Consider the following 72089-nt stretch of genomic DNA (forward strand, 5'->3'; position numbering starts at 1 on the left):
GCTTCACAGCACTTCAAAACTTGCCTTATTCATGAGAATCACACCGCTCAGTGCACACAGGCCCTTCCTTCGACGCCTCTGCCCCAGGCAGAACGCAGCTGTGAACTCTCAGGTTCACTGGCGCAGTGCTGTAATGGCTTTGTGGTCAGCGTCATGGCTTCTCACATTTAAATAGCTCGGCAAGCAAAACCCTGGTATAAACAAATAACTAGGTATTTCTACGCTGTGCTTCCAATATTGTTACTTTAGGGTTTTTTCTTTTTTTTTTTCTTTCTTTCTTTCTTCCTGTAAATGACTCATAGATTGGCTTTTGGGGAAGGGGGAAACCAAGTGCCTCGTAGCCACTCTTGCAACTTTAACCTTATTTAACCCTCAAAACAGCAAGAGGAAGTACAAAGTATTTTCACGAGCTGTGAATGGGCTCAGATCTGCTTTTGACGTCTTGAGGAAGTACTGCCTTCTGCAAAGCCAGAAATGCAAAAACTGTCTTTGCAGTCCCGCTGAACTCATTTACCGACACACGCTCCCGACATCCTCCCCCCCCCCAAAAAAAAAAAAAGAGCCCGTCAGCTGGGAGGAGAGGGGATGGGATCTCTGCGAAACGGGGCGGATTTGGGTCAGGGCCGATGTCCCCGGGCGGGGGTGCAGCACGGGTGACAGCGGCACGTCTCCCTGCCCTTATTTCTAAGCAGACACCCCAGACCCCCCCACCCGCCGGGCTGGGAGGCCCGAGGGTCCCCGCGTAAGCTCCGCGCGGAGGTGGGGGAGCCCCCTCCCCCGCCGCCTCTGCTCCCCGTTCCCCTCGTTCAGCGCCGCGCCCGCCCTTCCCCATCTGCCGCCGTCCCGGGGACCCCTCCTCCCCCTCCTGCCCCCGGCAGCGGCGGAGGGCGCCCGGCCCACCCGCCCACCCCGGCCCGTGGCGGGGGGAGGCGGGTCCGAGGGAGCCGCGCCCGCCCGCCCGCCCGGGGCCGGCCGCCGGCGGGAGCCGCACGCAGCCACCGCGGGGCGGGCCTGCGAGCGTCGCGCTGGGCCGGGCCGGGCTGGGCCGCGCCGCGCAGCGCCGGCGGCTGTCTCTGAGGCGCGGGGGAGGCGCGGGGGATGGACGAGGGTCCCAGCAGCGGCGAGCGGCGACGGGCGGCTCAGGTAAGCGCGGGGGAGGCACGGCGGGGCCGGGTGCCGCCGCCCGCCCGGGGGCTGTGCGGGGGCGGGCTGAGCCGCCTCTGCCGCTCGCTATCGCAGCGCCCCTCGCATCGACCCCGCCGGCAGCGGGGCGGGGACGGGGTTCTGCAGCCCCCGGGCTTTCCCCTGCCGGAGCGCTGCCCTCGCCCCCCTGCCGTCTCCGCCGAGCCCTCGCAGTCGCCTTTGTGCCCGCTCCTCGGTCCGGGGTCCCTCCTCCCCTCCCCGGCCGGCCCGGGCCGCAGGCGGCGCGGCTGCCCCTGCCCCTCGCACCGCCGCCGCGGGGGCGGCCTGGCGGCGGGGCCGGGGTGGACAGGCGGTGGCGGGGGGGACGCCGGGGGGCACAGCCAACTGTTGCCTGGGAAAGCGCCGGCCCCAGACCGTTGCCAGCTCCTGTAGCACCGGGGCGGTGAGCGCTGGGAGGGCTCGCTTCGCTCCGGCTACCGGCTGCGTTTGGAAAGGCATCGGTTGCGGTGCGAGCCCCCGCGGAGATTCCCCCCCTCGGCCTTGCCCCAGCCGGGGAAGACGCTTCCCCCGGGCACAGGCCCTGCCGGGGGGAGATCGCCGGGTTTTCGTTGCCGGGCGGTGAACGCCGGAGCCGCCGCGGCTGCAGGGGAGGGCAGCGCCGGTGCGGGGACCTGTCTCTGCCTGCAGCCGGGCCCGGGGAAGCCTGGCTTAACTCTGACACTGCCCGAGGATGTAACTCAGACAACACGTCGTAGAGCCTTACTGGAGTAAGTACGCCTCAGCTGTAGCGGGGGAGAGAAGGGGATTAAGCTCACAACTTTGATTATACCGAAAACTTTCTGTTCTAGCTGCTGGCGGTTGTTGGATGCAGGGTGCTGTAAATGCAGTGTTTCCAGAGGGATGTACCTAGGCACGAGATGAAAAACACGATCCCTAATACTGCATTCATCTCGTTGTTTGAATCTCTGTCCATGTTGAGATGTGTTCCAGTGAACAGATACCACGCTTGCATCTATTCTCCCTATTATTATTTTTCCCTAATTTAATTTCAAGACCGTTTAGCTTTAATTTTATTTGTCTGGGTTTTGTTATGCTAAGGTCTCGGTAATACATGACGCCACTATGTAAAATCGAATGCTCCATAATTCACTGGCAACACGGCAGGATTCTTAACTTCACTTGCTTTCAGTGGTGTTGCTAAATAACTTGCCAAGGGTGGTGAAGTGGGTTCGTTTCCAGCCTGTTCTTGGTAGTCTTTGATTGCAATACAGCCGATCTTTGCACTCTCTTTTTGTTTACCAGCTCCTAAAGGCAGTTTGTATGTGTAAACGGTAAGTTAAGGGGGACAGGGATGTTTTTGCTTTGCTTCTCCTGTTCTCACCATCTGCAAGGTCAGAAAAAAATGAAAAGGACTTTGGCTATGAACTCATAGGTGGGGAGATCTGGAACGAAATGCTGTCGTGACATGAGGTTGCCTTGTGAGCAAAGAATTTCACATGCTCAGCACTGCTCTACAAAAATACCCCAACTCGTATTACACAGGGAAGAACCAAGCTGATACTTCCCTTTTCTCTGTAATGCTAACTTTTATATTTTTATAACGTGTAAGGAACACTTATACATCAGCAATGTACTTCTTTATTTTTTTAAGGAATAAACTTTGCAGTTTCTCATGTTTGATTCTCCTTTCTACTCTCCTGTAATACCCCTACCCCCCACCTCATCAGGCCCGAATTCAAAACTAATGATAAAGCCCTCCTACTCATGAATTTAGCTTTCCTAGGTTAGACTTTAAAAAAATGTTTTAATGAAATGAAATTACAGATTATGGAAATAGCATGAAGGGTTTGACTTAAATTCATAAAAAGCATAAAATAGCAACTAAGAATAAAATTCTTCAGCTTCAATTTGAACCACTATATCTGGTCCTTAAATGTAAACTGTGGCAAGTATAAGCGAGGCTCTCTGGGTTATTTATATGGTTTCTTAATGACTGCCCAATATTTTATTGTATTCTGCTCCGTACTTTTTTACTACCCTCCTGTGCTGTTTTTGCAGTTACGCTTTGTTTTTTTCCATGAACTTCTGTTCTATATTAAAAACAGAAAATAAACAAACCACAACTGATTAAAAAGACAATGTATGCCAGTAATTAGAATAAAAAATACTTGGTTAATTCACAAAGGAAAAATGGTGATCATCTTGGATACTACTGCATAGTTACTGTCAGCAGATGTCATTTCACCATAATAGTAAGTCTATTAGTGAATTTTACAGTGCTGGGGAGTTAATTCATTGTTAGTGTGCTTAGCTTGTCTTTATGACATCATTTTTTGACACTGTTTTGTCAGGCTGAAATATCTTGTCCTCAGCAGTATGGTAGTCTCACAAAGACATTGAGGATTCACGTGTGCAGTATGTTGCAGATTTCCGTATGTTATGTCCTATACAAAATAAGAGCTTAAAATATGTGTCAAAAATGCTAGATGTTTTTTAGATGAATAAAAATTCCTATACTTTAACAGAAATCATATTTTATAGGTGTACAGATACTATAAATAAGACCTCTTTAATCAATCATATTTATATGTATTTCCAAATACCCTTTTAGTTAGAGTTGTTAGAGAAACTGTAAGAGTTTTGTAGAATCACTGGCATTCTTTAGCACTAGGTGCATAATGCATGCAGTAGCACATGAACTTGATCATTCAGTTCACATTTTATACAAAACAGAAAAATATTATTCTATATCCAAAACCTGTATGCAATCCAGACATCATTAGGTCTCCTATTAAATCCCTGGAGACAAACTGACCATGTTGATGTGACCTATAACATCAGTGGACAGGGGAATATGCATAGTAATAATGTATGTTGATTTGGAGGAGCCAAAACCTCTTAGTGTTTCCTCCATATTGAATTCAGTATGTATTTGGATCTTTTTCAGTATTATCAATCATTCTTTTAGCAGTGCTTTCTACTCATGTTATCTAGGAATGCAAAACAGTAACATTAAATCAGAGAAAACAGTTTGAGAGGCATGAATTAAAATATTTAATATATGGAGCAGCTTGAGAGTTGCAAAAAATGCAGTCATAAATTTGAATTTTGTTGTTTAAATTAAAATTGTAATAGAAGCTGCTATGCACTCATGTGTGAATGATGATGAGAGTGATGTGAATGATGTGAGATGTACAGGTCCTAATTCTTGTGAAGTTCTGAATTTACCATTCTTCTACTTTAATAGAATTCCAATTCACACTTCCAATTAAAATGAAAAACATGCCTTATTTTCTATCTTTATATACTGCTCGATACAAGTTCTTGATTTAAACAGGTAGCAGTAGTTGCTTCTACAGGAAAAATAACAGTAGTAGATATAGGCCAAATACCTTTTAGGACAGATACGACCTGGCACCCAGGTGCTTGAAAGATTTTTATTATTGTGGGTTTTAAATATTTAGAAATAATCTCATGGTTGGTATCTTCATTTTTACATTAAGTTAAATATCAGTCAGTCTTACCTTAATTCAGGAATGGCTACTTTTGCATGCTAACAGCTGAAATATTCTTGTCTGATTTATGAACTTGTCAGTAGACTACATAACCAACGCTCTATGGGACTTCTTTGTGCATTTTTATCCTTTTTTTCCTGTCTGTGATAATACTTGTGTAGGGCCGTTCATAGTGGCAATGTACAGGTTGACTTTTAACATAACGGTTTGGATGAACAGCAGTGCAAAAGGTGAAGCTAATCCATAAGTCTGAGGCTTATTTTTGAGTAAATCTGTAAGGAATTTGTGAAGTTTGTCAAATGTGAAAAGTTCATTTTGAAGGTTCCAGTAGCAGTGCAACTTGTGGTGTTATGTGTGCCTATCACAAGTGCTAGTCTGGTTTGGTTAAATTCTTAAGTTAATAAATGTGATTCATGAACGTATGTCCCTCAGACCTGTTGAAGAGCATCGATAGAGCATGGGAGTTGTCATGTCTAGAATATGGCATGGGGCCTACTGGGATCTTGAGTTTGGTCCCTGTTTGTCTGTGGTGAGCTCTGGATGATTGAGTCATATCTGGGCATTGGAGTTTGCACAATTTAATAACACTGTGGAGGTGGTTCAGTGTTTTTAAGGGGATGTGTAGACTTACACTGACATTTTAGTAACAGCCATTCTGTACTCTCCTATAGCTCTCTGATACACATAGGTTTAACTTAAAATTTAAGTAGTTGTTAGAAGCTTTTTTATATATAATTTATGGGATGCTGGGGGAGAAATCCTTCTCCCTGTTGTATTACAGCCTGAATTCATAAATTATTTGGGTGGCCTATTTTACAATTAGATGCCTCAAAGCTAAGGTTGGTGTTCTTAAAACTCATGTCTGAAAGCACACTGTTGTCTGTATTTTTTACTGTGAAGAACATCAGATGCACAGAGTTCCATTTCTGCATCCATCCAGAGCTGTTATCACCGTGACTGTTCTGGAGAGTGGCATCTCTCTCCTGCCTAACTGCCTTTGGCATCTGGAGATGGGAATGTTCCCTCAGGATTTGGAAAGCTTGTTTTGCTAAGAAATAAGTAAGTGTGAGCTATTTACTCAAACCCGAGGAAGAAGCATTTGCAACGATGTTTATCTCTCAGTCTTCTTATTGTGGTGCATTAGTTACATCCCTTACTCATGAAGTTTGAAGCTTGGTTCTCTGTGCCCTTTTCAGCTTGAAGTAACTTGGGCTCACACCTCCCTCGCAGGAGAATGCAACAAGCAGCATGTCATGAGCTGTCCTTCATTTCACCTGCAACTGTGTTACTTTGAAAGAAGTAATTAATTAGGCCAGAGGGAGAGTGACTCCTGCCCTGTGATCAAGGCATTCAGCTGAGTTGAGGGAAATCTGGTTTCTATGGGTGTTTCACTCTTTCATACAATAAATATTTTTCCATTTCATAGCTTCAGCAGGAATAGTCCAAGACAAACTATAGTCTGTGGGTTAGGGCACTACCCTGGCATGCAGAGATGTGGTTGTGAGCCAGCCACTTTGCCTGGAAAGAGCCTACCACCCATTTTTACTTCCTCTGTGGTTGCTTTCCTGATGCTCTTAAATGGTGCTTGAGAGCATTCTCCTGCCTTCTCATCCGAAACTTCAAAATTGCATGACTCTTTCCTCATCAGCTTGTGAAAGGGATGACTTTGTGTCTTGCTCCTGGGGAGGCCTGAGGGTTTTATAGAATCATAGAACAGTTTGGGTTGGAAGGGACCTTTAAAGGTCATCTAGTCCAACCCCCCTGCAATGAGCAGGGACATCTTCAACTAGAGCAGGTTGCTCAGAGCCCCGTCCAACCTGATCTTGAATGTTTCCAGGGATGGGGCATCCACCACCTCTCTGGGCAACCTGTTCCAGTGTTTCACCACCCTCATCGTAAAAAATTTCTTCCTTATATCTAGTCTCATTCTATCCTCTTTTAGTTTAAAACCATTATGCCTTGTCCTATCGCAACAGGCCCTGCTAAAAAGTCTCTCCCCATCTTTCTGATGAGCCCCCTTTAAGTATTGAAAGGCTGCAATAAGGTGTCCCCAGAGCCTTCTCTTCTCCAGGCTGAACAACCCCAACTCTCTCAGCCTGTCCTCGTAGGAGACGTGTTCCATCCCTCTGATCATTTTTGTGGCCTTCCTCTGGACCCGCTCCAACAGGTCCATGTCTTTCCTGTGCTGAGGGCTCCAGAGCTGGACGCAGTACTCCAGGTGGGGTCTCACCAGAGCAGAGCAGAGGGGCAGAATCACCTCCCTAGTCCTGCTGGCCACGCTTCTTTTGATGCAGCCCAGGATATGGTTGGCCTTCTGGGCTGCGAGTGCACATTGCCTAGCTCATGTCCAGCTTTTCATCCACCAGTACCCCCAAGTCCCTTTCCGCAGGGCTGCTCTCGATCACATCATCCCCCAGCCTGTATTGATACTGGCAATTTCCCCAACCCAGGTGTAGGACCTTGCACTTGGCCTTGTTGAACCTCATGAGGTTCACACAGGCCCACTTCTCCAGCTTGTCCAGGTCCCTCTGGATGGCATCCCGTCCCTCAGGTGTGACAACTGCACCACTCCACTTGGTGTCATCTGCAAACTTGCTGAGGGTGCACTTGATCCCACTGTCTGTGTCATTGATGAAGATATTAAACAGTACTGGTCCCAATACAGACCCCTGAGGGGGGTTTTACAACCCTTTTTAATAACATAGGTACTTCTTGAGCTTCCAGGATAGGTGACGTTTAAGGTAACAGCCTTCACAACTTTGTTTCCTATTAGGTTAGATGGCTTCCTGCTTACTGAGTTATTTCAATTTCTATTATATACCCAAATTTATTGTAGCCATGTTCAAAATTCTCCTGTGAGTCCATTTTGTGCTTCTTGTCTCATATGGACTAGGAAATCTAAGAAAAGTATGGATTTTGGGGAGATGAAGGCCACAATTTGGCAAGACTGAGGTTCCCTTCAGGAGAAAGTCTTTATTTTGGGGTTAGAATACAATGTGAGCTTGGTTTGATTCAGTTGTCCAGCATAGGCATCTCATCTTTGCTGAGATGCTTTATGACCTCCACTGCATCTATGCTCGGCTAGCAGATGCAAGATGGCCAGAAGACCCATGTCCTGCTTGGAATAACACCTGCTAGGAAGGTGGGATGTTTTGAGACAGCTTGGTACTATTTGCCTCTGCAACTGAACTGAGCCCAGTAGTGTCCTAAGACTATTGTTGTCTAGACTGAATGTGGTTACACTGAGAAGTGGGAGGAAGAGCTTGGTTTTTTGTTTTTCAAAGACATTTCAGAGCAAACATGCTTTCTGTTTTATTTTCTTTATTGCAAGTGTATTTGGTACCTAGCCCGATCATTATAATTTTCATTTTGCAGCTGCCCCAGATTACATCTGGGAGGTTAGCTTGAGTTAATGGCTTTCTGGGAAAGGGGGGGAGAAAGTTCTTCTTCTGGTTTCTCTCATGCATATTAATAGCGGTGTGGAGCTGTGGGGTAAAAATTCATTACTGTCGGTTGTTAGCTGGTACGGAAATGCTGAGTGATGGTGACACTTAAAGAGCTGAATTGGTTTTGGAGAATAAGGAGAATTCTCTCTGGTAACTGATCCATATGATCCCATCTCCAGTAAATTGATTCCAGAATTGTGTTTAAATAGCCTCCATGAGAGATGTGCAGTGGTATTTATCTGGTACAGATGATTTGCTGGTCCTAATTTTTCGGAGGGGGTTCATTTAATGCTGTGGAAATTGGGGGAGGGAGGCAATGGTGAGGGGAAAATTTTGTAATAATATTCCTCAGAGTTGTTCGAACCTGTTTAGATTTTAGAAGGCTAGATTGCTAAATTTATTATATTTTATTTTCAGGAACAGTCTAATTTTGTCTCAGTTACACTTTCTCCCACGCACATGTACACAGTCTGACTCCTTGTACTGTATTGCTTTGTAATTGCACAGTGTTTTGCTTCAAGGATCATCTGTAGACTGTTGGTGACCCCTTCAGATAAAGATTTCATGATGGATGTAGGCATCTTTGGAAACTTCTGGAAATAAGTCTGTAATCATCTCCCTAATAATTGATGTCAGCAAAGGAAATGGGAGCTGATATTCTGTAACCGTTTTTTGTATGTTTGTGTTGTTAAAGCATAAATGCACTGTGGGACTGGAACACTTCCCGCACCCTCTCTCAAGGCTGTGCTGCAGCAGAGCTCTGTAATACCAATTACTGCGGGGACGGGTTGCTGTTCCAAATGAGGTCATGATGGGGATGCTGGAAAACGAGTCTCTCAAAATGTGTTTCATGCTCTGAATACTTGAGAGATTTTGTTAGAGTGCGATACTTAGGTCTACGGGGTTTATGTTTTTAATTAGAGAAGGTGTTAAAAAATCCACTTACTGTTTTGTATCAACATCTCTTGTATTCAAGAGGAAAATAGAAAATATTTCCTGATCTTGAAGTATTCTGGGAATATGTTGCCTGTAGAACTGATTTGTATTTCTGCAACTAGATAATCTTACTACTTCTATTTATTTTATTTTTTTCCCCAAAAGACAGGGAGAGAACACACATAGAGGCCTTAGAAGTATAGATAATCTGCTTGTCTATTTTTACACTGTGAGACAAAAAATGATTGGGGTCTGACTACTTACGCCTTTGTTTTACTGAGGTTTTGATTCATTATGGCACAGACACTATCATGTTGTCCTTTACTGAACTAAAAGTAAATCCGCCAAAAAAAATCCCCTTTTGTTCTGCTGCTGAGGAACACTGTGGGCTGCCAAATCCTGGCAGTCTGAGTCACCACAATCGTAATAAAGTGTTTGTACTTTTGCGGTTACTGTTATTCAGTGTCTTCTAATTTATTCATAAGGCAAAGGGACACCTACAGGTTAAAATACTACTTTTTAAAGAAATATTCCATGTTTATACTGAAATAACATTTGTCAAAAGAGAATTAAATACACACTGGTAACACTTCACAGCTTCCAAGGAGTAAATGGTAATCTTTAACAATAAGAAATATATATACACATATATTTAACAAATTCCATCTTCTGTGTAAGAGCAATGTTAAAATTCAAAAAATGATGGGATTATTTTAAACTCCTTACTGAACTCTGCTGTTTTGGCCATCTGATCTGACCTGATAATGATCTGATAACCAGGGAGACTGTTTCCTTCCTCAAAAAAAAAAAATAAGGACAGAGACTCTGACCCTGGAAATGCTTATCTGTCTTTTAACTTTGATGCGTGGGCTGTGACCCAGCAAGCCTAACTCATGTAATTGAATTCAGTTGTTTTCAGGATCACTCCCAAACAAAACAGTCAAATATTAAGTTGCAATATTCAAATAAAACTCGGAATGATTGCACATAAGCAACTGAGGGTAAGCAAGGTGGTTCTGAATCAACGATGGGTACCTGTAAGGCTGACAAATACATTCTCTGACTCCACAGAAGATGGGTGCAGGTGTTCTGTAGGTGGCTGTGTGCACCCTGTGGTGGTCTGGCTGATGCACCCTGTTGCCCATGCTTGGGGAGGAGATGGGAGTTCTTACAAATTCTTGATCCCATCACCTGTGCATGGAGAGCAGATGGGTTTCCTAATAACTTGTCAATTCTTTAGCTATTTATGGGTAGGAGTCCTCATGATTTAGGCTTTTAACTCTAATATCAGTTATTGAGGCAGAAACAATGATTTCTTTCTTTCTATTGATAAAAGAACAACAAGGCTTTTATTCCTTTTTTGCCTGATACATAGGGAATTCTGTATGTCATTTACCTTTCCCTAGTGTTGAGCTAATGAAATTTCCACAGTTCTCTCAAAAAAGCCAAATTTGGTAAGTCAGATCACTAGTAACTTTCCCTGACTCTATCCTGTAGAGCTGCTGAACAAAAGGAAGGTGGACTGAGTTGGGTGTGGGTGGTGGGCACCAGGGTGGCGTGGACCATGTATGGAAATACATGTGGCAGAAAGTACTATAATTTTAATTGCTACTCTGAGTCATACTGTCACCACAGCTGTTTCCCAAAGAAGAGGTTCTCATGTTGTCAACAGGACATTCACAAAAGAAAGGAGATGGTAGATAAGCAAATGCAAATATATTGCATGCCCTCTATCCTTTAGTTTTTAATATATTCTGTAGTGATGAGTTCAGCGTGAAACACTTGGTGACATGTAATTATATATGCATTAAGTAAATAGCAGTTGATTCATGGTATCCCTCTCTCAGGGTATATATTCTTAATGCACTGAGGTAGGGATGAGCGAGTAGTACTACAGCTCTGAGGTTCTTGATTCATGTGGTAATGCAGTCCCGCTCGGGGTGCTGACTTCCTTTCTCCTTTTTTTTTTTGCCCATAAAAGGAGAAAAGTGCTGCCATATGACTTGCTTTAGAGAGAATCACAAGATGTGGATGGAGGGGGAGGTTATTCAGGTAGCTTTGTCTCTTATTCTGCTTTCTGTGTTTAATGTGATATTACTAGTAGAGTATGTGGTAGCATTTCCTTCAGCTGACATTGAAGTAAAACATTTTGTTCTTCTAATAACTTTTTTTTTCTTTTTTTTTCTGTACGGATAAGAGATTCTGCAGGGAAGTTGGATATAAATGAGTTTGGAAAGAAGATAAAAATCACTGTTCTCAGGGATTAGGCTGTCCTCCAAACCTGCAGACATTTTCCTGCTGGCGGTTAAAGAATGACTGTGTGTGGTATTCTCCCATCTTGTGCCAGTTACTGTAGGTAGGCATGCTTAGGTTTATTGCTTAATTTTGCACTGTTAAAAGTTTCATCTCCAGTTTTTCAGAAAACAGACTGTTCAGGTGATTCTCTGAAGACTTGCCCAGAAATCAAATCTGGACATCTCGGTGTCTTTCCATGACTGGAGAAGTCCTTGAGCCCACTTGCTCTGCAGTCTTACATTGACTTTCAGTGTACAGTAAAGCAAGAGTTGCCTGACTTCCTTTCACATATTCTGACAAAAACCATAGCCCTCCCACTGATGAGGGTCACATTTTCTCCATAGAGCGAAGGCAATTAACAGCTCTAAATAAGTTCTACCCGGCTTCTGCTGTGGTTACCAGATGGTATTCGATGGGCTCCTGTTTCAGTATCGGAGTGTGCAGCCAGCACCAGGATTGGTCTCGAACTGTCAGCTTTAACCCTGCTGCCTGCTGATGTCCTCCATGTACATTCAAAGCCATCTCTGAGTCAATGATTCATACTATTGATCAGCTTGGGTTTAGTCAGCCTTGTACGTTCCCTTTACTTACTGATGCTGTGAAGCGATTTGACATGGAGGCACGTAAATTAGCTGTGTCTCTTCTTCCTCCATCCAACAAAAGATTTTTCAGAAATCACAGCAGAATGGATCTACCTGTGGAAACCAGACTTTTTACTTTGACAGCTGTGAAAAGTGGAGATCTTCGACCCAAACATTTACTTTCTTATGAAATGAAGCATTTTGTGAAGGAATCCACAGGGAGCTGGAGAAAATTAAGATCTTAGTAATGAGCAGTCATTTCCTAGCGTCATCCTTTTCTAGTGTCACCGTAGGTATCCTGGGAACAGACCAAAAGGACCATACTAATTCTGGATCTAAAGTCACATTTTCTTTTTCTTGAAGCTGGTTTATTAATTTTTTTTCCACATCAGAACTAGGATGTAGGCCAAGATCTGTGAGAAACAGATGTCTGTCTCATGCCAGTAGTGTTAGCATTGCGGGGATTTAGTAAAATTTGTTACTTCACTTATGTGGGAGGGTTTTTGTTGTGTTGTAGGTTTTTGGTTGTTTTTCTTGGAAGATCTGATAGTGAGTTTTCTGGTTAATTGGAGTGACGATCTTTAGTCAAGTGTTGATGTCACTGTTGGGGTAGATGCGTCATCTTTTCATCTTTTTGAAAGACAGAAATTGTACTTGTAGTTCAAGGCACTATGACTGAAGTATTCCAGGTAAATTGAGGTGTGTGAGTTCATCATCTGAGACTATTAGGTTGGAGCAGATGGTTATTAGTGGACTATTAGGTGGACTCACTGGACCAGATTGGCAGACAATATTCCAACAGTTATAAATGAGTGGTCAAGGTTTTACAGAATAACATGCAGTTTTGTCAATACCATTGCAGTTTTAAGACTGCTCCAAGGTAAGCAGAGTTGGGAATGGAGAAGCATGTAGTGAGATGATCTGTAGGTAAGCAGTTGTGAAAGGGGTGTATGTTTTTGTACTGTCAGTGTAATTTTTCGGCACCCTGTGACACTGCATTATCACTTATATCTATACAAAGTTTTAAACTTTGCTGAGTGTAATATTTACATCCAAATTTGCACCAGGGTAGTCGTGTTTTCCTTTCGAAAATTTTTGTATTCCTCTGTTGTGTTTACAAAGACTTGTTGCTTATGTTTCTTTTTGTGCAAATTAATGGTAAATGTTTTTGATTGACGTTTGCATGATTATTTTTTTAAGTAAGTTGGGATTTCTGATTTAGAAGAAAGAAACAAATTTGTGAAGACATAGGTAAGTTTGTGAACTATTGAAAAAACACAGCAAATTTGTTCCTGAAGCACTATCTTGTAAAGTATTTGAATTTCTTCCTTGCCCACCACCCCGATATGAGTGAAGGCTAGAGAAGCAGTGTCTCAGCTGCTGTGCATTGGGATGCTGTCAGTAGAGCTATGCCCGCTTTATACCAGCTGACAGTCTGGACCAATGTTCTACTGGCAGCAGTCCAGGCTTGCTGAAATGAAGAAGTCAGATGCTCATCTTCAGTCTGTCTGAACACATTAAAAAAAGTCCAAAACCTAGAGAGTACAAATTTTCACATGCTGCATATAATACATGTAGAAGCACAAATGCTCAACTGTTACATGTTTATTTGGTTCTGTTCTCGTGATTGGAAAGCAACAACCAACTAGGTGAGGATGTGATATTAAAGCCAGAAACTATAATGCCTGGAAAAGGTGACCTGTTAATTCTGAAATGCATTGGCTACTCATGGAATTAACTTCTAAAAATGATGTTCTCCAGAAGCAACTGGGTACTATAATCGTGATGCATGTTCATAGTAGGAACTAAATAAGGAATGGATATGGCATGCAACTGTACTGTTACATTTTTAGTACTGTTCGTGACACAGTTTTGTCCTGTGCCAACTAACACTCTCCCAGATAATGCCTAAGCATAGTTCTGGGGTTAGGAGAGATGGTGGACCGTTTCCAAAAGGCTGTTTGGATCTGGCAAGGCTGTTTCGGAGGAATAGGATTTTAGTTGTACAGCCACGAGCTGTACCATGCTCGCTGGTCCCAAGCCCAGAGTGTGGCTATGTGCCCTGGTCTGTTTTATTTTCTGACATATATGTGGCCACAGATCCTGCTTTCCAGGAACCTGGGATTCAGCAGCTTCTTTGGGAAGGCAACGCCAGGATTGTCTTTGTGTGCTTAGAAGGGTAGGAGAAAAAATTCTGTCAAACCTGAAAGTGAGAAGCTGTGTCTGGAAAGCTGGAAAAATAATCCAGAGCAACTTAAAATCATAGAACAATTGAGTTTCATATTGTTTTTCTAAGAAAAGCCCCAGGGAATACACAGGTGTAATTAGCTATTTTGAAAGTGCTAGTTTAAAAAAATATATATATTTATGAAGAATTATGGCCTGGCATTTTAAATCAAAATGAATAAATTACATGTAAGCAGATGGCATCTACAGTGTCCTCAACCAGAGGATGTATATTCTGGCAGTAGTGTAAAATTTATCCCTGTCCTAAGCTTTGCCTTCTGTTAACTAAAGGAGCAGTAGCAACCTGCTAGCCCAAACCTGAGTTGGCATGAGCTTTAGGTTTTCCCTGGGGAATCCCTGCCTCAAGCAGATGTTTCAGCCCTCTTCTAATTGTCTGATTGCCTCCTGTCAAGGAGATGCAAGTCTGACTTTATATTTAGCAAAAACTGTAGGGCGTGGGGATTTTTTTGTGTTTTTTTTTTCTTTTTTTTTAAAGCAGTGTTAAAGCTATTAGCATCCTAATGACTTAACAGAGTCTGGTCCAACAGACAACTTACGGGTTGACTCTAGTCCATGGAGCGCTTCCATCTGTCTCACAACCTCTCTTCTATAGGAGATGAGGAATAGCTGTTGGGATGGCGTAGGCTGCCTGGTGAACCAGCCACATACCCATCCACCTGGAAGTGGTCCAGCGATCAGAAACTGAGCTCCCGGTCCCCATGTGGACAGTGACAGGCCAAGTGCCATTCCTGGGCTGGGAATTCCTGGCGCAATTTGTGGTTTGAGGGTTGCGTGGGGAGAGAATCAAAACTCGGGTCAGGATGCTCTAAGGATGAACGACCCTGAATTACCTGTATTACCATCGACATCTCTCACATCTTTCTGCCTAATATTTCAATAGTACCAGCTTGGTAGTAAAAGCTTTAATGAGCCTGTGTTTTTTCAGTACATACATTGGTAAGCGTGTTCTGCTGCTGCTGCTCCTTTTTTTTTTTTTTCTATATCTTAAATCAAAATACAGATTTGTAACTTCATTTTGGAACATGTGCTTTCTACTTTTTGAGTAAAGGACTTCTAAAACATGAAATAATATTGCAGTTGCATAGTTAGGATTCAGAGTCTGGCCTCTGATGCACCCTTCATCTTATTTTACTCTTCTGTTTTGCCTTTGAACTACAACATTATGTAGTCCATTCTGTAATGCAACTTCACTTAACTCTTTATTTGCAAGTAGAATTAATTTTGCATCTTTGCTATTTATGCTTTGTTGATGACTGATCATACAGCCTTAATTATTTCTTACACAGCAGGAAACTTTAAAAGTAGCAGCTGTGTTTTGCCTTAAGTCAAATTGGTTGTGGACTACAACTGCTCAAATCCCTGAGTGGATAATAAGCTTTACTCCCAGCACGTCCCCCAGACTGCTACGCTGAGGTACTGAACTGACTTCTGTATTTCATTGTATAAATGCATTTTAACTAGGGATAAATTGACTTACTGGCTGTTGCCAAAACAGTAAAAGAGAATTTTCTCTTCTGCGTTAATATGTGATGGTTTGCCTTCTTGTTGACGTCCTTCCCTTAAAGCAGCATTAAGGTTTTTGCTGAGGTTTCCAGAGTGTCTTATTTGTTTCTGTCAGTTTTATCATGCTGGTGTTTAATAAACGATCACTTTCCTTTCTTCCCGACTCATGGATTCTCTGGAGGAGAAGAGTGGTTGCTTGTAAACATGTTTCTTCACCCCTGTTTAGGTCAGAGTGTTGTAGGCAGTATCTTGGTATTTAGTTATTTGATAAACATTTTAAAGTGTTGTCCCTCTTGATTCCCCCCACCTTTCCTATGGAAGACTCTGATATCAATCTTGGACTGTTTTTCTCCACTTTTAAAGGAATATTCTGTTTTAAAGACCAAAGCTGGAAATTTGAAGCTCTTCCAGTCAGAGTAGTTTATCCTCTTTCTGTCCCATGGCACTTGCTTTCCCACTCGATGGCATCTCTCAGTCCCAATGTCTTACCTCAATGAACTTGCCTTGCAGCCCCTTCCACGCAGTTATTGCTCACGAATAGTACTGAAGTTGTGCTTAGGATAGCTATTCCATATAAGTGGCAAAGTTTTTGTCATTTCATGATTCAGCTGAACAGCAGATACTCCTTTATAGTTGCTGGGTTTTTGTTTCCAAAATTTAGGTTTTCTATATAAAAATGTGTTTGGACTTCTGAAGTAACTGTGTTATAGTCTGCTTCCCAGCCACAGTCTGTAAACTTTTTTGTGAGTATATTTTGCACCTGTTACATGAGAGCTTATTGTTGCCAGCACTGTTAATTTTCTCCAAATGAGCCAAGTTATGTAACAGAACAAACTGATCTAACATAAAAATAGGGAAATTACGAATATGATTGAAGAAAATTCTCATTTACCTTTCTTTTGGTCTATGTTATATCTCATTATTTTTAATTAGCCTCACAAGGCTTATGTGCTCTGATGAACATACAGTTTTTTAAAACAATCCAATTGCCTTGTTTTGCAATATACAAATTCTAAAGTTTCTATCAAATTTATTTTACCTTCTGTTCTTGCATCTACTTCACAACTTTTATGCTATTTCATTTCTTATAGCAACCTTTTATTCCGTACAGTTTTAGCCTGGATTTTTTTCTGTCCCACTTGCAATCAGTTTAAAGGTTTCTGGCAATTTTTTACCATAATTAAACTTGTAAGTCTTGTTCTATAATTAACTAATTTTTCTGAAAAACCTTTCTGTTCAAACACTTCTGTAGAATTTCGTGAGATATGTCCTGAGCATTTGAAAGGAATGTAGTAGTTGTTTACTCTCAGATTATGATCTTTGTAGTCATATTTCCATTTAATACTTCCAGAAAGAAGTGGAAATTTAGTACCTTTTTTCCCTTACTAAGATCTTTTTACTTCTGTTTTCTTTCTTATGATAACGGGTTGTGAAGCCACTGTGTTGTCTGTGGCTTCAGTGACTAAAATCTTCTGATGTTTTCATATTGATGAACTCCTTCTGGAGTGGTTCAAATAAATGGATCAAAACATGGCTCATATAAATACGGTTCTGCAGGTACCTGCTTTGCTGTGAGATTTTTAAATGATTAATTAATTTATTTAAGGTGTTTAGCTAACAAATACTTTCCTCCCCTTTCTCAAAGTGATTTAGGGTCTTTCTTCATGTCGTGACATTCCTTCAAAGCCAGTTGATGTTATGTCAGCATAGTCTGTGCTAGACTTGCCCTTTCAAAGCTAAATTCCAGGTTTTTTTATTTCTGACGATCATCTAAATTTCACAGTCCTCTTTCTTTACCTGCACTGGTTTTGTTTCTGTTCTTTCCATTCTCTTCTTCCCACCTGTAATCCTTTCTCATCATTTTCATCCATTCTGTTCTACCACCTTCACTTTCTGTCATTCCTGGTAGTAAATCTGCTTTGGTTTCTGTTTAACATGAATCTTGCTGCGTTGTTGCTTAACACTCTTTCCAGTTAACCTTAATTACATGAAACTTGGAAAATACCTAAATGCTTAGTCGCTTGGGAGTTAACGTGGTCCAATAAGTGGGACACCCCTTTGAAACTTTCTCACGGAGGCTCATTTAATTAGGGATGCGGTTCCTGAGTCTTTCAGACTTGTCATTTTTGTTGTTGTTGGGTCAAGAGGGAGGGGGGCATGTTTTCATATATCTACAAGCAGTAAATGCTGTAGAAAGCTATGGTATCTAGTTTTTGCAACCCAGTAGGGCTGGAGGGTCAGAAGTTGTCTCTTACTACGTCACTGCTCGGTAGAAAATTGTGGTTTTCTGGGTTCTGTGAGGTGCTTCCAGTCCTTTCCCTGTCCCGAGGTGTTCTTGCTTTGCCCCTTCTCTGATGCCTCCTCCCCGGCTTCTTTCCCACGTGAGCTGCATCACTCTCGGAGTTAACTAAGTGTCCTGAACACAGTAACAGCAGTTCACTATCCAGATGCTCAGTACTACGGGATTAATTGACCTTTTGCTCTGGGCATAATGCACAGTAGAAGATACCTTGCAGCAGTACTCCTTGCTTTAAAAAAAAAAATGGAAATTACTATGTTTTGAAGGCATTTAAGTAACTTTTCTGATTTTTACTTGGTAATTAAAACAGTTTCATTAATAACAATTCTTTTAAACAAATTTTAAAATCCACAGATTGCAGCCTCTGTCTAAGTATCGGGAAGGCTCTGGATCATCTTCAACAAGGTAAGAGTCGACTCCGGTACTTTCTGTCTTGCACAGAACAGCTGCCTAGCAGATTCAAATGTCATAAATGATAAATGAATACTCAGCCTCCCTTGAATGGCATCCTGTTATGTAGTTTTACTGTTGCACCTAACTGATGCTTTGAAAATGCTATCTGGGCATAATATTCTCGCCTTGAGGTTTTTATTTGTTTGCTTTTCTTATTATAGAACAACAACTGAGAATTCTTCTTCCCATGTACTTTTTTCATTTACTCCACTGTTTGTTTTGAATCGTTTCACTGTTATTGTTCTGGTCTATATAAACCCTTGGGACAGAATTGGCCTAGGCAGAGAACGGGATTTGTTCTCATCCCTTTTGAAGTCCTAATTCTGTGATTTTTTTTTTTTTTTGGTCTTCTACTGCCATTTTTTTTTTTCCAAATCTTGACCAGGTTCCCATTAAAATCTCTGAAATATAAGTTATAAACGCCCTCTGTTGCTACAGAACTGGAGAGAATTTGCAGCCAGCAGCAAAATAAAGCAATGCTGAAAATAGACTTTTTTTCCCCTAGAGAAAGGGAGTTCCCTGACTTGACCAGCTACTAATTGGTACAAAGGTTTGTTTACACAGAGGAGCTATTCCTAATTAGTTCCCTATGTGGGTGCTCTACTTGAGAAATTAGTGTTACATTCTGATTTAATTTAATCTGCTTTTATAATGAATTGTTATAATTTGCAGTAAGGAACGTATTTTTAAGAGAAAAAAAAAATCTGCACTGCACCACCCCCGAGTTTCAAAAGCTAATTCCTCTTTAGGCAACGATCAAGCACTCTTATTATTTTGGGATTAAATGAATAAAAATCCATCATTAGACTAGAACCAGTTTTTTGTCATATCTTTATAAATATAGCTGCAGAAATACAACCACGCATTTTTCAAAGCCAAAACTTAATTCAGCTGTTTTATGGACCTGATGACTTGACCTCTGTTTTTCTGTAGTCATGAGGATAGTGAACCAGAATATTTGGGAAGAAGAGTGTTTGTGGAGTTATATTAGCATTGTTAAGGTTATGGTTGGAATGGAAGTTCACTTCCAAGCTTTTCTGTAGCAGATTTCTTTTTCTTAAGTTGACTTCACCTTTGTTCTGGGAGCAAACTTGTGTTGCTGTAAGTTCTTTTATTTAGAGAGTTGAAAAAGTGACATAAGAGCCAGACCTTAAAAACAGCTCTCCCTAAAAATCCTTATGAAGGAGCTGGTCCCCTTGCTTTTCTCTCAGCCTCCCCCCCAACACTTGCAGAATGAAATTATCACTGTTAGGCATTTAAATTACACTCTTTATTTCGGTAGTTTCAAAAGATTGGAAAATTCATTTCTGAACTTAGAACTGCTTTAACCAGACCTCTTTCAATGTAAATATTGTTTTAAATAAAGGTAGCCATTATAATAAATTGCTAAATATTTTGGAAATGGGTTTTCATTTTTGTTATTTCATTATTATTTATTTTAATTCTTAATATAGTGAATACCAGTGAACATTATTTTCCAGTCTTGGCAACAGCTCATTATAAAATCCAAATTAAATTGAATCTGTTCTGCAGAATTATATGGGGTAAAAATTCAGTTTAAGTACCTGATCATTTCAACCCAGCAGCATTTTTGAATGGTATTACTGTAAAAGTTTTTGGAAGTTCCAAATTTCACTTTTAAAATAATCATTTCAGTTTTCCATTGATATAATCTGGTATATTTCCTCTTTAAGCTAGAAAGTTTAATCTGAAAACTGAGAGAGGGAAAAGCACAGTGATCCCAAGTGTAATCTTGAATGTTTTTCATGACAGACGGACCTTGAGCGTTTAGCATCACCTCTTTGGATTTTTGAATGTGAATTGGAACCACTGTATTTTTAGGTAAGACATAACCAAGTGTTTGTGTTAAGTACCCTCTTTCTTTTATACATGAATTGTGAGAAAGCTAGAGTGCAATATGCTGGACTTTACTTTGTACAGAGTGTTTACGTCTTTGTTGAATGAGTCCAATGTTATTTGAGATTTTAAATAATAACAGTTCAGTTGTCCTAAATTTTTATATTCCCTGAGAGAAACCGCATCAGCAACTCTGCATGGTCTATCTATGTATGTAATTTAATTTTATGATCAAGTATGTAGTTGTTTGATTGGCTTGTTGCCATTCAAAGTGGCAGTTCAGTTCTGTCTGCCCCTTGTCTTGCATCAACACCTGTAGTCATCTGGGATATGCTGGTTTAGGGAATTTGCTGCTGAAAATCTACAGGATTGCGAAGACTTCTTGGAGGATTAATTTTCTGCCAGTTTAGACCTCTGCATCAGCTCACTGTGGACTCAAACAAGTACTGGTGTCGATACAAGGAAATCAGTGCCAGTACTTGCAGAAACAAATTGTTGTATTTGCTTTAAACATCTCTTATCTCTGCTCCAAGGAAAGCTTTGATACATGAGGAAGACTATGAAGGGGTTGTGAACAGCTGCAGACTTCAATATCTGAGAAGGAAGCAGGGGGTGATAGAGGAAAGCTAGAAGGTTTTGATCTGTAGATGTAAGAGTATTTGTCACTGAAGATTACCTTCTTCCTTGTAGTGAAATATCGGAGGTCGTGCCCATTTGGCTACTCGTGTTTACCACATAGATTACAGGGAACAGAAGGGAGATCTCAGTGTCACACTTCATATGCGGCCAAGTTGTGGTCAGCATTGCTCTGGAGCTCCGAGGCTACAAGTCACAGATGATGGTTCTGGTGGTTCTGACCCAAACACGCTGCTGTTTGCCAGCCTTTTCTGGGCTGCTGGGAAACGTGACGCAGACATGACATTTGAGCTGGGCGGTTGCGGCATGTAATGCTTAAAATCTGAAAGGGAATAATATCTTACTTTATTGTGGGAAGTAAGGCCGTGCGAGATGGTAGCTTTCACCTGGTGGTTTCTCAGAGAGATGGAAGCCATCGAGTATGGAGAGGATTCTTTGAACTAACCCTACATTAGTAACAGTGATGTCATTAATTCAGCTGCCGTGAGAGGCATCCAACAGGCGATGCTGTGGGCAAATGACCACAAAAACTTCAATTTGTTGCAGGTAAAAACAAGCCCAACGTGGCAGCAGCCTGACTGGCTTTCTGTCAAAGCAGGTTTGCAGTACCCAAGTGAAGCCAGGGATCTCAGTGGCAGTCTATCAAAGTAAAGGTGTTTGCTAACCATGTGGGTATTTGTTCAAAAGAAATAGAGCCACCTGCAGAGGAGCTTGGAAGGTGTAGAGATTCATTAATTTAAGGCCACAAAGGATTCTAGTGAATGTGGAACCGGTGTAGTTGAAAGACAGCAGTATTCCTGTTTCATTTCAGTGGATGGGGAACAAACCCAGGTCCAAGGGAGGAGATGGATGTGAGGGGGGTAAGGAAAGACTTGTTAAGATTAAAGGCTATAATCGTAGCTTTGACAATTTCTGCAGTGCAGGAAATTATTCTTCTCTGCCTTGTAAACTAGTGATGTGATACTTGTAAGGACTGTATACTTAACCAGTGAAGCTGCTTTGTGTGTTTTATTTTTACACTTTTTCTCCTTTAAAAGGCCTCCCAGCCTTTTATTTTGTTACAGTTGTATGGAATTTAAAATAGGAATTATGTATATGACATACCTATTACATTTTATAAAGATAGCATTTCAACTAAAATTTAAGACCCATTCTACTTTTTAAATGAAGGACGGATCTTTCTGAGCTGGAGAGGATCTGAAAAATGAGTGCTCTGGATGGGCTTATCCACCCTAGTTGGGGGGACTGAGATGAGCCGAAGGGAGATCTTAGAGACAGGACAAGTAGAGTGAAAAGGAAGAATAAAAGGAAAAATGGTAAGAATGGAGACGAACACTCTAACATGTCAGAAGAAACAAATTATGAGAAACAAGGAGAGTGAAATAAGGAAATAGAGATTTGCAAAATTATGGATTCTTTTAAATTTAGACCATAGAAAGTTAATATTACTACAGTGTAGTTCACTGTTTTTATTAATTCCATTGGTAGGAAATAATAAACTGGTAGGAACCACAACTGGTAGGAAAATTTTTTAGTAATTTTTTTTTTAGCTGAGATATTTTTGAAGTCCTAACTGTTTGCTGTTAGACACCTTTTACAGATATGAAGACAAATTATTTTTTCAAAATGAAGCCCTTAAATATGCCTTTAATAACCTTAAAGGTTGACTCTTTCAGAAGACTGTGACAAAATACGGACTGTAGAAGCATCTAAACATTTTTTTTCTAAAAGAAAGGTTCTGAAAATCAAATCTTAATATGACAGTGACAAGCCAATAATAATTTTAAATACTAATGCAGCAGAAGCAATTCTTTGTGCTCGTAGCTGTGAGCTGTTTGAGCTGTGCTGAAAGTCTTACATGATAAGGTTTTTCATTTCTCTTAGTGCAAAGAGAAAGATTGAATCTCTTAGGCTGTTTTTAAAATGACCAGTATCCCTTACAACTGGTTTCAAAAGTATGACATGAAATATTGCTTTAATTCTCCAGAATTTGAATTTTCTTATCAGATTATGGTTAACCAGAAATGGTTTTGTGTGTATGTATGCATGTGTGTGGTGATCTATTAATGTTGTTTTTGAAATGACCTTAGGCGCAGGAGAACGCAGGGTGGGAAGACAGTAAACTAGTTTTCATTTTCAATTTCCTGTTTTCTAAGAATACACAGGAAAGTTTCTTAATTAAATAATATGATAGTAAATGTAAGTTGAAAGATGAACTATGATAATATTATTCAGGTCTTCAGATGGTAAATATATTCTTAAAATAGTAACTGGTTGACAAGAATTAGGCATCATTTTCTACCAAAACTAGTGTGAGCTGTTAAGATTAAGATAGCAATGCAGGGAGAACAACATCAAACATTTAACCTAGTTCAGACAATTGAGTTGGATGCCTATAGTACATTTGGGAAGCTTCACTAACTGCATAAGGAGTCTGCATTGATGCTTTGGTGCCAGAATTAATATCTAAAGCTGGATCTCTGGAGTGAATTTGTACTTCACACACAAATGTCTCCTTAGGTGTCACCTCAAGTATGATAACTTTTACTAACTTTTCAGCTACCGTGATAAAATGAGGAGCAGTGTGGTTGTAGAAAGTCAGAATGCATTGTAGACATTTTTTAGAAACTAATTCAAAGTTCATAAACAAGATGGTAATGTTTCACATCTGTTACTGTGCAGTCTTTGAGAGATTGTTCTTTTTTATGCTCGCAGAATATCTTGTACGGGCATGTTCTGTACCATCGCAAGGAGTACCATGTAATGAAGTTTTCAACACCGGTTACTAGTTAATTCATTACCCAGGTGTTTTACAGATATAATGCATAACCGTGTTTCAGGGAGAAGTGTAAAGAAAGGTACTGTGGTAACGGCAGTTTGTTGCCTTGCGTTGTCGGCTAGATGTGTTTTCCAAAGAAGTGGGCACGCTCTCAATCTGGATTTCAGCTTTAGGCCTGATTTTGGTCTGTAGTGATAGACTGTGACTCAGTCGGAGCCTAAAATCAAAATGCTTTTCCTGAATTTTGCATCCTCAAAGGAGGATGGTTTCCTGGCAGGTGTTAATGATGAGGTGTTTGCTAATTTACAACAGTGAAACTTCATGAAGTTCTTGAAATTAAGGGTAGAATTTTTCAAAAGTAGCAAAAGACACAGACTCTGTTGACTTCTCCTGAAACAAAGGCTCTAATTTTTCACCAATAGCAGAAAGTAAGGCTTTGCATTATCTTTTTTTAATAAAAAAACTCTTTCAAAGAGATTTTTCTTTCATGAAAAAAATGGCAATTTTTTTTTTTTTTGCAATGTTCACCTTCATTAACACAACTTGCTGACTTCCTTCCTCAGCTGCAGTTCATCCTACACTCAGAGGTCAGAAAAGAGCAAGATCAACAAGCCACACATCTGGCTGTCTCTCTTTCCAACTGGAACAAAGAAACAATTTTTTTAATGGCTTTTTGAGTTAATTGTAAACAATTTGGTTTTGGAGTCGCTGACTTGCAGCAAATGTTTCTCGTAGGCGGATGTAGGGAAAAAGGACTATGTCCTAATGCAATTCCTCTGTGGCCAGCGAGGGAAAAAAATCACTTATTAAAAAAAAAAAAGGAGTGTCTTCATCCTTCTAGCATGGAAGTATGCTCAGAATTTTGAGTGCATGTATAGGACATTTCACAAGCTTCAAATATGTGCTTTGAAGAGGCAGAGAGGCAGAAGTAGTTGCTCATTTAATTTTCCTATACTCTTGTATACAGTAATACTGATTTTTTTCCCATTTATTTTCAGTATTTACTTTATATACAGTGATAAAAGACCAGGGACAAACAAAGGAATAGCGGGGAAGAAAAAACTATTTTAAAATGAGAGTTCTGTTCTAATAGTTTTTTCTTGTATTTATACTGTTCCTAAGTGCTTTGTTCCAGTAAACATTTCTCAAAAAACTATATTTACAGTCATTAATCCTTAAGTAACATTTTGAAAACTAATTCTTAAATAATTAGTGAAATGTGATACTTACTTTCCCAGTTATTGTAATTTTTTAAATGCCTTCTAGCATCACATAGCATCAGTTTATCCAATCTATTAGATTTACTTTTTTTAAAAGTGTTTTATCTAAGGTAAACATCTGGTGTGACTTTTGGTACTTTCACACTTCACAAGAGGAAATACTAGAACTGTTGATGTACAGCACTTCTGAAACCCCAGCTACTTTTAAAATACCTTATTATACCTTCATGTGTCTAATTTGAGCTCGTATTACTCTGAAATTTTGGTTGCTTTTTTTGACATGTCTGTCATGATAGTTTTATTTCTAACCTGACCATTCTACTAAATATTTACAAAAATCCTGATGTGAAAAGTAAATTGGTAATGCTGTTTGGAACAATGTCTAAATTTATGACAAACTTGAATAAAATGAAATCATCCAAAGAAAGTGTTTTCCATCAATTTGTTTGTAGGAGGTAAAATGCACTGCACTATGATTATTTTTTGTCAAATTTAGGTGTTTGAGTTGATAATGCCACTTAGTGGATAACAGCCTTAACTGCAGCCTTCTTTCAAAACCAAATCAGGTAGCAGACAGCTGGCTTCATTGATATCGGAGTTTTCCTCCTGGCTAGAATATGCTGATTGTAGCATGTTTTCAAAGAACCTTTTCTTATCAGCCCCATTTTAGGAAGTTTGAGATAGCCAATTCAGTTTCTGGATGAAGCATATTAAAATGTAGGTATCATTTATTACAGAATTTTAAACTTCTTATAGGAAAATAAGGATGTTCTTATTTACGTATTTAATTTGATTGGAAAGATAAAACAACAATCTTCGTCTTCTTACACTGGCTCTTTAGGTTAATGACATGTAATTGGTAGTATGGTGATAATTTTGGTGGTTTAGGCAATGCTTGGTTTTAGCACTTATGGTTGGAAGATTGGTGGCTGGGCAAACTCTGAACTAGAACAAGCTGATTCTTCAAGAACTGAATTGAAGAGGACCTGATCGAAAGTAGTTAGTGCATTTTCTTGGATGACATTATGGAGGGCATACACAAAAAGGGAGTATAGCACTGGACTGGGTCCTGTTTTAGTTGGACTTTTGTAGACTTCAAATAATTCTGCTTTGGAATATCAGAAAGGTGAGATAGATAGATGCCAAATGTCTATTCCACCACTGTCATTTACAATTATTACTTCTTGAATATATTCTTTTCATAAAGACTCTTCTTTGCTAAGTAGTTTGGATGGTAGTAGTAACTCGGTGTATTTGATATAAAATTTAAATATATAAAAATTCAAACTTTTTATCTGAGACCAGTGTATATATGCATATATATATATAGTTTATACTGTGTATATATGTAAATTTTTTCAGTGTATCAAAAAAAATCCATTCTATAATAAAAGAATACTATCCTCTGCAATTTAATATATTTTTTATGGAAATGTTTTTTTGCACTGTTGAAACATACATTGACTTAGGTCTTCCCATTCCTTTTCAGTCTTTAAACTGTGTTCTTTGAACGTTTTTTCCCCTAAGTAACTTTCCATTACTTCCTATCAACCCTGATAATCTTCAATCACTGAGCGTTTTTTTACTTAATCTCTCAGGCTTTTCTGAAGTTTTCAGTTACACTGTTTTTATTAGTAAGTCAGTTGAATAAACTGCAACTAAAATATCTGAGTGATTGGCTCAGAGGAGAAGGAAGAAAACATAATTCAATTTCCAGCCATGTTTCAGTGCTGTATTACAAAATTATTTTATTAATGATGAATATTAACACTTTTTTTTAATAAAATTTCTGTCTTCCATTTGTTCATCATGACATTGGGAATAATTGAGGTTTTTTCTGCCCCATCCCATCCTCCAGAGAACTCACATCATCTAAGTCATGAGCTAAGAGGAACCCAAGTTTTAAGACCCCATCAGTGCTGAAATCACACAGGCATTCTTCCTCCCCTGGCTCTGTACACTGTGCTCTGATACAGCTGCTTGTGGCTCCGGACACCTAGGGTAGGTGGCTTTGAGTCCTCAGACAGAAAGTTTAGTTAAATCGATGATTTTAATTTCTATTATTTTTCTATTATTTTTTCTATTAATAATGTTTCTATTATTGTGATACAGTTTTAATCTTGATTTCTCTTTATCCCCTCCCCCCCCCCATAACAAGCAACTATTTCTCAGTTCTTGGTTAAACATGCCGATTTGCAACTCTCTGTGCACATGTGTATATGTACATACATTATGTATATTTGTGTGTGCGCATGTGTAATTTTTACACAGTTTTTAACAAGTGACATAGCAGTTTCAAAAATATTTTTAAATGAACTATTTAAATAGTTTTTTATAATTTGAATTTTTGTTAGAAAGTAATGAATGATGCCTTTATGAGGGTGTGTTTCTTTTACATTTGACTTATGTCACCTCTATTAAAGTGTGAATGGGGACTTAGTTACAACTGAAAATGAAACCAACAAGGCTCTTAGATCCTTTTTATGTAAAAATAGAACTTAAATTTTGCTCTAAACCTAAATATAGTGTCTTTCCTACAGTTTATAGTCCTAAAAGGCTTGATTTGCCTCTCAGAGGTATTCAACAGAGGCAATAAGAAAATATTGGATGTAACTACCTGCCTTAATTTTTGATTGCAGATAATTGGCATTTTAAAGCTAGCGTATCTCATCCCGTGTATCTGGGTTTTAGTCAGAGACTACAAAAGGAAAACCAGATTTCTCCTTTCTCAACTTTTAGTCTGCTGCTGAACTTCAGAAGAAACAATGCTAATCGAAACTTCTTGAATAAGGGCAAATAAAAGTGTTACTTCTGTTCACATGGGGAAGACAGGACTGCTGCCAGGGGCTGAGGTAGCGTGCGTTAGATGCCGGGCTGGGATGCCCTCCTAAGAACGCTCACCGGCCTCGGGGCTTCACTCTCAGCTAAGCCTGGTTACCCACACACTGTGTAATGTTCGGTAGGAATGACGGTTTTCATAATTTTAGATGCAGTCACAATTACTTTTAAACTAAATTCTGAGTTTCAGTGGGAGGAAAGGGAAAGCAATATATATATATTTTTAATACTGTTACTTGTTCTGAAATGTGGTTGTTAGAATATAATCTAGATTAGTTTGGCTTTAGTTAGAAAAGTGAGGGTAAAGGAGAGACTTATCCGCTGATGGTGGAGCTGTAGTCCCTGCAAAAATTCAGTCTGAAGCGTGCATCTCCCGCAGAAGTAAGTTAGCGCTGATGCGAACTGCAGCTGCGAACGAATGATTCGATCTGGCCGTGGCATTTTACTTAGGCGTAAGGTAATAAGCAGTTCAGGTGAGTTAACCAGCTTTCATGTAGGGCATAAATTTTCCTGCGCTTTGTGTCAAAACCCCTGGCTCGTTCCCGGCCGGCGCAGTGCTGTGCCCGGCTGAGGGGATGAAGGCGGGAGGCCGGGGGTGCCCGCGGCGGGGCGGGCCTGTGGCGGCAGAGGGCACCCCCGCCCCGGCCCTGCTGCTCTGTGGGCTGCTCGGCGAGCTCTGCATGTCTCCTTCACAGGAAATCCACCCAGCAGCATTGTAGGCTTGTCAAAACAACTGTACAATGTCCGCTTTTGTGCATGTGTTTAACTTCGCTCGCGTGGTTGAACAATACCGTTGTTTTCTTTGTACGATGGGCCTCTGTGGGCTCGCGCATCTTGTCATGGAAGGGAGCGAGCTGTGGCATAAATGGGCTCGTGATTCATCGCCATCCAAATTTGTCAATCAGCTAAAAAGAGATTTTATAGCAAAGTAGGAGTAGGATATAAAGTCACTACTGTGCATCAATTTTATCGTCTTAATAAAAAGTTATTGTGCAAATTTCATTGCTAAATTAGGAATAGCTTCCAGTAGTGATTTGAATTAATTACTGCGGAGCCTGTCAGGGTCAGTATGTTGTTTTAATTTTCATTTACACTTACAAGAAATCTAATTTTTAATTAAAAGGATGGTTTTAATTCAGCACCATCCACAGTACTCCCTCCTTATTTGTCATCTTAGGCAAATAGCAGACTTGTTAATATACCAAAAAAAGTTGCAGTGTTTTTTAGCAGCTCATGTTGGGGCACAAAAGCTTGTTTGTCGTTCTGTACAAGTAAAACACGTTCTGTGAAAATAGATTTGCTAGCAAATGTGCTTCTTAAAGTATTAGGCACAATGCAAAATTAAGCATCTCTTTATGTTTACATCATTAAGAGGGCTAACATGCTTGTCTGTTAACCAAATGCAATTTTCAAGGCAGGCTATTTTGCAGAAAAATGCTGTGGACCCAGTCTGCCCCTATAAGTTTTAATGAATTGAGTGTTTAATGTGAAAGAATAGGAATTAATAAAATAATATCAGAAGGGATTAAAAAAGACACAAAGCTAATTAAGAAAAAAGGAGGAGTTTATTGGAATTTATACTTTTCTGTAACTCGTACATAATTACAGATTAGACTGCTGTTTTTGAGAAAATCTGTTCTTGTTCAATATTCAGCCCCCTTGTCCCTTAACTTGACTGAGAGAGCAATCTTTGAAAAATTCTGGAGTTGAGCAACTTTCTAACCTGCTTTATGTTTAATTTATACTCCAGTGTAATTATTAAATACTTTTTTCCTCAGTCTTTCTGCTTACCAGTCTATCTGCATTTGTGTGATTGATTTGGTTTTTTCCTTGGGTGGAGTATTTTACATTTGTATTTACTGAATCTCTTCTGGATAGTATCTCTAGTTTATCAAAGAGATTCTGAATTATGATGCTATTTTTCAGAATATTTTAATTCCCTTCTAGCTTAGTGCATATTTTAAAAGGGTATTTCCTTCTTCTCTGTCACTAATTAAAAGTATTGAGCAAAACATCTATACAATAGATACCAGATACTGTTTAAAAATACCATCCTCTTTTTTGCCAGTAAACCACTGACAACTACTTTTTCAAATTTTCAGTGTTGCAGCAAATTTATGGTACTAAATAGCATTTTCTCTTTTCTCATCTCCAGTCATTTGTCAAAGCTCCCTCCTTTATATATTTCTTTACTTCCTTCAATTTTTCTGTATGCTTATACAGGCATATTGATTTCTAAGTCTCAATTTTGTCTATTTTGTCCATTCGAATAACCTGTTGTGTATTTTCTGAACTGTTGAGTTTCCTGCACTCCCTTATCCCTTAAACCAACTTTCCAAGAGACCTATTCTTCCAGATATCTGAGATTACTGAAACTGCTTTTTTGAAATCATGATCTTTAGTTTGCTGTTTTCTCCTTGTGTAGTAACCTCTGCTGTTTTTAATTAATTTCTCCTATATTTCCATCCTTATATTCAGTTAATTCTCTCACAAGTATCAAACAAGTCTAAAATAGCCATTATAGCCATTTATAGCCTAAATAGCCGTTCTTCTGGCAAACTTCTCTGTGTTCTAGAAAGAACATTTATCACTCCAGGAGCTTGTACAGATAAATGGTTAATTAACCTTCCTGAAGCTTCTTGCCTAATTCTGTTACTCAGATGCCTCCATCGTTCAGCAAAATCTTCTTCACCACTTTCTTGGGATTAGGTTGTCTCTCAAATTGCTGTTTTGGGATGATACCTGTTCTTTCCTCCTTTACCCTCACCCAGAGACACATAGGAAGTTTTTCTTTTACCTTTTTCTGAAATTTTAAATTAAAAAAGTATATATTATCCTCCAGTCTATTTACAGTGTTTTTTTGAATAATTCTTTTTTCTTAGCGGAACTCTTGCTATTTCCATCAACAGCATCATAACACAAATTGGTCAGCAAGTTTTCTATTTTGTGTAATGAGATATTAAATAAGACCACTATTTCACAAATGGAAGTATTTTAAACTAATAGCAACTAATCCCTACAAAGATCCACATTTCATCTTTAATTCCTCAGATCTTGAGCTATTTATACATACAGTCAGCCACAGCTATCTTAATTCCAGTAATGTCAATGTTTCTTTGATCAGAATTAATTGTCTGCTTAGTATTTTAAGATACTGTTTGACTTCTCTCCCCTTTTCCAGAAAAGAATACTTGTAAAGACTGCTTCAGATCATATCTTATAGATTATTACCCTCCAAACCAGAAATACAAATATAGCCAGCAAAATGCATTATGTCCTACATACTGACTCATTCAGAGCAGATCGCTAGCAAATATGCAATAAGAAATCCAGTCACTATAGGATTTATGTCTGGCTTGACTGAGATTAGATGGACTGTTTTGGCATTTATGTATTAAAAAGAGAAGTAAAATAGATAAAGTTAACATGCAAAGACTTATTCCCATTATCAACTGGCACAAGAAATAACTTGAAAATAAAATCACTCTGAGGAAAGTCTTTACCATAGTTGCACAAAGAAGTAGAATATGATGGTTTTCTTCTTGTTTTTTCAGACACTTGCATCGGATTTTCTGTGAGTATAGTACAAAATACTCTGTGTGGCATAGTCAGAAGGCTGAATAATTAATTGGCAGTCATTAGCAGGCAGAAAGGACCAGCAACATTTTTTTTCTGTTTCTGTTTTTTTCACCTGAGAGTCTTGTTTCTGATTCTGTATCTAAGAATGTATACGATCTAGAACAGATTTTTCAGTCATTATATTCACAAACATTGAAACCAGATACCTTTACAAATGCCCAGATCCTTAGATTTCCAAAACTGAGTGTGTTCTAAGATGGTTTGTTTCCTTTTTCACTGTGATTTTGGTGAGAGAAGACAAGGACAAGGAAACTTTAAGAGGAAGATGATGATGTGGCTGCTCTTCTCTTACAAGAGTTTGGAAGAACTAAGTCAAACGCCACCTGGAAAAAAATGAAGTGGTTTTGTTTTGAAGGAAGAAACTCTTAAACTAGCCAAACCTGTTTTGTTTCTGTTAAAGGTATCTCTCTCCTGTGTATCAGTTTGGTAAACATTAGTATCCTGCTTTGCTTACCTAACAGTGTCAGTTGATAGAGGCTCCATTTATTGTGTACAGGGAAATTGTACCGCTGTTTTGCATGTAAGCATCTGTGCATGCGATGCCATATCCAAACTAGGTTACTGTAGTTACTATACACTCAGGTGGAAGGATCAAAGTGCAACAGTGTTTTCTTAATTTCAAATATAATTTTATTCTGATTACTTAATTGGCTTCCATTCTACATTTTTTGTTGGGGTTTGGGTTTTGGGGGTTTTTTTTATTATGACCTATGAATCAGAATCCAGATATTTTGGTTGCCTGGTTTTCATCCTTTTGTGATGGCTCTTTTGACATTATGCACTTTGAAAATATATCGGAGTTCTGTTCAAAGTATGTTCAGGCGTGAGGGTTGGCATATAGAAGAATCCCCCCCTTGAATAAGTTATAAGTTCATCTGGGGTAATCCTTTTTTTCTTACCTTTTGATTTTAGTGAAAGCACAAGCCAAGCTCTTTAATCCTTGGGGCTACAGGTACTAATATGGTTGGCCAGCTCTTTTAACATTTTATGATTAGTGAAAAATGTATTTGTCATTACAAACCATTTATTAACTCTTTGACTTGCCTCACCTTTTTTGTAGGTTTTAATTGTGTCATGCAATCTGCATATCAGTTAAGAGCAAAAGCTCTTGGCTTGAAGTGTTGCTTATCTAGGAATTGTAATAAAATAATTGTTCAAAGCAGAAATTATTCTTTTATCTTCGGTTACTTTCACCTTGAGCAACTTTCTTCGCTTATTCCACTTTTCACTTCTTTACATCTGTTTTTTGGGTTTGAGTTTTGTTGGGGTGTTTTTTGTCTGTTTATGCTTCACCTGCACAAGGAATGTGTGGCACTGGTTTTTCTTCGCTTGTGTGTGTAGGTTGCTTCTTGGTGCATCTTGTTATGTGAGTATGTTACTTACGTTATGAAAATCTTATAAATAGAGTATTTACAGGCCAACTTTGGAGATAATTTTATTTTTTCTGGAAAATGAATATAGCTTGCCCTCTGAAAAGAACTTGGGTGTGTGCTTCCCTTATCTGTGCCTTGTAGAGAATATGTAGGTACTTCACTGTGAAATATCTTCAGTGGTTTTTTGCAATTAGCGTCTCAAACACAAATGTATGACTATTTTTACATTTTTTTCTTAATATAACAATACAGTCTTATGTTTATTTCTAAAATAAAGTCCATAGAGGAATAATACCACTTTTCAAAACTAACATCTGTTTGCACAACTGAGACTATTAAATGTCAGTTGTTACATTTCTCTTCAACTACAGTTTATAAAATTTAAACATTTACCAGTAAAACAACTGAAGATAGTGATACTGCCATATCCATGAAAATATTCTTAACTATAAGAAAATCGGAGAGATGATTAAAAAAAAACCCTAATGTGGAGTTTGGGGATAAGGTACTGTATAGAAGCAGGACTAATGAATTGCCAAAATGCAGAAAGGAAAGCAATGGGTAAAATAAAACTATGCAAATAATATTTGAGGGATGTGTAAAGCACAGTTTTCTACAAGACAAAATTCCTTCATTATATTTGGCACCATACTTGGATGCATTTGGAGCACTGTACCTAGAGTTGAGTGACCTACTGGAATTTGGGCCCCTTGGAGAGATTGCAGAGAAGGGCAGTTAGACTGGTCAGGTATAATAAAACATGAACTATCATGATTGAGCTTAAAGAGGTTTTTGAAGAGCTTTAGGAATAGTTTAGGCAAACATCTGTGCAGAATGACAGAGCTGCTGCTGTTTCTGTTTTGGGGTCTAGATAACCCCACCCTTAACTCCCAATGATTTTATGCCATTGCTGTGAACGTGAATCAAAATGCTTCCTTGACTGTTCCTGACTCCAGCACTGCACTTTGCACAGCAATAATATTCCCAGTTTCTTACCTATGGTAATGTCTGTTCTGTTGCATGAGCCTTGCAGAACTCCATTCAGGTGCTGATGGTGACAGGGAGAAGTAGGGGATGTGTGCGTGGGGCACCCCTGTGAAAGTGCTCCGGTCTCTGCCTGTACCTTCACTCCGTGGATGACTCCAAGCACTGCAGCATTCCAGTTTACTTGGAGCTAGTGTCACACAAATACTCTAAGAGATTAGGTGGTTTTAATATGTTTATTGCATAGAAAAAAAGCAAAAATAGTGGTAGTAGAGTTGGCAGATGCAATTAAAAATGATCTTTTATATCTTCCTTCCCAAACAAAAAACTGAGTGATACACCACTTCCTTCAGAAGACAAAGTAGATTATCATTGTTATGAAAATTATGCATTTTTAAATCGTTGCTCATTTTTATTTTATTCCTTAATAGAATAAAACCGTTTTTTGAGTCTCGCACTTCTGCTATTTCCTTACAAGCACCTCAACAAACTTTATGGGTGAATATCACAATGATTTGGTATCGTGCTTTTGATCTCAGAGATCTTCTTGGGTTCAGATGCTGGTGTTTTTTTGAAACCACAGTTAATTATTCATGCAGTAAGGTCAGTTCCACTGCTTTAATGATGCTAATATGCTTAGTACAGTACAGTTCCCTCAGACTGCGGACTTGGATGCCTGTCTCTCCCCATGTAGATGTGCCATTAGAAGTTGTCTTTCCCAATCATTCGTTGCCACTCCTGAACTTGGGAGTCTCTGTTTCTCCTGGAACTCCCAATGGAGCTGCTCATGAGAACACTCCCAGCCCCACTTTGTTAGGATGATCTAAACGAGTTTAAGCAGTAGGCACTTGCTGATCCAGCTCATTTTGACAAAAGCCTTTTAGACTATGTTTATGTAAGCAGGCAGATTTAGGAAATAGTATGTGGCAAAGGAGCACCGGTGAGCGGCAAAGGGTTGAGCTGGTGAATGTCTCCTTTTTCACTAACATGAGGTTTAAATGCTTTGTCTGTCTGTTATACCTTCAGTGTAGCTACAGTGATGCTGATGGTTTTGAGTTGGTACTGATTAAATTAGTCCTGTAAAGGAAGAAGAAATAAATTAGTACTTCTCTAGCAATTTATACAGTACTATAACTATAATTTTAAAATAATACAAAACTCCACACTTCAAAATTATGTAATCGCTTAAAATGGTGTGTAAACAAAGATTTTTAAAGAAGAGTCAAATAACATGATGCTTAGCTTTGGACATGCAATATTTAGTTGATAATACCCAGTTTGTGAAAATTTGCTAAATTTTCAAAAGGATTTCAGTATATAATAAATATATATTTCAGTATATTTTCAGTACATGTATATAAAATCCATGGCAGATTTGAAGGGTTGCATTTTGATTTGTTTTAGAGGGGGTAGTATTTTGTTTATCACAATTCAAAAATAAACTGATTGGTTTAGTGGAGGAGAAGGAATTTATTTTCCCATCCTAGATAATGCTTCTAGAATGTCAAAACTAAATTAATTAAATTTTAGGAACAAAGTGATGTGTTAGAAAATGAGCCTGTGTTATTTTGTTCAAAGCTCAACATTTTTAAATATGCTACTGGATAACGGTATATAAAACGCAAAATGCTAAATGTACCTTCTTGTTCATTACTGGTTTTATGGTTTATTTATGTCTGTGTGCCACTAATTAAATGCTGAGCATCAAAAATTGAGTAATGAGCTTTAAAGTGTCAACAGTAGCTTAGAAAGTATTTTTTATATGCTTATGGAATATCGTAGGATAAGCTTTAATGGTCTGGAAAACAGTAGAAAACATGAAAATGCAAACATCATTGTCATGTCAACATGTCATAATTTTTAAAGCATACTGTTAAAAGTTGGAATTTTAAGGGATTTGGGCACTAAAGAGAAGCTGCTATCATTTAGGAGTGCTGCAACAATATTTTTATATAAGCGTTGAGTCTTATTTCAACATTTAAACTGATTTTACAGTAAGTAAAATAAAATGCTTTCCAGTTTAATGAAATGGAATTTTATGCTCTTAAGTTAAACCTTTCTGACTTGCTTCTGTGCGTCAGCTGTTTATTTGCATTTCTGTTGCAACCACAGTATATATACTGACCTGCTCAGAATTTATGTCATTAGTTACTTTGAAATCTCATTAAAAATTATCCTGGAAGTGACTTGCCGTTCCTGAGGTTTGGAATACATTATTAAAGTTTTCAGGGAAAGACAGTTGGAAGAGCCAAGTACTGGGAAGCAGCAAGCTATACAGAATAAAATAATTCAGTTTGGGGCAAAGAATTATGTTTATTAGCACTTCCATTAAGGTGAAGATTGGCCTTTTAATACGGAGTTAAAAACTTAGTGTTGAATGATGAGTTATAGTTTAAAGTGAAAGTTTCTTGGAACTAGACTGTGCTTTTAGTTCTGTTTTTTAGGAAACCATAAAGAAATTATTTCAAGTCATAAAGAAGTAAAGCCTGTTTAGCTGCTGCCTGAACCGTATCTTCTAGATGTTGATGTTGAAGATCACTATTTTTTGGGTTGATGTACATTGGAAATAGATGGTGTCAAACAGTGCCTTCGAGATCATTGGAAAATGCAGGCTGACCATGAAAATGGGTTTAAAGTTTGTGGCAGGGTTCTTGTTTCATACTTCTGACCTAAATAGCTGAATCAGTTTCCACACAAGGATTGAAGGAGAGGGGAATAAAATGAAAAACAAGCTAAGAAATATAGTAAAAGTTCAGGAAAAATATTCATACTTAGAAATCTCCAGAGCCGTGATGTGCTGTACTTCTGTAAGAAGGATCAGAAACCAGAGCTTGGGCACCTGACCTCAAGCTACTCAATGCAAATGAGAGAGCATATCCTCAGGTTTTTGGCAAAGGGAGCAGCTTTCTTGCTGTTCGAAGCATGGTATCAACTAAACCAGTCTCTGGCTGCAGTGCTAACTTTGGCAGTAGAAGAAATGGTTGGATACTCTCTGAAGATTGAAGGCAATGAGGTAAGATATGGCTTAAAATGAGCTGAAAGTGAAGAATCCAAACTGAGTCAGTAATTTAGATTGTGATTGTATTTCATAATAATATAAATTGTTTCTTTCAAGGTTATGAAAAGGAAGATAAGTGTATACACATTATCTTGTCCCTCTTACATGATGCTGATAAAATGTATTATACCCATGTGATGAAAATGTTAAATTATTGAAGATACAAGTTTTAATGCTGTATAAAATGTATTTTGCTTTCCTAGTGTGTTTTTTCCCCTTTGTAGGCTAATCAGAAAGTCAGACTCAGTTCACACAGTGCAGATCTTGTTCTGAAAGTAAAATTGTAAATTTTTTTCCTGCATATAAATGGATGTAACTTTATGAATAATGGAGAACGTTTTTTCATGTTTCAATATTGTATATGTAAGATGTTGCTAATTGTAAAGGGCTTGACAGTCTGCTCACTGGATTTGTTCTGGAGAGAAAATTTTGAAGAAGTATTTAATGCAAAACAAAGCCATTTGTCTAACAAAATCCTGGTTTACATGAAGCTGCGTGCTCTGAACAGATTATTGATTAAATTCATATCATTTTATGAAATGACTATGACTTCTTTGAAATCTCCAAGCCTTATATTGCCTTCCTAGGTTTTCCTGCTCTAGCAATATATCCCTTACATGCATATAGAAATTAGGGTTGATGATACTTTTTCTTCTGTAATGCTTGGGGGAAAATTTGAAAAAAACTTTGCCTTCTCCTATGGAGTATCAGCCATGTACATGCTTAGAATAATTTTTTTGTGGTCTGATTTCTTAAGTGGGAAAAGAGTTAAACTGAAAAATAGATGAGCATCAGATGTGAGCCTCAAGAGCCGTGGTTTAGAGTACAGAGAATGTTTATCTTTGAGGCAAAAATCAGTTTTCAATCTGAGGTTTAAATCTAAAATTACATTTTTCTACATCCCTCCAGACAGATCTCTTTATCCTTATATGTGCTTTTCATGGTTTAGTTCTTCTGTCTTCTGAGAAAATTTTAAGTTTGCCCAAGAAAGCTATACTTTTACATAGTTTTAGAATAATGTATCTTCCTAAGGACTGTACTGATAAAAAAACCTTTTCTTCAAATCTTCTTCCTTCTTGTCTTCCATAGGAACTTGCTTTTTTGAGAATTGGTCACTTTTCCTTTGGGGAGTTTTTCACAACTTGAAATGCAAAGGTTTCCAAGATGATAAAAGATAGGAACAACAGATAAAAGGATAGAGTTTGAACCTCTTCTTTTCTTTTTTTTCTTTTTTTTCTTTTTTCAAAAATGCATACATACATTTTTAAAAGTTAAAAGAAGCAAGCTTTTTAGCTTTTCTTTCTGATAGATTTTTATAGTAAAGTTTTATAAAACCTTACTGATTAGAAACAATTAGATTTTTTTTTTTCCCTTAAATTAAGTTATTTTCATGAAATAACATGGATTTATGCTAAAGAATCCAAGTCAAGGATTAAGACCTCATTTTTTACTCTGGAGTGGTATTCAGTAATCTTGAATACAGCAATTTAGAGGATTTACAAATACAGATATAGTTCTGAGTTTGTTTCTCTTGCTAAGTAAATAAATTCATAAATATCTGTCTGTACTTTAGATGTTATACTAATTTTTAAATTCCAATTTGTCGAATAGAATTATTTCTGTATTTATCCAAGGTCTTACTCTCTCTGTCCCCATGCATAAATATCACAGAACTGACCACCAAAATGTTTCTCATGGTCCAGAACTTGCCATAATGTATAATATATGATGCAGACTGTGTCAAGCCCTTAGTTGTGGTATTCTAAGTTTATGTATATAACTGTTTACGATTTTGTTGCATTTACTAGGTTTGCTGGGATGGGTAATCTTCTTAAGGTCCTTACCAGGGAAATTGAAAACTATCCACATTTTTTCCTGGATTTTGAAAGTAAGTTCAAACAATTACAAGACAATGAGAGAATCTTTTCCCTGACTTAACAGCGAACTGAAGAAAAATAAAATCTGATTGCTTGCAGTGTATATTTTCCAGCACAACCAATCTGTCCAAGTCCTTGTCTCTAAAGTCATTTGTTCACTCAGGACTCCTTTTCTCTTCCTTTTCTATTTTTCAGGAACCAAATGGGAAATCTTTTAAAAGTTCTCACTTGCACAGAGCTTGATCAGGGGCCAAATTTTTTCCTTGACTTTGAAAGTGAGCAAAGCTTCTTGCCTGGCTTGCCTTCTTTGCTTATTATTTCCTAATAAACTGCATGCGCTTACGCATCATAAAGCAATTCAAAAGGGATTTGCAAACAAATCAAATTACACTTCAGTTGAATATTGCTTTTTGATATTTATAAAACCATACAAAATTCATTCTGAGCAGAGAAGGGGGCAGAATGATAAATATGCAAGTAAAACCTTACCTTGAATTAGTTTCAAAACATTTGAGCTGTTGTTAAATTTACATATGGATGAACTTGACCTCAGCTTTCTTTAACAAATCAAGGTTAAAAAAAATTTATTTATGTTGCTTCCTTGAATGGAAATATATATTGGAATTAAAAATAAAAAGCTGAAAAAAATATAAGCAGTGGGGGTGGCACTATTTTTGCCTGGTTCAGTGATGATTTAACTGGGATAATTATAGTTTCTAAAAAGTAGTGAAGTGGTCAAAGTGTATGTGCTTGATTGCATCTCTCTTAATTGCATGGTTATCAGTTTGCAAAACAGTGTTTCGCATTCTAATTTCCTTGTCACATCTATATCTGATTCAAAGCTATTTCACTTTTGCTGGTTACAGTTTCCCTGCATGTACTGCTAGACATTGTCTTGAAAACTGGTCATCAAATCCTTAAATATGGGTTTAATCCAGTACTTATGTGAAATGCTTTTTATTTAAAATGCTAACAGCGTGTGATGTTTTGTCTCTTAATACCTTTATTCTTAAAAAAAAAAAAAATACCAACAAAGTTTTGAGAGAAGCCAGTGTTTTTAAAATAACTTTGTTTTGAAGCATGGTTTAATAAAGATTTTCAGGTCATTAGACACACGTTTTATCACCTTGAAATAGTTTTCTTGAATCATTTATTCCTGAATTATTTTTCTGCAAAAAAAGTTACTGACTTGATATGAGACTGTATGTGTGTATGCACTCTGAAGCACTGGTTCAAAAAGTTGTTTAAACGCATACTTAAATCTCATGAAATTGTTCAAACATGCTTTCTTGGATGAGAGCTAGACTGTATGACTATAACTTTCCACATATCTTAATCTTCTCATCTAGATCTTATTTACCTCATTATGAAGAATCAGTTTTAAATGATGAAAAAAAGTTAATTGATTAGTTTGGGCTTAGGAGAAGGTACTGCGAGCCGTGTATCCCTTTTTCTCTTCTGTCTATATCATTTGAGACTTTTATTGTAAACCTAGGATGTCAAACCTTTATCCAAACCACCATGTAATTTTTTTTCTATCAAACTTTTGAAGGCTTCAGTAGTGCACTGTGGCTTTGCCAAGCTATTACGAAGGTTTTCATCTGCTCTGAGCTTCCAGGTTTAATCAGCCCCATCATGTTCTGGATTGTAAGAAAATACTCCTGACCCAGGCTGAAAACTTGGCAGGAAACAGGTGGGCTGGCAGTGGGAAGCCTTGGTGGAGCAGAGGTGGTGGTGAGAGGTGGAAATACCTGTTTTTTGCCTTGGCAGCGAAGGTTGAGTTTTTTTCAAAAGTGCATTGCCAAGAACTGAACGAGGTGAAGCACCCTCTCCCATGGGAGATGACCAGTGGTTAGTGCAAGCACATGGGCATGCTAGTCAGGCACTCTACCTAGAGAGGAACAAAACTATCATCTCCAAATTTCAGTGAGTTTGATGCTCCTGAGCGAAAGGTTAAAATGTTTTACTCGTGAAATAAAGTCCTGGAGGTTTTTATGTCAGGAAATCTGTATTGTGTCGAAAGGATGTGACTGAATGCGCCTGTAGGTGTGTGCTTTGGTCTCCTTTAATTAGCCATCGTACGGTGTAAAAGGACACTCTTAGTTAGTGGATATAGACAAGAGCCTGCTTGCGTGCTCGCTGGACGTGACTTTCTGTGGCCTGAGTTTTCAGTTCAAGTTGATGGATGAAAATGGTCACTACAGTTGGCCATTCAGAGGATGAGGGGTATGTGGAGTTGATGTGTATACTGTATTTCATTATTTGCTTCAGCATATTGCTTTCTAGTTTTTGTGCACTTTTACATTAGCTATAAGCTGAAATCTCAAAGTAAATCTGTCAGCACTACTTCTGAAATGTTTACAGAGTTTTTGGATACTCCTGCCCTGGTATTTTTTTGCTGCTTTTCATTTGGTATTGTATTGTACCTGAAAGGAGGGTATGTGAAATGTTTCTTCCTGCTGTGTGTACAGTGTGCCACACAAATACTGCTTAAAAAAACAGAAACAGCCTTTTTCCTCATACACAGGAGTAGAACAGATACAATCTGTCTCCGTGCCTCAAAAATCAGAGGCTTTATGGGCTGATGTTGGTCAAAAGTGTAATACAAGTATTTATATAAAGAAAGTGGGAAAAGAACATTAAGGTGTTAACTTTATTTGACAGTTGATTTAATCTGTGCTGCTCCAAAGGGATCATCCCATGGGTGATGCTTTGCCACATCGTCTCATATCCTTCTGCTAGAATTGAAATGTACAAACATGTGATTCCACCCATCGTGAGTGATAGCTACATGGGAAAAAGAACTTGCTAAGAACTAGCTGTTCAAAAAAACCCCACCAATCTACCACCTTACCTCTCTCCCCCACCTACTAAGTACTCTTCCAGTCGGGTCAGGGTGATGTGCATGATGGCATGGTTGGAAGAGCCCCAGTAGTGGCACATGAATGGGAACAGAAATGCAGGAGAGGATGGCAAGCAGTTGTACAGATTTACATACCTTAGGTCAGTCATGAAGCTACACAGTAAGTTCAGCGTAGTAGGTTTTATTTTATCGTTTTCCCTTATTATCCTTAATTAATACACATTTTATAGACAATGTGTTGTAAAGATGAGTTGTTCTGTGCAACAAAAATGAATTTATTTTCTTGTGAATTACCTTTCTCCAGGGCAGAATTCTGTTTTGATGAAAAATTTGAGGAGGACAATCTTGTATTGCATCTTCTGAAAAATTCCATTATGGGCTTTTCTTTGTTTGTTTTAAAATATACTTAATTTCAAGTTGTTTTTCATCAGTTGCATGCTCACATTTCTCTTACATATTTTTCACCCACCGGATTTTTTCATATTTAGCCTTAGTCCCTCCAATACATCTCTTCTATGCAATTCTTGAGGTCTTGAAAAATGGGCAGGTAGAAACAGGAACACTTAGAAAAATTAAGTTTTCTCACCTAATTCAAAGTTGTGGGTTTTTTTTTTTTTTTTTCAAATTCTGCCTTGTGCTATATTTGAAAATGGGAAAGAATCATGAAAGAAAAAGAAATAAGTTCCAAAATTTCACCTTCCAGTTGTGGGGTTTTTTTAATACCTATTTTAATTTTTCCTTAGAAAAGTTTAGGCTACAGAAAAAATTGTTTCAAATAATCTCTTTTTTTCCCCCCCTTTCCTGCAGCTGCCTATATCATCAGTTGCAATTCTTATGACACCTTTTACTGGCATTATTCTTCATTTCAAACTGGGAACCAAGTTTCATAACTCCATGGTCATACTTGAAAAAGCTTGAATCCAGCATTAATTTCAGTTAATGTTGTATAGCAAAAGCAGTTCCGTATGCTCTCCGGTAATCACTGTAGAGTTAGGCAGTTACTCTGGGTCTGTGCAAGGAGAAGCAATTTGAAGATCCGTTCAGTCCAGCCTTGAAAGCAAACCCAGACAAATGGGAACTGTGGTAACTTCAGCGAGTGATAGGGAGAATAGTGTTCTCCAGTGGAGGTGAAAAAGCCTTTTCTTTGAGGTGAAATGCAAACTATGTGTATTCAGCCAAATTACTCTTTTTTTTAAGGCCCACTGAAAGGTTTACGTAAAGAAAAATAATCTCTTCATTCCCAGGAGGTAAACCGTATTGCTGTTTTACACTTGTATCTCAGTGTGGGTATTCTTAATCAAACTGCTACGTATTGGATTTGATTATATACAACTTACTTTACCTTAGTTCCTTCTTAGCTCTCAACTTGAAAATGTTCGGAAGAGGGAGTGCATGGCAAGTCTTGAGAGTCTGTGGATTTCAGGATTTCATGGTCCCATAGGGCGAATTCTCTTGAAATGGATTTTGTCAGTTCAAGAACTGTTTTCTTCTTTAGATGTTGACCTTGTTTAAATTAGTCACAGGTAAATGAATTCTGGGTATTTGAGGCTCTTTCCATAGCAGCTTATGAGGGTTCTTTTTGGCAGAAAATCTATTGTCAAATTACTGCTGCTCATAAAGGGCCTTTTTCAAGCAAAGTAAACAAATAATTCCACATGAATTCTTGGAAATAATTTGAAGGTTGAGGTAACAACAATTTGTTTTGAACATAAAAGAGTAAAGCTTATAGATTATTGGGAGGAGGTGTCCTTAAGTGGCACCTTCAGTCCCATCCCCTCCTCAGATATAAATACCTTTTGTAAGGCGAAACTCTCTAACCTTAACCTGAGCAGGTTCCCTTTTTCCTAAATGTTAGCTAGGAGGGCTCGTTACCTGATCCTAATTTAATCCCATACCCCCAAGAATCAAGGACACTTATTTTCTAGGTTCTCCCCTCCCCCATACCAAGAAAGATTCATGAAATTTTCAGTTATCAATGTTGATTTATGATTAAAAGTGTCTATTATTAGAACATATCTGGCAGCAGAGCAACTGCCCACTTTTTTGTGTAATAGGATATTAATTAATACCCTCGCTCCACAGGATGCAAGGCTGGAGATGTAATCTGTATCCAGCCTGTGGGAGACTAAACTCTTGTCTCCCGTGTTGCAGAGCGTGCCCTAAGCAAGAAGCTACGGCTCGATCGGAGACCCTGTGCACTCCACGTCTGCCATGGAGCTGAAGCCTGGCACTGATATCCCTGGCACAGCACCGTGCCTGTAGCAAGTATTAACCATTTAGGGAGCTTCACTTTGTTCTGGCTAGTTTAGAAAGGACAAAATTCAAAAATCTAGTGTAGACTGGAATTTTGGCTTATATCATGGATAGCTACATAATGCCACTCTTTTTAATGTATGGAGTATATTAGGTTCTGATACCCTCTGACATGCTTTATTCACTGTAGTTGTAGTGCCTTTTATCTTTTCCAAGGGCATAAACTAACTTTTCGTCTAATTGTGTCCCAGATTGGAATGGGAAAAATCATTGTCATGGTGACAAATCTGAAATAGGACTTTAGTGTGGTACTGTAAAATATATATCTATACTGCTGTCTAACTTGCTGTCAGTGGCTGGTGGCATTATTGGCCACATTCAGCAGTGGACAGGACAAGAAAAGCTGAAAGCAGAGCCTATAAGACGTCTTGTTTTACTCACTATTCTTTTGCCAGGCTGTTGAGGCCAGGTGATTATGATGTCTTTGACAAATATGATTCCACATTCAATGAATTGCAAGCACTAACCAGCTTCAGTGGGAATCCTCTTAACTTGCCATCAGTTTGACTGAGGCTGGAATAAATTTGTGTGCTTTTGGCCTGTATTTCAGATACAGAAAGGGTGTATGGGTTGGAAGCACTTCTTTTAGTAGTGTCTTGTTATCTCTTCATTAAAATTAATTATTGAGATTGTTATACTTCATAAAAATTAACTACTGAGATGTTGTTATACTTGATTTTGTATTGGTAAAGGCTTCATATCCATTCTTTTTATATTTAATCTCATCCTGTGACTACTAATGTCTTACCTACATAGCAGTTTCTAATGCACACTTGGTGAAGAATTAGGTAGATACATTGTGCTGTTAGGGTTTTTTCTGAAACAAACAACAGGTATTTTTCTAAGAAAAAAAATTATGATTCCACCTTCCCACCCCACCATGCATCTGAAATATTTAATGCATCTACAAATGTATCGTAGTTGGTCCAGCTTTCCCCTTTTTTTTTAATTAAATCTGAAGCCCCATCCAAAACATGGAATAGACCACGTATAAAGATGAAAGAGAGCATTTGCTCATGGAATAGATGAATTATCATATCCTGGTTTTTTCTGATGGAACTAATGGAATTGCATTTCTCTCCAGAGCTAAAACTTTTGCCTTCTAAATTAAAATTTGCTGGTAGAATCTGTATATGGAAGAGTCAAACCTGGTCTGACTCTTGAAATAATTTGATAGAAGATTCATTTAGTTGTCAGGTTTAGGGTTCACATTGGAAACACTCAGGCAAAGGGAGGTAGAAGGGTTTCCAGTTTTGTCTTATTAAAGACAGCGTATTCTGAATGCTAATCATGAGTACTCCAAAAACTCAGACTTCAAATGCAGTAAGTCTGGTGATTATGGTAACTTACTATTGAGAGGGCTTGCATACAATGTGGATTAGTCAGTGGCTATGATTTTATTTATAAATGGGCTCAAATTGCTTAAGCACGTGCTGGTTCTCTGGCAGTACGGGGATAAGAGGTGAGCACTGCCAAGCAGTGGTTCCACACTGTGATTCAGGAATGGTGGTTTTTTTACTCAGAACAGAGAAACGAGCTTTGGTATTGTTGGAATAGAAAAGCAATTTAAAAAGCCAAAATCTGTCATGAAGAAGTCTGTATTCCTTTTAGTTGTGGTTGTTGCTATCATTATTATTATTGATGTTGACAGCAAGATTAAATCTTTTTTTCAAAGTGATCGATTTCAGATATTTTAGTTGACCATTTTTGGCAAGATCTTCACGTAAAATCTCTTTTGAAACATGGCCATGGTCTTATCAGAACATCTGTTTGCATAACATATATTTCATAAGTAAGATGCATGTTTTTTTAAAAAAGCCTGAATCATCCTCCCTACCTTTATTTTTAAGCTACACACTTTCAGCATCACTATAAACCGCTTCTGCAAATGCAAGCTAAGCCTGTTGCTCTGTAGCCTTTGCAGCCTTCTTCCTCTCCCTTCCCTTTCTTTCCCTCTTCCACCCCCTACCGTCCTCCTACTCCTGCTTCCCCAGGTGCTGGGATACCACAGAAAGCTCAGTGGGTTTCAAGTATTCAACCTTCCCCCAACTTCCAAAAGATGAATTGGGAAAATCTGAAAAAGACTAACAATAAAGGGTATTACTAAAGGCCATTTTTAAGTCCCAAAGTGCTGAGCAGTCTATAGTGTTTACATTTCTATTAGGCGCTAATATTTTTTTAAGCAAATACATTGTAAAAAATAACCTAGGAGTACCTCGTTAACCAGCCCATGCTTCAGGTGGCCTGAACGTGCAAATTTGACACTGTACTAATAAATTACTTATTCTCTTTTGTGTCTTAATATTTACTGAAAATGTTATTTTAATTAACTTTTATTTAACTATTAAAATATAGATATTGATTTATAGGTGACTCCTACCTTCCCCCTACTCTGTTGTTCTATGGTATGTTTAGCAAGATTACCACTTTCTTTGTTAAACTCAGAATTGTTTACTGTTTTGTTTCTTTATCACAAGGTGACAGACCCTTAATGGTGTATACCTGAGATTTCTTGCAGCTTGGGGAAAGAACCAGTCAGTAACACTGTAAACTTAATGTGACTAATAGGTCAGTTCAACAGTCGTGTCCCAGCTGGGATTTTCCTGTTTGGGATAGTTTTTCCCTTTGGTGCTACTTTCCCTTGCTTTTTGGAGGATAGTGGAATTTTTAGTTACGTGAAATATTTCGGATATAAAACCCAGATGAGTAAGCCCAGCTTATTTTTACTTTCACTTATTCTCTCTTTTAAACAAGATTAGGGAAAACTTCCAGAATAAAAGGAAAGTCGAATCAGTATTGTTTCATGTGCCCAGTCTCATGGGACTCACAGTGACATATGAATATAGAAAAGATTTTAAGTATTAGTTGCTTCAGAGGTATGGACAGATAAGTCTCAGCCATTCATGTCTGGTTGGTGCAAGATCCATAGATAACTTGACACATTTAGCAAACTATCCTAACCTGAAACGTCGTGGAGAAAGGCTTTGAGAATGCCTGCTCTTTCTATACTCTCCAAGGTGAACCAGTTCATTTGTTTCTAATGGGGGGTGGGTAAATGAATCCCATACTGATATATGGGTGAGCTGTGTCTCATTTCTTAAGGAGAGTGAGAAGACTAAATAGAAAAAGTATTTTTAATATTTCTTGTCTGTTAATGTAGAGATGTGTACAGTAGCTCTTCCTAATTGGTGAGTTTTGAACTGAAGGTATCTTACTGCTTTTAATTCAGGCAAGTAGTCCTTAAGTCCTAAGATTCACCTTCAAAGTACTTTTTTTCTTCCATAAAAATTAAAATTCTATCTTTACAAGCTATTACAAATTTAAGAGAAAAAAAAAGTTGTGTCTCTGTAGAAATCTGCTGGGACAATGTGATTGTTTCTACAAATACTGACTACAATTCTATATATAGGTCATCCAGTCTTTAGTCAGTGCCAGTCGACTTAATGTTTTAAAGCAAAAGAAGGCAGATCATCTCTACCTTGTCTAACATGTCGATGTTCTAGGGATAACATCACTCCCTGGTATCACACTGCTGTGAAAATGCTATTGGATGGGATTTGAATGGAAAAATTGATCTACTTCCAAATGCCATTTCCCTGAACAATAAAGGTCTACAGGTCACTCCCACCCTGAAAACAAACTGATCATTGACAGAACTGGATTTATTTTAGTAGCAGGAATGACCTCTGACATGCATAAGAAAAATGTTTGGTTTTAATAGTACTGTATCTGTGCTTTACAAAAGGAGAAATAAATTACCCTGGTTAAGGAAACCTAGAGCAAAGTCAAAGTGGTGTAATATCCCACTGCTCCATCCACTGAAAAGCCTGATTTTATCCCCAAGCTGCAAGAAAAGTGAACAATCCTTTGTAATTGAGCCGTGGAGCTCATGAAAAAGAGGGACATTTTTACTAAAGGACTGATGCATTATCCTATGTTCTAATAACATTGCTTTATGATACTGCCTCACTTTAAAATGCTGCGTTCTGAGAAGAGGCATTATGAGCCAGAGGGTACAAATACTGTACTGTTTTTCCTTCCTTGCTATAGAAAGCAAAAACTTGGATGTTAGCAGAATGGTAGTGCAGTATAATTGTGTATTTTAAAAAAACACATCAGAATGGAGTTACACGTAGTGAAGCTGGATATAATGTTGTTAAGTAGAACTGAGTAATCTTGCCATTTGTATTGCGGCTACATTTTGACTTGTGCATTTTGCTTTTCTGTTTCTTAGATGCACAGCCCACAGATGGAGAAAGGGAGGTATGGAATCAGATCAGTGCAGTTTTACAGGACTCGGAAAGTATGCTTGCAGACCTTCAGGCTTACAAAGGAGCTGGTCAAGAAATTAGAGATGTATGTTTGTCAATGACAGTTCTTTGGAAGCAAAATCAAGCAAAACTCAATGTAGTCCTTGCTTCTGTTCTGTATCCAAGCACATTCTATGCAATGATATGAAATCTTCATTAAAATTGTATTTATGAAATATGTTACAGCTTAGGTCTAACGTTGAATATAAAGCCCTAATGTCGAATCATTAAATGATGGCTGTTGGAACTTCTTTTAGGTTTACTATTAGTGATTAGTAATTTTTTTTTCACTTAGAGAAACACCATTTCATATACCTAATTTTATATATAGAAATCAGAGTTGAGGACATAGAATAATACTCAGATGTCAGAAATACACTATAAAAAAGCTGAAAATAGTTGTTCTTCTTTGTAATAATGAAACACAATTAATTATAACCTTACAGCGACTTTGCAGGCATCTTATTCTATAAACTGGTCCCGAAGTACAGTTCTGAACTATAACTTAGAATTTGGCTCAACTGACCAAACCTCTCCCTGCATCAGCTTTGCAGTTACTGTTAATGTGAGCTGTTGGTTACTTAAGAACCTGAATATGTTGAAGATTTCAAAAGCATTGGAATCTTTAAAAAAAAAAAAAAAAGCTATTTCTGTAACCAGTAATCATACAAAAGGTCTTCCCTGATGTTTCTGACATATTTTTTCCCCCAAATATTGGATAAAACATATTCCTGTATGTCAGTGGTGCATTTGAATTAATAATTTTAAATAACTATGTTACAGAGAGAGAGGGAAGGTGGAAAAAAATGGTATTTTTTGGAGTGACTAATTTCCTATTCCTGTCCAATTAAATTTCTCGTAATTGTTCTATGTTTTACAATACTTTCTAAAATAGTGAACTAGAAAACTTCCAAACTATCTTTTGCTTGTTATTCATGGATCACAGTTCTTTACAGTAGTATTTTCATTTCAGGCAATACAAAACCCCAATGATATCCAGTTGCAAGAAAAAGCATGGAATTCAGTATGCCCTCTGGTTGTAAGGCTGAAGCGCTTTTATGAGTTTTCACTCAGATTAGGTGAGCCCTGTTTTAGTATGTCTGTTCATTAGGCTACTTTATATATAAAGAAATGGGAAGTTTCTTTTTCCACAAACTTTTACAGGGTTATTATTCTTTCTGTTTGATATCAACAGACATTGAACTGCAATTACATTTATAGAGGCATATTTCTAATCTTCATTTAATTTCAAAATTATCATAGCTTGTTAGTTTGTCACTTAAAATAAAACTGTGTTATCTAAATAGAGTAGAAGTAAAGAATGTGATAAAACTATAAAGTTTTTCTCTGATGCCTGCCACTCTTCTGTACTTCACTGGTCCATATTGTACTAATGCAATTTATTTTTTGTAATTTGGATCCTTCAGAGTTTTAAAAGGAATGTAAACTAATATTTTGAGACTTTTTAAAAACAGGGATAACAGGGGAAGAAGGGTATCAATAAACTCTCTCACAAGGTGAAAATCCAAAGTCGGGCATGTTTTACACTGGCTTTATCATCCCTACAAACCCCCAAAATGATGTAATTACTCCTTGAATTAGGACTGCAGAAGAGAACCAGTGTGCAAAAATTTATGTATTAAGTGAGAGAGCTCCCAATGCAAGGGAATTCTTCTATGCTATCCTGCTTACTAAGTCGTCTACTTTTTGAGTTATGCTGGTAATTATAGCCGCGGGAGCTGAATTACATTGCTATCAGTGCCTAAGAGTACACTTTTAGTAACAGAGATGCCAGAATAATCTCAATACTGAGCTGATGGCTAATTGGGGAAGATGAAAGAGAAAGAGCTGAATATCTGAATGTAAGAAAAATGCTTTCTCTAGAATTTTTGGTAGGGAAACCAGATAAAGGGTGATAAAAAGAGAAAAGAGCTCAGTGATACAAAATGGAGAGAAAATGGCAGAGAGCCTGAAGAGGCAGGTGCCTTTGACTAATGTTTCTCACCTTAGAAGAGTAAGAAAAAGCATTTCTGTTAGGGCTCTGCATGTTCAGAGGGTTCCTTCCCTTCAAGCAAAGTATATTTAGATTCTTAACTTAAACGTTTGTCATAATGTGGACTGAATAGAATTTGTGCTTCTGATTTTTATTCAGAGAAAGCCCTGCAGAGCTTATTGGAGTCCTTGACGTGCCCACCTTATACTCCAACTCAGCACCTGGAACGGGAACAGGCTCTAGCAAAAGAGTTTGCAGAAATCTTACATTTTACTCTTCGTTTTGATGAACTTAAGGTTAATAAAATCTTTTAATATGTGCTGATTTTTTTCTATGTATTTTGAACCAAAACTGATTATTTGCTGTTTGTCTTCCTCTAAGATGAGAAACCCAGCAATTCAGAATGACTTCAGTTATTATAGGCGGACAATAAGTCGCAACAGAATAAACAACATGCATGTAAGTAAATAAAATCTGAGCTGTTGTTCACACTGAGGTATTTATCAGTGTGCATTTATACCATTTGTGGTAATGTTTTCTCTTTTGATTCACTAGCTGTCATGTTCTCTCCTTTCCACTGAGAGTTAATCAGCAGTCCAAATGAAGTGATTAGAGTGGAACTATTAATGCAACAATCTCCTTGCTGACATAAGCATGTACTGTATCTTTTTCTTGCTGCTGGCAAGATTTTAGAGTTTTACTGACTATTTTTTCTCATGTTTTCATCAGCTAGACATTGAGAATGAAGTAAACAATGAAATGGCCAATAGGATGTCCCTGTTTTATGCAGAAGCCACACCAATGCTGAAAACACTCAGTAATGCAACTACACATTTCGTATCAGAAGTAGGTAATGGGGGAGAAAAGGTCTAATACAGACATTCTTGATTTTAATTTTACAAGATGGTTTACTGAACAATGGCTGTTTTTAACCCTTCTAGAACAAAACGTTACCAATTGAAAATACAACGGACTGTCTAAGTACTATGGCTAGTGTATGTAAAGTCATGTTGGAAACACCGTAAGTTTTACCTTAAATCTTGTTTTTCTTGTATGAGAGAATTTGTATTGTATTTTAACTAGCCACCTGGGATAAACACATTTTCTTCCAAATTAATTGCTCTGTGTTTGGCTTAAGTTGTTATCACATTTGTGTACAAAGCATGACCTGGTATCAGAAAGCCTTGCCTCCTATTTTAACCCCCTTATGATATTCTTCATGAATCAGCATTGAGTTTTGTTAGGGAGAGGTTACACAGTCAGCCTGTATTTCAACAAAAGGTTAAAATACAAGTGTAATCTTGTGCACTCATAGGCTTCAGTGTCTGTGTCTTGTCTAACCAGGGCCATAGGCCAACTACTGTCTCTTGATTGTCCATGCTGCTCAGTTATTAGCATACTTAGGGGCAAGATTTTGGCTTTTCCAAGTAGCAACTTCACAAATGATACACAGGGACTATTTTGAGGATCATTTGAGTAGATCTTTTTTGGATGTAGCCATCTTACTCTGGATATGAGAAACTTCAGCTGTATGGAAACTATACAGTTGTTTTCTTAGCTGCTAGCATAGGTATAGCCAGTGAGGTTACTATTGTTTAGCTATGCATTTAATCAAGTATTTTTTAGGTTAGATGTCTCTTTGAGTGGAAAACATATGCAAGATAGAGTCAAGGTAGTCTTCCTGTCTTTGAATTGTTTGTTCATGGTGCCATGGGAAGGGTAGAATTCCTGAGGTTATTGTGTTTGTTTATGAAAATTCTGGAGAAGGGTAGGTAGGTGGTAGGACTCATCTCATAATCCCAGGACATCATAGAAGTAGTCATTGAAAAGTAACCTTATGTGTCAGCTCATTTTTTGGCAAAAGTAGAGAAACAGAAAGTTGTGAGTCATCTACCAGAAGCTATCTGATATTTAGTTCTAATTGTGGGATAATCAAGCATTTTCACATCAAAATCTCTGTAGCCTTTAAATCTGTTCATGTTATGATGCTGTGCTATTTAAACAGAAGAATAAAAGTTGAAGTTATTGTAAACTGAGAGGTAGTGTAGTACAGATTTTAGTATTTTAATGATATGTTTACGTGGAAAAAATCAAGTTTTATGTTGAAAACCAATGAATGACAGTAGACAAATCTATGTATTATCTACTCAAAATAATATTTGTTAGAAAAATTGTGATAATTTATGTTTTTCAGGATGTCTATTTTTCTCTACTGTAGTTCATTTTTAATTTCCTGGTGATGGTTTCAGGGATTAGAGCTGATAGGGACTGTCTTAACTGTGCCATCCATATACTTATTTTGGAATTGAAAAGTCAAAGAAAAGCTCTTTGGAATGAGTTCAGTCCAGTCCTCTATAGTGGGCTTCCACATTTTAGATGCTCTGTGAACCTGGGTTGTTGAAGTTGCCTATGGAGTTAGAGAGAGCAGTGTATATGATCTGCCTAGGTGAAGCCCTAAAATTACTAGCTGCTGAAATTAGATCCCACTTAAATGTTAACTGTTTCAAAGTAGGAATTTAAGAAAAAAGAATAGCTTTCCTGAGTACCTGATATGTTGTGTTTCTAAGATTAAACATCTACGATCAGTCTCCATCATTTTTCATGAACTGTGGAAGTCTTCTGTGAAGCCATCATCTTAGACATTTTGCTGAAGTGAGGATCTGAACTGTGAAGGGATGTTAGAAGGGGTTTATTTATCTTTATTTGCTTTCTAACCTTTCTAAAATGATATGGACTTATGCAATTCAAAGATCTTTAAAATCTTACTAAGATTCATCTTCAACCTTAAAATACAACGTTCAGATTTCATGCGCTCATAGTCTAGTTTGCAAAATTGTCCAGTAAAAAGTCAAGACTGTTTGGGTTTTTTGTTCTTTTTTCCAGAGAGTACAGGAGTAGATTCACCAGTGAAGAGACCCTCATGTTCTGCATGCGAGTAATGGTGGGAGTTATTATTCTGTACGATCACGTTCATCCTGTGGGAGCTTTCTCAAAGACATCAAAGATTGATGTAAGAGTGACTTTTCTTTAATACTCTGTAGGTTTGAGAATACTAGTCTGCAGCTTTTTTTCAGCCCAAGCTTATGACTTTGTAGAAATCATTTTAATTACTTTTGAATGGCAAAATTTAGAATCTATCTTCACCTGCGTACTTTAATATATCAGCTTGTTTGAAATTAAAATAAGGATCAGTCTTTTTTTCTTTGTATTTTCTTCCAGACACAAATACTCATTTGTCTTTGTCAGCTCTGCTTTCCTGCCAGCTATATGGTTACATTAAAATAATTTGGTATTACACCTACCCTGGAATAAGTTCTATGGTCATACTTTTTTATTAATCATGTAATTTATTTATGCTGAAATGCTCATCTTTGGCAGTAGTTGTGTTATAAATAAGCAGATATTCGACATTGTCTCTGCTTTGTCTGAGATCTGAAGTGGCAGAACTGAAATGTTATTGTTGTAATGTTGATAATGAGCCTTCAGTTTTAGCTTTGGCATGACCAGTCACAGGGAAATCGACCTTATTTTTTCATCTGAGATATTGCAAGCACACACAAAAAAGTACTCTTATTTTTGCTACATGTTATTACAAACCTAAATCTCATGCACCATGTCCTTCAGCAGAAATAAGCTGTAATTCTTGAAAAAGTTGCTACGTCTTTCCCTTTACAAGAGAGCCTACTTCAAAAGAAAATAAAATATATATATTATCACGCTCCATGACAGTGAGTCTTTGTTAGCATTTTTCATCTGCAGATACCAGTATTTTACCACATCTCCTCTTTGACTCTGTTTTACAGAGGGAGAGATATGTCACAAAGAGGTGAATTGATTTGCTCAAGGTCATGCAGCAGATAGAGCCCGGGAATTGAATGCAGACTTCCTGACTTCTAATTCAGTCTCTTGCCTACAGAGGCAACACAAGTAAAATTGTGATAGGACCACATATACAATATGTGTACTTTGTTTCTCTCATTTATCCTAAAGCCCTGTAATCTTACAGGATAGTTAGCTAGATGTAAATGGGAGGCAGGAGATGTATGACTCAGTTTTTAAAATGAGTACATGGTCCCAAATCTTAATTTGCCTAATTAGTTTAGTGATTCTTCTCTAATAAAAAAAATCTTATAATATTTCAGATGATGAGTTTGTTATACTGTGAAAAACAACTCTTTTCTCCAAACTAGTCACTTCTTGGGAGCCATGTCAAGAGAATTTCAGGGACAGTGGAACAAATTACCCTTTCCTTACTCTTTCAAGATTGGAGACTGTATTTCAAGCTGTTAATTACAGGCTCCTAGCTTAGACGTCCTAACAGTTTCTCTTTTTTGACTGTTTTAGGGATTCTAACAAAACAGGAAAAGAATTATTTGAATTTTTATCCCCTTTGAGTTTGTCTGATCTGGTCTGATGGGGCATGTAAACCTGTACTGAGTGATGTGAATATAGTCTTGAGTTTCTCTAGTTCAGGAAGAGTAACTGTGTCACTTCAAAACATGTGCTGCTACCCTGAGAATTTCATCTAATCTGCTATTTGCAAAGCCAGTTTTATCTTCCAGTTAGACATGAGCCAACTGAGCAGTGATCAGTGATTGTTAGGCTGGTCATTGTGCAGGAGGCTGAGTTACATTTTCCAAATAATTTTTATTGGCAAATACATGGTCTAACTTCAGTTAAGTATTTCATCATCCACTTCCATAATAAGGCAGAGTTGCTCTTAGCTGCAAAGAAAATACTGGCATATAGATTTAGCACTGTAATGGGCTTGGAAAATTAGAAAGTTCAAATCTTGACTCTGCCATGTCTTTATCTGTCATTTTAAATAAGATGGAATTCATCTAGACTAATTTTTTTATAGCTTTTAGATGTCTTCCTAGCAATGAGAAGAAATTGGTACTTCCGGAGCATGATTCGCTACATATGAAAGTATATTCTGAATAGGTTAGAGGAATTTCCTATTTCTCTCCATTGACTGGATAGGGAGTCTGTATAGCGGGTCAAATGAGCTCTACCTCTCTTTTCTCTGCTTCATTTCCCCTTTTGTAAATTTGGACAGAGTTTCAGCCTGTTTTTACAGTCTCCACGAAGATGTTTGTTCAGTGTGGTGTTTAAAATCAACATCATGGAGTTCTTATCTCAGATTAAATTTGTAACCACTAGGTATAAAACAAATCATAAGTTATCACCAGTTAGGTTTACAACTAAAAACTGAATACTGAAAATTACTTCCTTGTGTGCAAGCGTAAAAATAAAAGTCAAATTGAAACATCTCTTCTGATAGTTGCTAACAGCAATGACATGGAACTCTTTTCCAAAATTTCTCGGTTTTAGCTTATATCAGCTGTTCTTGGTATTTTTTTTTAAGCACATGGAGAATCATGTGCAAGGTAAAATATATACACTGGATATATAATTTACTATCTACAAATGCTTATTAAAGTAGATGTTGTTTTCTCAAAAGTTAGGTTTTTAACTTAAGATAATTTTTATTAAATTGTAATGCTTTTATTGTGTCATATAAAGCAGTGTTAACACTCAGTAGGAAAAAAAACCTGCCTGTCTTTGGTGAAATTTTTCCTTGTTTTCAGCTAGTGCAATTCATATATTATTGTTCAATAGTGGCATGCTTCTGTTCCCAGATGAAGGGATGCATAAAAGTTTTAAAGGAACAACCACCTGACACTGTGGAAGGACTTCTGAATGCTCTCAGGTATGTGTGGAATAATTGTTTGATTCAGCCTTAACAAATTCCTTTTATTTTTCTCCCAATCGCTTTATATTTAAGACCTTTCACCTCAGAAGCTTGATTTATGAAGAAAATTGTCCTTTCAGGTTTGCCTTCATCACCTGGGGTTTTCTTAAGTAATACTAATTTATTTCAATTCCATTTCACTTTGATAAGCAATGACTATTAATATTGGAAGTCATAATGTCCTTCTTCAGAGATATTTAAGGTTCATTTTATCACCTAAAACTTAGCCATCTAAAAGGTAAACAATACATCAAAGGTAAACTAAAATTTGTTATATAAGATACCCCATAAACTAGAACATTTTAGAAGCAAAGAGTAGAATTTCTATTTCTCAAACCCTTGATACTTCCCTTCTCTCTTTCCCTGTGATTTAATGACCTTTTTTTTTTTTAATTTTGCTAAATGATACAGCTTCAAGAAAACAGCAACCTAAATCCCAGCCCTGTAGCTAAGTGTTTAAGGTGCTGTCTTTGGAAGCAAGACACAATGCTCTGACACTTCTCTGAAGCTGAGAAGTGAGTCTTAGTACCAAGTTTTTCAGAGCTGTATTGAATTCTGTAACTGTTGAATGCTTGGATAGAGTGAGAACTGCAGCCATAACCACCTCTGTATTTGCTTATGATGTCTGTTGAATTAAAATTGATGTGGAATTAAATCCTACAGGTATCAGGTGTGTTTTGAGTTTATGTGATGATTGATCTCCCTGCAAACATAAGCAGTGGAGAATGTTTGGGCTTAAATGGAAAAAAATACACTAAACCATTTCAGTCTTCCTAAGATATTCCCAAAAGTGTAACTCGGCACCAAACAAACTGCTGGTTACAAAATCCAAAAAAATAGAAAACCCTCTATGTGATGGTACATTGTAAGATGTAAAGGTACAGGACATTTAAGAAAGCTCCTTAAAATTAGGCTTATAGATTATGCCAAAATTCAATCTAGATTCCTAAATCCCTTTAGTATTTACCCTATTTCTTATGTCTTGCCATGTTTTTTACTTATTTTGAGGCTTTTAACTGGAAAAAAAAGATAATTTCGACCCAAAATTATGACAATGTCATAGACAGATGGCAATCAGTATTTAGCCAGGATTTAGCCACAATTCTCCACCTATTAACAGGGAATAATTTATCACAAGGGGTATTTAGAAGATAAAGAGCACCAGACTATTAGCACTTAAATTCCAGTGATCAGTGACTAGAGGAACATGTAAGTTCCTCCTTTGTGTAATTTAATTGCACTGATTTCAAAAACAGGCACTGAAGTTTTCAGAGTTTTCTAATCCCTGTTCTTTTTATAAAATACTGTTTTAACTTGTAATTTCTAGGTTCACTACAAAACACCTGAATGATGAATCTACTTCAAAACAAATTCGAGCTATGCTGCAGTAGTATCCTGAGACAAGTAGATGTTTGTATTGATCACAGAAGATGTGTATGTTTACATAATTTAATACAGTTTGATGTTAATACTTGTGTGTATTTACATAACCATTTTCTTCACATTGCTAAAATATATCAATCTGTTCATAACCTGACTGACTTTATATAGTGCAGCCTAAGTTTTTATGCTAGTCCTTACCTTTTGACTTTTAAAATACTTTTTTACTTAGATACTTCATCTACGACAGTTTATCTGTGCATTTTAATCCTTAAACACCTTCTCTATCAGAGAAGTAAGTAGTAGTGAAGACAAAATGGGAATCAAATAAACCAAAATGTCAAAGATACCACAGAAAAGGAACTTTAAGGGAGGAGAAAGTTAATATAAGAGAGAGTAAAATTCATTGGATATGTTTTAAGAACACGTGCACAGTTTTTTAGTCAGTTAGTTTTAGGATCTCATCAAACTCGTATGAATAGGAGAATACCTGAATGTTCATCACTCTCATAAAATATGTTGTCTTTCCTGTAATAAGTGGAGATCCACCTAGTTTTAAGGATTATGTGCTGGTGGACATCCAAAAATGTATTGCAGAGAGGTCGTTACCTCTTTCACTAAGTATAACCTGTACCTTTCAACCATTGAGGAAATTAATATCCTTTTTCAGATTCAATATAAATAAACAGAAAATGTGTTTTAAGACCATTGCTAGATTTAAAAAATTCTGTATAATTTTATTAGTTTTAGAAAGGAAAGGGAAAATACTAATGCCTTGACTCAGCTAGAAAGGGTTTGTCAGTGTAAATATATCATGGTGAACATTATCTCTCGGACAGCTCTACCCGGCAAGTAATTTTTTTACTGATATAAACCAGTATAAAGCAGAACACGCTTCTGTAGCAGCAAACTTCCCTAGTGTCAAATTGGTCTCATCAGACATGGGATGACATAAATAAGTTTTAAGAGCTGAGCTGTTCTTAGGCACTCCATCAAGTTCCTTGATAGTATTATTCATTAGACGATTCAGAGTCAACACAGAAATGTATATCAGCTGACTGCTCTTCATTGGTTTTTGAGATGTGATTGATGCTTCAAGGATTTGAGTTCCTTGCTGAGTTGTTTGTTCTTACTTTCTAGTAATTTTCCAGTAAATGGAGTAGAAATACTTTGCCAAAAGCAGCAAAGTGCTCATGCTCTGTTAAGTGTGTCTTCTGGGTGGTCTGCAGTTGCTGTACATATTCTTGCAGAGGTCAAGTTCTGAAAATGTGTTCGATTTTGTGTACTTTGCTTGCATGTATGTGTGAAAACTCCAGTGCTTGTGCACAGATTCAGATTTGTATTTGCTTATTCCTATGTACATAAATCAGGGTTTGTGAGCTCTCACTGGAATTTTCATGCATATCACTTCTAAAAACATTTACTTTAAGACTTTGAAGATGCATTTGGTCTGCTGAAACTCAGCTGCACTGTGACAAATTCAGTCGTTGAACTCAGTCCTTAAACAGTATTAATATCATGAGTTCTTTGGAGTAGGAATTGCCTTAGCGTTTATTTCTGAGCAGAACGACCACTATGAGGTTTCTCAAGCCTGATCAGAACCCATATGCACCAGTGTTACCTATGTCGTGATACTGGACAACACCAGAACTCCAGCATTCATGTCACACATCCGCAGTTGTAGCAGCAGATTGCTATGTTGTCAGGAACAGAATTAGAAATCACGCTTGTTTTTCTTCTTTTTCTGGAAGCAGTGATCACACTGCTTTTTCACAGTAATAAATCCACTGTTTACAAACTCCATTTTTAATGGCGGGACATTTACAAATGTATATTAGGGGAAATCCTGCTTTGTTCATAGTCACTTCCAGTTAGGTGAATCTAGGTGGATGACAGGTCATTCTGTTGAGCTTTGGTAACTGAAGTTAATACATGCTTTACCTGTGATAATTTGTCAAACAATGAGGTCTTATCTTTGAGGAAAGCTATTTGTCACTTGTATAATAAAAATGTAAACCTTAAAGCATTCTGCAAGTTGTCATGTGATGTTTCCCGAAGTCACTGAATTTCTTTGCCTGCTATGATGTTTTTGTACAGAAGTTTGTTTGAAATAATAAAAAGTTTGGTACAGTAAGCATCGGGACTGTTTGTATTTAGAGACAACATAAACAGGTTGAGAAGTATCTCATTTAAAGTTTCAGATCTGAGATATAGTAGGCTCACCTTTGTGTATCCAGTTTATTTTAAAAGCGTTTAAAATTTTTCACTTGTATGCCATAACAATATAACCTCAGGTCACTTAAACAATTCCTGGGTTTTTCTGATGATTCTTGGCACTTGTCTGTCATCTTCACCAGGGGAAATTGTTGATGCTGCTTTACAGAGTAGAGGGCATGAATCCCTTCTATGATGTTTGTATCTTCACATTAGTCATGCTAGGCTATGGTGGCTATCTCAGGTTGCATTTATAATCAATAAGGTCACCAGAGGATGATTCATTTAATCTTAAGATAAGTGCAAATTAATTGCTTTAGCAAGAAGAGCTATATAGACTCTTAATCATCAAAGTTATAAAGACTCTTAATCATCAAAGATATAATCATCAAAGTTACTGATCTCCATTTTCTCAGTGTTTATTTTTATTTTGGCTCATCTTTATGTAAGAATACATGTTTGTAGTATGATAAATATTTAAGCCTCATAATGACAGCATTTCAGAATGTGTATAAATGAGTGTGACTAGTTTGGGTCAGAACAGCCCTAAAAAGTTTGCTTGTTTTGTGGTGGAAGAAAATACTATTTTAGGGTGGTATGAATTTGAAAGACTAGAATTCGCTGCTGCAAACAAAGGGTTTTGAAACATAATTTATGACTGCTAAGCTTTTTGCTGCTACTAAGTGCCTGTCATGAAGGATAGTTACTAGGGTTATATTTACTGGTATGTGATAGACCACATCACTCAGATAAATTATGTAATGTTTTCAGTGTCTACGAAAATTTACAAAGCAACAAAAAGTCTTCTCTATGTTGCTTTCTGTGTTGTATTTCAGCTAAATTTAAACTGGAATTAAGACGTAAGTAGTATATAAGATGATTTGCGTTCTTACATTTACTCTGAATTAAACAAAGTAGGACATAAATTATTCCTATTAAATGATCTCTCTTCCCCCTCCCCCATTTACTTCTTGAGAAGTTTAATGGAATCAATATATTCCTACAAAAATACAGTGCCAGTTAGGTGGATGCACATTTGGGAAATACTGCATCATTTTTTCATGCCACATCTGGTTTTGGTCAAAACTAGTACAGATTCTTGTCTGTCCAATTCTGAGTCCATCAAGGTCCCTCTGAATGGCAGCACAACCATCTGGTGTATCAAATACTCCTCCCAGTTTTGTATCATCTGCAAAATTCCTGTGGGTGCATTCTGTCCCACCCTCCAGGTCATTAGTGAAGAAGTTAAACAGTACTGGTCCCAGTATCAACCACTGGGGTATGCCACTAGTGACTGGCCTCTGGATGGATTTTGTGCTGCTAATCACAACCCCTTTGAGCCTGGCAGTTCAGCCAGTTCTCAGTATACCTCACTGTTTATCTCATCCATATTTCATCAGTTTGTCTATGAGGATATTATGGGAGGCAGTGTCAAAAGCCTTGCTAAAGTCAAGATGAACAAGCTTTCGGTGACATCGGCCAGCTCTCTCAGCATTTGTGGTGCGTCCCATCAGGTCCCATAGACTTATGTATGTCCAGTTTGTTTAAATGTTCCCTAACCTGATCCTTCTCTGCCAAGAGTTAAGTCTTCCTTGCTCCAGACTTTCTCTCTGGTCTCAGGGGCCTGGGATTCCTGAAGGCAAATCCTATCATTAAAGATGGAGGCAAAGAAGGCACTGAGTTCCTTGACCTTTTCTGCGTTCTTTGTCACGAGGTCACATACCCCATTTAGCAGCAGGCACGCATTTTCCATAGCTTTCCTCTTGCTGCTGATATACCTGTAGAAGTCTTTTTTGTTGGCCTTCACATCCTTCACCAGATTTAACTTCAGAAGGGCTTTGGCTTTCCTAACTCCAACCATGCATGCTCAGACAGTGTCTATATATTCTTCCTGGGTCTCTTGTCCCTGCTCCCACTTCTTGCATGCTGCCTCTTTATGTTTGAGTTTAGTCAGGAGCTCTGTGTTCATCCATGCAGGCCTCCTGCCATCTTTGCTTGGTTTCACGCTTACCAGGAAGGACTGTTCTTGAGCTTGGAGGAAGTGATCCTTGAAAATAAACCAGCTTTCCTGGGCTCCTCTTCTCTCCAGGACTGTATACCATGCAATTCTTTCAACCAGATCCCTGAACAAGCCAAATTAAAATTCCTGAATTAACTCTTTCCTGTAAATCATCTTGTGGCTGTATAGTCAGGAATATGCTTTTTAAAGTGCATGTGTTCTAGGACTATTAGAAGTGCATGATTCTATGAACATCAAAAGTCAAGAAATATAAAATCTTGCATATCCAAAAGTTTGTTAACAGTTGCAAATAGTTGGAAGAGGTGGGTTTTGGGGGTTTTTTTGTTTTGTTTTGTTTTTCTTTAAAAAGTAGGACACGAGTTACTACTCTCTTGCCTCAGATGAATTCTCTAAAATTACAGAATCTATGAAGTCACACAGTGAAGCCAGTGAGCAGAAACAGTGACATGAATTTGATTCGCCAATAAGAGAATAAAACCCATTTTGGTTAAAAAGCTGATAAAGCAGATCTAGTATTTTAACTTAGTAGCCTGTAATGCTTCCTGCTACAGATTAATAAAGGTGAATTCCTGACTGCCATATAATCCAAATTCTGCAAACACAGAATTCTCTTTCATGCTGATTTGACACAGATAGAACTCAATTGTTGTCAATAAAGCTGTTTCTGATTGACACGGGTGTAAACGATACCCTTTGTCTTTTCTCAGTCATGGCCTTTGACCTACGTTGCTTATTACTGAGCAAATTGAGTCTTCTGCTAGTGCAGATCAATGACGTAACACAAAATCTTGCAGAGATCTCTTGCGCTTGACTGCTTAGAAATTAAAACTAAAATGAACAGTGCAGTAGGTGTTCTAGAAAATCAATAAGTATATAGTTAAAAATTAGACCAACCAAGTGCTAATCCCTAGTTTAAGAGGAAGATATATCATGATTTTTCAACAGATCTTAATTTGGGGTCCAGCTGGAATTAATAACACTCTCTTCTCTTGGATATTTGGGCTGTTACAATTAAATATGTAGACTTGGGTATTAAGAACTTGACATACCTCTTGACATTTTAGAATTGCTAACAGAACTTAAAGGTTAGAATATTTGTATGTGGTTTGGATCAAAATTGCTATTACAGCTCGTGATTGTTCTCATTCTGATTCTGCATTCACTTCAGTGAAATCCTAGGGTTTAAAGACATTTTCCATGGGTTTTAGTGATGTGTCAAACAGCTGCTCTCTTACTGCCTTGAAAATTGTGGAAGAGTGTGTCTACCTTCTCTAGACACCCAAAAGAAGCTGGAAGAGGACAGTGGAAGATGATCGACCTCGCCTGGTTTAGATCTTCCATAATGAAAAGAGGACAAAGCATGAGACTTGACATGGATGCAGTCATCGTGCAGTTCAGAAATTACCCTGTCCTGTGGGTTGTGTGACATGGCAATGGCTGAAGGTCAGATCATGACAGATGGACAGGGAACTTCTGAAGGGCTTTGACCAGGAATGGATTCTACCCAAAATGAAGAAACTTGTCTCTTTACAGGTATGATTTTAGGATACCATGGCAGGAGGAAGCTTAAGGGCTCTTACTAACCTTACCTCCCTTTCTGTGGCAGCAGCACAGCACTGCGCAGAGCCTCAGTTTCCACTCCAGTTGCTGCCTGAGGGCCCACCTGAGGCTGCAACCTCTGCTCTTTGATCTTGGCTTTACCCTGTAATGTAAAGCAGCGTGTGAAGGAATGCGAGGTGGCTCACCTTAGCTTACATGGATGCAGCCTCCGTCTGCCTTCTGCTCTTGTAAATGGAGTCTTCCCAGTGAATTCAGACAGATGGGTACTGAACCTCATTTTGGTAACGTTTCTGAGAAGGTTATTGAAAAAAGTGATCTTGTACTGGTTTTTCAACAATATTAATATTTGACAATTTCAGATATATTTCTAAATTGAATGCTATGGTTTTATATGCTTTTAATTTTTTTTCCACTAGAATTTTCTATGCAGTTCCTATTTGTGTCTTTATAAGCTCATAATAAAGAAATGTCTGACAGTGAAATACAGCAGTTCCATGATCTTTTGTGTTTGATTTAGTTGAGGGTGGCTGGGAAAAAAATGTTAAAATCAATTTCATGTCTTTTTTTCTTTTCTTTTTTTTTTTTTTGGTATTGCACACAAGGCTGTGATTAATTATACGCACTTTAACTATTAAACTCAGACTTAAATAGCATACAGCATCAGAGCTCAAAGGCTCTTTAATAGAAACCTTCCCGAACAAGATTCCTTACAGTGGACTTGAATTAGGATTCTTGGATGAACTTCACTGAACAGGTACACATGGTCCTCATTACTGAGATACAGAATATATCAATATAAGGCTGAACCAGGTATTCCCTCTCTATGAAAATTTTTAATTTGGAGAAAGAAAAGTTGTGTTATCTAGCCAACCTAATTAAAGGATTTTGTGGAGATTTTTGTTATGTGTATCAGATGAAATGTACATATTTGTTCTTCTGATTAATTTTGGATTACGCATACTCAAGTATACATTCATAATAATATCTATGGTATTTATACAAGGAAAGATTATTTGTAACCACTGACTTAGCCGATTCTTTGCAGCTGTGTTTTAAAACCACAGGGTGAATGCCACATTTGTTTTACACAGCCTGTCAAAGTGACATTTGCTTTATTAAATTTGGAAGCTTAAAAAGCTAATGAAGATTCCTTTTGTTCAGTGATTTCACATTCGCATTGAGACCCACTATTCTGATTATATGTTGTACAACTGTAATTACTTTGAGATATGCAAATAAGACCAATTTTTTTTTCTTTATTTTTGTCATTCATGACATAATTGGCCAGATTTTTAAATTATGCAATCCAGTTAGGTTAAATGAAGTCAGCAAAAGTACTCAGATGCATGCTATCTGAAAATTAGTTTAAATTATTTTGTTGAATAATATTACTTCTGAGACAATATTATTTTTCAAACAAGTATCAGTATTCCTCCTTATTATATGTATTTTCCAAATAGAAATTGGGGTTTTACTGTTACAGATATTACCTGAGTATGCAAGTAGTTTGAATCAAGAGGCACGGTGTAACTGAGCCGAGAAAAGATGAAACAATTTTGGTAGAGTTTGACACAGATGCCCAAGCCACTGATCACTGTTCATGTTGGAAAGGTTGAGAGTCTTCAGTTCTTTCATACTTCTGAAATGAAAAAAAAAAAAAGTCTGTCCTCTCTGACCCCAAGAACAATTTGAAATGCCATACTTAATAAAAATCAGCCAAATAAAGACTAAGAAGCAAACATTTGTGGTTTTTAGCTCTGAAAGCTACAGGCCTCAATTTAATTCCGATTATTTTCATGCCAGGTAGCCATTTCTGTGTGAAGCAAAAGGCCCATGAAATAGCAGGGTTTTGGCCTCATGTGGAAAGTCAGTCTGGGATTTTGTGTGTATTTGGAAAGTTCATTTCTCCTGGGGTGTTCATTCAGTTGTATCACAATTGTATTAGAAACTTCTGCTGGAAGAATTCTCTGAGACATCTTTTGACTTCATCGGTCAAGAAGCATCAAAATGAAAGATAGCATTCTAGACTTTGCAGTGATGGATCATTTACCTCCCTGATCTTGCAAGCAGAATGAAAATAATTCACGGTCAGAGTACTGGCATCGGAGCTGCTAAAAGGACATCCTTCTCACCTTTTTAACGGCATTAATTTTTAATTTTTTTATCATCTCTTTTCAAAATTAGAAAATATATTTTGGCCTCCATTTGAAGCAGACGAATTCTTCCACAGCTTTGTTCATCTTGACCTGATATGCTGCTTGAAGCATAGACTTTTGAGTCCTGCCTGCCCCAGACATCTTGAAAATACAGGTGGCAGATGTTAGAACCTTAACTTTCATTTAGCATTTCAAGGGACACCACTTGCAACAGCCGTGGGCTTTGCCTGAGGTAGTAAATGATGTCCTCCTACGTGCAGGCCTCCAAAGACTACGGAAAGACAGACCACTAAAGACCCTCATTCTTTCTTCAACTCCTATGTTAGGGTGGACTGAATCACCCCAAAAACGCCTCTGTCTCTCCACTGTGGAGATCCTGGATTATTACCTTGGACGAAATGCCAACTCTTACGCTGATCCTCAGGAGAGGCAACTGCACATCTAAGTGTTCCCAGTATCTGAAAGTTTTTGCTTTGAGTGGTGTCTACTGGTACCCTGTGCTGGGATTTCTGCAACAGCAAGAGAGGCAACAGAAGCAGCAATATAAAATAAATTACTTAGATTTCATTCTCATTTAGTTTATCTTTGAGGATCTGATTCAAAGCCTGTTCAAGTCATTAGCCTTCAAATTGCCAAGCTGAAAACAAACCAAAAAAAACCCCAAACAAAACCTTCATTCTTACAAGTTGTAACTTTTTCTTCATGTGTGCTAACAAATCATCTTTTCTGTCTAGTAGCACTCAGCTCCCTGACAGCATCACCAGCGATGCTAATTTCCACAACAGGGTTCAGCAGTTCAACCTTACTGAGTTACTAGGAACTCCTTTTGACTTACTCTCTCTGGTCTCTTCCATCTGTATCCACTTTGAATAAATGTCCTCTAAATACCATGTTTTAAGACATGTTACCTTACATTTGCCGAAACATGAGTTTCGTGCTCTGCCATGGTAGTGGAGTTACTCAAAATTTCCTTAGTAATGTCTGAGTGTGAATATGCAAACTCATTGTCCATTGTAATTACAAGAATCTTCACAGTTATCTTTTATTACCATAAATAACTGTTCAGTTGGAAATATTCAATAGATACTCAAAGAAAGCATTTACATCAGCAACAGTATGCAACAACTAATAAAATCACAGAGCTGTTTTATCACATACGTTCTAAAAAAGGACTCTACTTTCAAAACTGCAGAATTTACTAAAAGAAAACCTAAGAATAAATAAACCCTAAATAAGATATATTTATATTATCATATTCTGGGGGTTGGCTTGCATTTTAAAATAAATGTCTCCACCATTTTATGCCCATTAATGTTTGTGCTTTCTTTGAGATACGAGGAGTCTTTGCTGATAGGGTGTGTGTATTCTAGAGCACACAGAGGAAAGATCTGCTCCTGAAACCACTCCAAAAGTTTTGCTCATCCAAGCAAAGAGTAATAAACGTTCACCTCAGCTGGAGAGCTCAGCATCAGAACAAACCACTGTTCAATAACAGCTTTCAAAGACATGTTGATATTTTGCATTTGAATCCATTGACGAAAATTACAAACTACTGATGGGCAAACAACTAACATAAAAGAATTCAAATTTAAGTTGAGCTCTAACTTGAGCTGCATTCAGTAGCAAGACTGCGTGAATCTTGGCTGACTTGGGATCAGGTTTAAACTGACTTTTAATGATTACCTGTACTTCAAAGACAGATCAAAAGCAAGTAAAGTTATAGCTCTTTCTCATTTAAAGTTTATTTTGATGGTATGAGTGAGAATTTGTCTGAGTAAAGTTGAGGGACTGGATCATTTACCAAGATTGGATTTGCTTTCCCTGTTTGTATTTTTCCCTGAGTTAGACTTGGTTACTATGAATTGTTTTGACCTGCAAACATTCTGAAAACCATGGGCAAAAAGGTCTGCTGGCGTAACCCTATTAATATAGGTGTCCTAGACATAAGAAATAGCTTTTTATCACAGATGTGGTGTGTTGCATGAGGCAGAAGTCTGTAATGTGCTATTTATACATCATCAAATGCAAGACAGCATAGGGAAGGACAGAATTTGGCCCTTAGTTTAATCTTGTTAGGCATTTTAATTTTTCTTGGTTTTCATTGTAAGGCAGATTTCTCCTTTATTACCAGCGCTACTCTGGCAACTTTTTTTTCCTGTACTTATGTTTCATAGATTTTTATTTTTTTTTACTTCTAGTCAGATCTGCTTTTGTCTTATAGGGAAAAAAATAAAAAGGCTAGTCTGTTATCTCACATTTCAGTTAAGTCTAACATATATTTGCTTAGGGGTAAAAAAGGTTGAAGAAAAAAGGGAAATGTCAAAAATGAATAATAAATGGCGTATAAACAGAAGCAGATTTTCTGTGATATGTTACCCCTGATAAACTTGATAATGTTTCCCAAATGTGTTGCCTTGGTTCAGATCCAAACCTACTGGTCAGGTTTTATGTGCTATTTTTAATTTTACTGCTTAAAAAACTTTACATCATCTTGTAGGAATTCCCTCCTACTGCATAGCTGTATCTAGTTATTTGTAGGTTAAAATTAATCTTAATATAGATTCATATAAAACATGTGTTACCACAGAGGCAGCAAAAAGACAGATCTGGGTGGGTAAAACAAGCTGGATTTGCAAGGAAACTCTTTTTTTCTTTTTAATGAAATATGTTTTCCTTTGAGGTCACTCTCCTGTTTGATATTGTAGACTCCAAGGTCTTTCCATTCAGTAAACTTTCCTTGCCCTTTGAACAGTGAAATCAGAACGTGAGAGGCGAATACAAACAACCAGGGACAGGGGGACCTGGAAATGCTTAGGATCCACAAAAAGCCAAAGCCTCTAGAACTAGGCAATGAAATCAAGAGGTATTGCAAAGCAATTCTGTTTGGAATATTTAAAAACAGAAAATGTTTCCTATAGGTACTGCTGCACTGACTTAGTGGAGTTACTCTACTCTAGATTGATACTAGTGGAGATATTTTTAGAGAAAGAATCTTTCTCAACATAAAATATTCAAGATGTGGAAGCATTAAAATGGACTGAGAAAAGAAAGGAATGATGCTTCCAGTGGCACATAGCACTGACAATACTGACACAAGAAAACACAACCCAAGTAATGGAAAAGCTTTGCAGTGTTACTTGCTGATCAGTCCATTAGCTAGCAGTTTTTCACCATTATCCCATCGCAAGACATGCTGCAAGTAATATCCTTAAATATCGAGTTCATGCTTCAGTGCCCCAGCCTTAGCTAAATTCAGTGTTTTGGAGAAGGTTGGGCCTGATGAACTTCATCATAAGGTATTTGATGAACTTCATCATAAGGTATTTGATGAACTGGCTTAGCACAGCCTGTAGTTACATGTGATTACTTCTAAAGGGGAGGTGAGGCAAGTGCCTGCCCTTAAAAATCAGGAAGGGGTGTGAAAATAAGAGCCCAGTTAGATAATAGGCCATGTCAGACCATGTCAAAGCAGCACAGTTTCATTAATAGAGAGGAAGAAGTAGCAGAGGAGAAGCAGCAATATCAAGTCATTTGCCTCTGTGAGGCTTTTGATACTACCCCGCACTGATTTCTTGTAAGTAGCTAAAGAAATGTGGTCTAGATAAATCTGTTACAGGGGGAATAAAAGCCCTTTCTTGAACACAGGCTCTCCAGCTGCACAACTGTATGGGGCCAGGGCACGGGTGTGAGTGGCGAGAGCCTCTCGGTGCCTGGCATGCTTCAGTCTCACCCCATAGCCCGGTACCCCAGAAGGTCCACCTACAGCTGGGGCCTTGCTCCGTCACTTGTGACAATGCTGTTTTGGAGGCAAAGAATAAGGGTATGGTTATAGCCAGATCATGCCAGTCAGCCCACTGGCCAGCTCAATTTATGAACTGACCTGTTCAATTTATTAGCAGCGATGTAGCCTTTTTATGTAGGCACTTCGAATCTTACACCAGGTAACTGGGGTTCAAGAAGACAGAGATGTTGGGTGGGGGAAAAAAAAAATGGTTCATCAGACTTTTTTTTTGTATTACATCATACCTTTTGTGTAGTTACTCCTTTAAACAAACACCAAAATATGTTCCTTTGTATTAAGGAAAATGTTCACTTTTCCTAAGTGGTATTATATAAAACTGTAGCCAGCTGATGAAATACAAACTGCCATGCAGTCTGCAATATGAGGGACTTACATGGCATCTCTCATCCCCTGCTGAAACACCATAATTGACTTCAAATGTAAGAATTTATCTTGATTGAAGTTTGCGAACATTAAAGCAAAATACTAACATTCTAACAATAATATTTTTAAAGCTTCAATGGAAATTAATGGATAAGATATCCTTGTGCTGGCTCTCACTAGGAAAGCCACCTTTTTGCCTTTGTTTACCAGTTCCTATAACAGGGATAATTATGCAAGGCTAGATCATTTAATCAGTGGGTTAACAGCGCTTGCATGAGTACACTGGAGTCAGAGATTACGTTTGTTTTTCTTCCTCATTTGAGTGCCCTTTAACTACAAGAGTGGTTTGCTAAAGCCATGAATTATAATTAATATAATCTGAGAAAGGTGAAGTGTAGCGTAATTGAGTATGGGTAAAATGTTACTCTCGCTCTCTTATTCCTGCTATATAGTTATTATCAGCAGATAGTCAAAATAAGTAAGAAAAGAACAAAAGAAAATCTAATAGTTATAATTATGGATTTAATAACCATGGGTGCCAAACAACAGCTGAGTTTTGTGAACCATTCTTTATCTCAGTTCCATCACTTCTTGATCTTACCCAGGGAAGAAAAAACCCTTCTCTCTTTTCAGCTAAGCTGTTGAGCACAGTGTTTTGGAAGCAAACTTAAATCCAGTATTACATGTTTTGTGTTTTCTTTGGATTTTTTTTATATGCCTGTAGAGTAAAACCAGGGGGGTGTGTGTTACTGCTGACATAGGCTAAATGCTGAGCCATGGACTTCCCCACCCTGCAGTTCGACTTTGCTGCCAGAAGCCGAGGGTCTCAGGATCTGTTTAGAGAAGCTCAGGGTCCTTGGCCAGGGCTGATGTAAGGGTGCGTTCCTGCGGACTGCGGGCTGGTTTAAGAGAGAGATGCTGTTCGTGTGCTGAGAGGTGGAAGTCTGAGCTCTGCTGCATCCTGCAGAGGCCAAAGAAGGAAGCAGGACACAGCAGCAGTATGAACAAAGAGAGAAAAATGGGCTGTGTATAGGATTGGGGAGAAAAAAAGCCAGAAAAAACACAAAAAGCCCTCTGAGTGAGTTGGAAGAGGGAACAATACAGCTTTATACAAACCATGCTCCATGGAGAATGATGTGCGTGCAGCTCAGAAAAGGGGTTTCCTCACTCAGATGCCTATGTAAACACGGCTTAGGAGCCCGAGTCTTTTTCTTTTGTGTATTGTTTATATTCTAGTGTAATTCCCTTAGTTTAAATGACATCAGAAGGTAATTCTTAAAAAAAAAAAAAAAAAAAAGGCTTTCCTTTATTCTAAATGCTAGGAAAATAAATTATTATCCCTCTGGTAAAAGCCTAAGAAAAGAAATCTCACGTTAGATATACATAATATTGCTCCATTCATAGTGGGAAGGTAATGAGGGCAATATAGGAAACTATTTAGGCCTTTTTCCCTGTTGAAGTATAGAAGGGCACAGGTACATCTTTGGGGTGCCTGTCTATAAAAGCAAATTAATATAAAGCCTAAATATAAGAGAGAATGATACGTAGAGAAGGCAGCTGAGATCTCTGGTGAGCTGAACCCTTCCACAAGGTTTCCACCTGAGTAAGGACTACTTGAAGACTGAGGAAAGACCTCAGTGTTGGGTTTTACTGTGGATATACAACATAAGAGACATGAAGCCTTCTAACCATATTATTTAAGTCGTGATTTTCGCTTGTGAGAGCAGATATTTTGTTTGTTTTGTCTCCTGCCTTGTTTGAAAAGGCAGAAACTGGAGGCTGTAGGTGAAACAATTGTAGGACAGAAGGATTACTACAGATGTTATCTGCAGTAAGCATTGGCAGCAGGTTGAGTATCGGCTCACCAACTTGTAGAACAGCCTTCTCTCTGGTTTGCCCTAATATTTAATCATAACCAAACTGGAAAGGCAACCTAAAATTTGCATAGGTAGCACAGAGGCACAGGACCAAGACAGTGCACTCAAAAGTCAGCGTGGAAATAAAATAAACTTCAAAGGGGGAACTGCAATCTTGTTATCCACCTAAAATGGCTGTCTATATTACTTAAGTACTTTGCTCCTATCCTATTTAATCCTATTTTCAGTGAATTTCCCATTTGCCAAGACTCCTTTGAACTCTATTTCTGGCCTTCAGTGTATTATCGGGGTGCAATTGCAGAGTCCCTTTACGATGTCTGTGGCTGAAAAGGGCATCTCCCCCACCCGCCCCCAGCTCTGCTCACGCATTCCCACCCTATTCCTTGTTCCGAGCCAGGTGTCATGTCACTTCGCAGTCTACAATATGCAGTTGAAAACTAACCCTTTCAGGGTTTTTTGGTCAGATTAGTTCCAACCGCTATGTGAATGATTGTGTCTGAGGGAAAAAGTGGCCTGAGGAAAATGGGACCACTTTTCAGTAGCAAGCTGTACCTGAATCTTTTTGTTGCACTCTCAGTCCTTCCCACATTGGTATTATCTACAAATGTAATGAAAGTATTACCTAGCCCATTGTCCATGACTTTTATAAATATATTGAAGAACACTGGGCAAATCTCCTTTTGATACATACCTTCCTTCTGGCAAGGAACTACTGATGACTCTAAGCATGTTTTTCCTGTATGAGGTTCATTTAAGTGAATTATTTTGGATTAACCTGGATTTCTTTTTTTCCATTTTTATAGA

The 72089-nt window shown here is 37.9% G+C and overlaps 1 protein-coding gene across 15 annotated transcripts; it reads left to right on the forward strand.

The window, feature by feature from the left end:
* Positions 1-952: 952 nt before the first annotated feature.
* Positions 953-59427, forward strand: CYRIA (CYFIP related Rac1 interactor A). 15 transcript variants are annotated; one of them, XM_072858529.1, is made up of 14 exons: positions 953-1143; positions 18320-18370; positions 20192-20260; positions 38875-38954; positions 46225-46260; positions 48090-48211; positions 49139-49244; positions 50318-50454; positions 50540-50617; positions 50888-51004; positions 51100-51179; positions 53042-53168; positions 55750-55871; positions 57241-59427. In XM_072858529.1, the coding sequence occupies exons 4-14, from the start codon at positions 38882-38884 to the stop codon at positions 57302-57304; spliced, it is 1062 nt and encodes a 353-aa protein (XP_072714630.1). In that variant the 5' UTR covers positions 953-1143; positions 18320-18370; positions 20192-20260; positions 38875-38881; the 3' UTR covers positions 57305-59427. The 15 variants fall into 15 exon arrangements, 14 of the variants coding, with proteins under 14 accessions (XP_072714630.1, XP_072714633.1, XP_072714636.1 ...); XR_012041937.1 differs by having other exon boundaries at positions 954-1143; positions 55781-55871; positions 57241-57280; XM_072858535.1 differs by lacking the exons at positions 38875-38954; positions 46225-46260 and adding exons at positions 26769-26911; positions 38611-38690 and having other exon boundaries at positions 955-1143; positions 57241-59426.
* The last annotated feature ends 12662 nt before the right edge of the window (positions 59428-72089 follow it).

This window comes from Ciconia boyciana, chromosome 3, assembly GCF_034638445.1.
Source record: "Ciconia boyciana chromosome 3, ASM3463844v1, whole genome shotgun sequence".
Taxonomy (NCBI): domain Eukaryota; kingdom Metazoa; phylum Chordata; class Aves; order Ciconiiformes; family Ciconiidae; genus Ciconia; species Ciconia boyciana.

What these genes read in the sequence shown, in the direction of transcription:
- CYRIA (XM_072858529.1), top strand. Translation starts at nt 38,882, where the DNA reads ATGGGAAATCTTTTAAAAGTTCTCACTTGCACAGAGCTTGATCAGGGG. An exon ending in TTTTTTCCTTGACTTTGAAA is followed by an intron (nt 38,955 to 46,224) that starts GTGAGCAAAGCT and finishes ATTGATTTATAG; the next exon opens with GTGACTCCTACCTTCCCCCT. An exon ending in TTCGTTTTGATGAACTTAAG is followed by an intron (nt 50,455 to 50,539) that starts GTTAATAAAATC and finishes TCTTCCTCTAAG; the next exon opens with ATGAGAAACCCAGCAATTCA.